This window comes from Phocoena phocoena, chromosome 13 (assembly GCF_963924675.1).
Source record: "Phocoena phocoena chromosome 13, mPhoPho1.1, whole genome shotgun sequence".
Taxonomy (NCBI): domain Eukaryota; kingdom Metazoa; phylum Chordata; class Mammalia; order Artiodactyla; family Phocoenidae; genus Phocoena; species Phocoena phocoena.
The window spans coordinates 10,145,086-10,217,174 of NC_089231.1; positions in this window are offsets into that span (position 1 = coordinate 10,145,086).

Sequence of the window (72,089 nt, forward strand, 5' to 3'; positions counted from 1 at the left end):
GGAAGAAGATAACATTACACTGAACCTCTAAAACTTTTCATACACTGTGCAATTTTCAAATAAATTATTAAGCAATTTTCGCATTCTCCTGCAGCCAGAGAGCAGTAAAGCTCATTTTCAAACCCAAGTAAAGGAAGAGTAGAGAGCAGAACAGTAGAGACTAAGCTAAATGATATTTATACCTAGCAAAGGGCACCCCTCTTTTTCTGTCAGACTTCTCAACAGGGTGTGTGGGCTGTGTGTGTGTGGTAATTTAATCCTTTATAGTAGGAAGTAGCTTGAATCACACCGTGCCTATTACAATATACACTGGCCTTTGCCGACCTCTGTAACCTCCCCCCGTAGACATACAGTCAATTAGCTTTTGCTCTACTATTTAAAAAATGTTTATTCTGCCTCTAAGAGGGCATATACTACAGTGCATAATATATTATTAATTGTTTGATTTAGAACACTTTTTTTTAACGAATCATAGTTCAGACAGTAGAGCTAGAGTTTAAAAATTTCTCAGAGTAAAGGGCAGCTTCAGTTATGCCAAGGAAAAGTCAAGAAATCTCCACTTACAGTGTGACTTACAGTTGGGCCTGTTATAAGTTGGCATGCTTTGTACCTTCTATTTAATGGAAAAAAAAAAAAGTCCAGCTTAACTGGAGTGATAATAGAGAGAGAGGAGAGAGAGTGAAAAAAAAGAAGGAAGAGAAGAACCATGTTCTGGAAAAGTATTTTGTGACTTGAAGCATTATTGATACAGTGCCAGCCATTGTCAAATGGGACTATTTTGTGCCATTTTGGCAGTTGAGTGTTCTGACTTCCAAGTAGAAAATTACTTCCTTATCCTCAACTGAACAGTGACACATAAGGAAAGTGTTGGGAAAAAATTGAAAGGGAAAAAATAATCTGTCATAGGGAATCATATTTTACCATTTAGGATCCTATGTCAGAGCGACAAGACAGACTGATGACCGATTAGGAGATAATAATACAGACACATGACCTAATATCGAAGGTGGACGTTTGCTTGATGAAAGATTTTTCTCCCACTAATGTTGAATTATTACAGGCAAAGTTCCCTCTGTGATTCACTTCATGATGTTGCCAATTGCGCTGACTTTTCAAATATCATTTATAGATAAAAGTTTGAACTTAATATTTCAGCAGCATTAATGAGACTAAGTCAAAGATAATACAATTCAAGAAAGGATATACAATAGGGAATGTCAGACGCAGAACTTTTCTCTGACGTAATATGATTAGGAACAAAAAGTCATGAGGAGTTTAATAAAGTTTCTAGTTATATACAGGGATGCTAAGAGCTCTCCCAAGCCAAGGGTCCTCAAACAGATATGGAGGTTCAGGCTGGGAACACAGCGTGATACACACGAACAGCTGTCCAAGGACAGCGCATGCACAGGGGTGCCCCTCAGACTTGGAACTCGTGTTCTCTTTCTCTTACTGCATCATATCCCTCACTCTAAATCTCTGTAGAATCTTGTGAGTACTTTTAAATATCTAACTTGGGGAAGATGCACCTAGACACTCTAAAAAAATTAAATATGTAATTAAACCTCTTCAAAAATATTCACGATGAGCAAAAAAGTAATGAACCACAACAGTACTCCAGATCCAGAAAAGATGTGCTTGTGTATTCTTCCATATACTTAAGGAAAATACGATCTCCATCTTAAACTTCCAGAAAAAGGAAGAGGAGGTAGACGTTCTCAAATCATTTTATGGATTCAGTATAACGAATGTACTAACATCTGAAAAAAATACCAAGGTAGGGGAACTACAGATGTAAAATTCAATAAAAGTGTCAACAAATCAAACCTACCAAAATATAACAAAGGATGCTGTATTATAACCACGTAATGATTATGTTTAGAATTGAAAGGTGATTTAGCACTTAAATTTACTAACAATGTGATTTTTCACATTAGCAGGAAGAAGTAGAGAAAACATGTGAACAATTCAACGGATGCTGAAAAAATCATTTGCTATAAAACAAACTTTCTTAATATGATAAAGTATCTAAAATAAATACAAGTAACATCATTCAAATGGCAAATAAATTAAGAATTTTTCTTCTAAGTTCTTTAATAAATCTCTCTGTTTCTATCAACCATTTTGTAGCCTTAGAAGCAGAGCTTACCACATGGTAAATGTTCAATAATTGTTAGCTCTGCAACTATTATTTCTGATGGAATGTAGTTATTTTTTATTAAATGATGGATATTAAAATGTTCCATTTCATGTTATTAAGTCCCTATTACTTCATTTCAGAGTTCAATATGCAGGGATAATTTTCCACCCTTGCAACTCTTCCTGTTTGCCAAAATAAGCTTGTCCAGAAACTTCCTATGAAATATGATTCCCTCCCCTTTTTTTTTAAGGTTTGTCCTGGATTCGGTAATCTTACAAAGTTTTCACAACCAGATCTTACAAATTCACTTATACTAATTCACTGAGTGAACTTTCTGATCAATTTATATTAGTCCCTCCTCCCAAAGCCTCCAAATTCTAACCTTTAATGGATCATGATATTTCCCTGAAAATGCAGTGTCCTCCTGGTCTCCTCAGTTTGATTATTACAAATTCTGAAAGCTCCAAATCAAGGTCCGTCTACACAATAACACCTTCTCTAGCTCCTCTGACACATTCAGATCCTGCTATTGTCAGAACTAGAAAGCAAATTCTTTTTATTTTCAACTTGCCATATGCTCATCCCTATAGTGCATTTGCATACTAATAGTTTATGGACACAACCTCACTGAAAATTTCTCAAGCCTAAGACCATGACTCTGATTCTTATTATTCCCCAAGATGCCCATCCTACTTTGGTCTTGTAGATAATGACTGAGTTTTACATGGTTCCCTAATAACCAACACCTTTCTTATTTACAGGGCTGGGGCTCAGAGGAAGTAAATGTGGTACTCACTTTGAGTGCAAAACTAAGGGGAGCACCAAAAAAACCTCTCATGCAGCAAGATAAATAATGAATGTAATATATTTTAAAAATTACAATTAATGCAAAAATTCATAATGAGCAAAATATATAATTTTAAGTAAATACAGGATCAGTATTACTAATTTTACCTTATGTCTTGGGCATAAGGTATTACTCAGTATGACAATGCTTATTTATAAGGTGAGAAAAAGTTACATATGTGGGGTCTTTTCATCATTCTTTTAATCTATTGGTAACTGTAAACACAAAGCTGAAATGACAGAATGACACCAGCAATCCTATGGAACATCTAGGTGAATTCAGTTTTTAAATACTTTTATCCTCTTAGGAAATGAATTGCAGTGATCAGAGCTCAGATATTGAAGTCAAAGAGATTTAATTCATAATTGTGGCCCTTTTAAAAATTATTGTTAACTGGAAACTCTTGAGAAAATACCTAACATTTAAGATATGGTTTCATGATAAAAAGAAAAAGATATTGATGTCTTCGTAGGGCTATTAGGAAGATTAAGGGAAAGAAATAATACATATAAAACAATTGCTGGAAGAATTGTAATAATCTCTAGATTACAGATATCATGGTTACTACAAACCATTTGTAAGATATGTTAAAAAGAATTCTTTCTGATCTATAAAAATACAGATGACTCCTGAGGAGAGGAAGAAAAATGATCTGTGCTTTTTGGAATTTATAAGCAGTTCAAGGTAAACAGGAAACCTGGAGTTCATCAAGAACCCAAGAATTCTCTAAATGGGTCATGAATATCTGTAAGACGCCTTTGTCCCTTTCTGATGAAACCCTTCAAAGTTAAAGACTAACTCTTTAAAGTGAAAGACTCACTTCCCAAAAGAGAGAGCAGAAGGTGGACAAGACAAGCAGATGGAGCAGGAGGGACATTGCTGCTGTGGGTGCTGCGGAGCAAGTCTGATGTGAAGAAATTAAATTTTACTTTCTGTAGAACTGGAGAAAAGAATACAACATTACTGAATCCTTGAAGAATGGTTTGGACTCTTGGGAAAATTTTTTTATTTACAATCTTGCTTAAGAAGGAATCAGTAAGCACATATTATGGGTCAAAAATAAAAGACAGAGATAAATGATTAATTAATAAATGAATTTTTTTTTACATTGTAAAATTGTGATAGAACATGATTTCTATATCCAGGGACTCATAATCCAATGGAGGAACAAACAAATATTAATGACTGTAACTCAAAGAACATTGGAAAATTATTTAAACTATCACATAAGTATAAAGAAAGAGCCTAAAAACAGTAGGGGGTCTATTTTGTCTGATATGAGACTTGCTACTCCAGCTCTCTTTTGATTTCCATTTGCATAGAAAAATTTTTTCCATCCCCTCACTTTCAGTCTGTATGTGTCCCTAGGGCTTAAGTGGGTCTCGTGTAGACAGCATATATATGGGTCTTGTTTTTTGTATCCATTCAGCCAGTCTATGTCTTTTGGTTGGAGCATTTAATCCATTTGCATTTGAGGTAATTATCGGTATGTATGTTCCTATTACCATTTTCTTAATTGTTTTAGGTTTATTATTGTAGATCTTTTCCTTCTCTTGTGTTTCCTGCCTAGAGAAGTTCCTTTAGCATTTGTTGTAAAGCTGGTTTGGTGGTGCTGAATTGTCTTAGCTTTTGCTTGTCTGTAAAGGTTTTAATTTCTCCGTCAAATCTGAATGAGAACCTTGTTGGGTAGAGTAATCTTGGTTGGAGGTTTTTCCCCTTCATCACTTTAAATATGTCCTGCCACTCCCTTCTGGCCTGCAGAGTTTCTGCTGAAATATCAGCTGTTAACCTTATGGGGATTCCCTTGTATGTTATATGTTGTTTTTCCCTTGTGTTTAATATTTTTTCTTTGTATTTAATTTTAGATAGTTTGATTAATATGTGTCTTGGTGTGTTTCTCCTTGGATTTATCCTGTATGGGACTCTCTGTGCTTCCTGGACTTGATAAATCAATCAATGTGATACACTATAGTAACAAATTGGAAGAGAAAAAACATAAGATCATCTCAATAGATGCAGAGAAAACTTTCAACACCCATTTATGATAAAAACCCTCTAGAAAGTAGGCATAGAGGGAACTTACCTAGACGTGATAAAGGCCATATATGACAAACCTACAGCCAGCATCATCCTCAATGGTGAAAAACTGAAACCATTTCCACTAAGATCAGAAATAAGACAAGGTTGCCCACTCTCACCACTATTATTCAACACAGGTTTGGAAATTTTAGCCACAGCAATCAGAGAAATAAAAGGAATCCAAATCGGAAAAGAAGAAGTAAAGATGTCACTGTTTGCAGATAACATTATACTATACATAGAGAATCCTAAAGATGCTACCAGAAAACTACTAGAGCTAATCAATGAATTTGGTAAAGTAGCAGGGTACAAAATTAATGCACAGAAGTATCTGGCATTCCTATACACTAATGATGAAAAATCTGAAAGTGAAATTACGAAAACACTCCCATTTACTACTGCAACAAAAAGAATAAAATATCTACGAATAAACCTACCTAAGGAGACAAAAGACCTGTATGCAGAAAATTATAAGACACTGATGAAAGAAATTAAAGATGATACAAATAGATGGAAAGATATATCATGCTCTTAGATTGGAAGAATCAACATTGTGAAAATGACTATACTACCCAAAGCAATCTACAGAGTCAACGCAATCCCTATCAAACTACCAGTCGCATTTTTCACAGAACTAGAACAAAAAATGTCACAATTTGTATGGAAACACAAAAGACCCCGAATAGCCAAAGCAATCTTGAGAAAGAAAAATGGAGCTGGAGGAATCAGGCTCCCTGACTTCAGACTATACTACAAAGCTACAGTAATCAAGACAGTATGGTACTGGCACAAAAACAGAAAGATAGATCAATGGAACAGGATAGAAAGCCCAGAGATAAACCCACGCACATATGGTCACCTTATCTTTCATAAAGGAGACAAGAATATATAGTGGAGAAAAGACAGCCTTTTCAATAAGTGGTGCTGGGAAAATTGGACAGCTACATGTAAAAGAATGAAATTAGAACACTCCCTAACACCAAACACAAAAATAAATTCAAAATGGATTAAAGACCTAAATGTAAGGCCAGACACTATCAAACTCTTAGAGGAAAACACAGGAAGAACACTGTATGACATAAATCACAGCAAGATCCTTTTTGACCCACCTCCTAGAGAAATGGAAATAAAAACAAAAATGTGCAAATGGGACCTAATGAAACTTAAAAGCTTTTGCACAGCAAAGGAAACCACAAACAAGACGAAAAGACAACCCTCAGAATGGGAGAAAATATTTGTAAATGAAGCAACTGACAAAGGATTAATCTCCAAAATTTACAAGCATCTCATGCAGCTCAATATCAAAAAAACAAACAATCCAATCCAAAAGTGGGCAGAAGACCTAAATAGACATTTCTCCAAAGAAGATATACAGACTGCCAACAAACACATGAAAGAATGCTCAAAATCATTAATCATTAGAGAAATGCAAATCAAAACTACAATCAGATATCATCTCACACTGGCCAGAATGGCCATCATCAAAAAATCTACAAACAATAAATGCTGGAGAGGGTGTGGAGAAAAGGGAACCCTCTTGCACTGCTGGTGGGAATGTAAGTTGATACAGCCACTATGGAGAACAGTATGGAGCTTCTTTAAGAAACTAAAAGTAGAACTACCATACGACCTAGCGATCCCACTACTGTACATATACCCTGAGAAAACCATAATTCAAAAAGAGTCAGGTACCACAATGTTCATTGAAACTCTATTTATAATAGCCAGGACATGGAAACAACCTAAGTGTCCATCTACAGATGAATGGATAAAGAAGATGTGGCACGTATATACAATTGAATATTACTCAGCCACAAAAAGAAACAAAATTGAGTTATTTGTAGTGATGTGGATGGACCTAGAGTCTGTCATACAGAGTGAATTAAGCCAGAAAGAGAAAAACAAATACTGTATGCTAACACATATATATGGAATCTAAAAAAAAAAAAAAAAAGTCATGAAAAACCTAGGGGCAAGACGGGAATAAAGACGCAGACCTACTAGAGAATGGACTTGAGGATATGGGGAGGGGGAAGGGTAAGCTGGGACACAATGAGAGAGTGGCATGGACATATATACACTACCAAATGTAAAATAAATAGCTAGTGGGAAGCAGCCACATAGCTCAGGGAGATCAGCTCCGTGCTTTGTGAGCACCTAGAGAGGTGGAATAGGGAGGCTGGGAGGGAGGGAGATGCAAGAGGGAAGAGATATTTGGATATATGTATATGTATAACTGATTCATTTTGTTATAAAGCAGAAACTAACGCACAACTGTAAAGCAATTATACTCCAATAAAGATGTTAAAAAAAAAACAGTAGAGGATTCCTGTTTATTTTGATAAGCAGAGTTCAGAACAATGTACTTAATATATGAACATTTGCACTTTTAAAAAGGAGGAAAAAAAAGAGGTGGTAGATGTAGTCAGAATACATATTTAAATCCACATGAGTATGTATTTTTTATACTCACACGGAAATTCAATGACCCTATTGTATAACCAAGAAACCAATACCATTAGTTACCTTTAGTAAGTGAGAGGTTATATGGTCACAAGTTTAAGGGGGAAGGTAAGACAAATTTCCACATAATCTTTGTCTTTGATCAAATAAATACACTCCTAATTCCAAAAAATAAATACAAAATCTAAATTACAAAAACGTTCTATAAATTAATAAAAACAAACAAATCAACCTAATCTTGGATCAATTTCATAGTATTAACACAGGAGGAAATAACTTATGTCAAGTAATTGAAAGGAAAGGTGTTGACTGTACTGTAAGATTGTACTTTATGTGATGCATGAATGAAAAGTACAAGGACGTTTAAAATTTCACACTATGTGTTATTTTTAGCAACAAAGTTGATATTTTGTTTTGGAACTACTGTTATATATTGCCAGATTAAGTAATTACTATGTTAACTGTGTTACAAATCAAGATATTTGGATTCGGAGGAAATATGTACAATTATAAAGCATAACAAAAGAACTAAAATATTTAAATTAAATTAGAAATTTCAATACAAATTCATGGACTTAAGATATATGCATATGTAAGCTTTTAGTTCATAAAATGTAATTTTATAATACATGTAATATGTGATATATAAATATATACATATAAAGTAAATACATGTATTTTAATGTTTATATTATATCTTTATTTATAGCTAAAATGTTTAAATACATGTATGCATACTTTTTGTTTTTTAGCTCTGTCAATTGAAATTTCTTGGAAGCAATTTTACGTCAGTAAAATGAGTAACCCTAACATCATGTAGATAAAGTAGAGATTTCTAATGGCAATTTACATTAAACAGAATCAGGATTCCTTGAAAAACAGCTGATTCCAGGAGTAAAGCAAGAAGGACACAAGATGAAATTGGGATATTATAATATATTGTGGTGGAAGAAAAGGAAACATAGTAATTTAGGGAGCTATATAAACAGGATATAGACATCTGCTTGAAGGTAATTCCACTATTAATGTTTGCTAAAATGATAATTATTTTATTGGATAAATATTAATTGATTTATTAAAAATCCATTAGCTCCTCATTTTGCTCACAATAGGGAAAGCTGGATAACACCCATATGTTATCATTAGAGATAGCTATTAAACCTGTTTCTTCCTTGAAAATAAGGTAATTAAATAGAGAAAATTAAACATTGATCCAACATTCTCAGTAGAAACTCTATGTCAGGATAACCAAAGGGCATCAGTCAATAAGGGAATGAACTATTTTGAAAATCATAATTTTATAACCTGATATTAGCTAGATAGATAGATCGATAGATAGATTGATAGATAGTGAGAGAGAGAGAGAGATTATTTCAAGGGTCAATAACTGCTTTCAAGACTGTTAAGGGAATGGTTGATGGGAATAAGTTATTTGTGCGATGCCAAAGTAATACTATGCGTATTACTTGCTACTTAGAAGAGGAAAAGTGACTAATATCAATGCCTAAATTATTAATGAATCCTAGCAACAGTATGGTGGGACATATAGGATGATTAGTATTATAGGATGTGAAGCACTACAAAGTAAATAACCATTAAGATGTATTTTAGCCAAAAACCTGAATCTACATTGTAAGAATTAATGTCTATTTTACAGAAAATATGGAATATTGAGGAGGAAGATAATACCTCAAGAAAGTAGTTAGAAATGTTGAGGAGTTGGAATAATCTGGGGAATAAATAGCCTGATCTTTTCCATAAGTCAGAGACAGGAAAAAATAATAAAACTGTTCTAGATGAAAGGAGCTGTAACAATAAGACTCCAATGAAATGAGAGGTTGTCAGTTGATCTGGACTGGAACAAACCAGCTATGAAGAAAATTTTAGGGACAATGGGGAATTTGAATATGGAATGAGTATTAAAAATTAAATGTATAGAAATGGAAAGGTCAAAATTACTAACTCAAATACATAGGATAAAAATGTAGAACAGGAAAATATTTGGAAGGATCTACACAGATGTGTTAACAGTGATAATCTATGGATGGTGAGGCTATGAGTTATTTTCTTAATTTTTTTTACCTACTTCTATATGTTTATTGTGTATCCTGTTTTGGAAGTGCAAAATGTATTTTAACTAAAATATGATAAGGTCCATATAGAAACCACTGACAAAGTGCTAGCCTTCAATATCCTTGGAGTATCAAGCAAGATCCAAGAAGATGGAGAAAGAAGAGGTAAAGTCAGGAAAATAACAGAATATGAAACAATAGCAAAAGCATAAAAAGCAAGAGAATTCTGAGGAAAGAGACAAGACTGGAAATGTATAGTAGCATAAGGCCAAATGATTAAAAAAAGGGTAAAAGACAACAGGGTACAGGACATCACACAGAGAACTGTCTGGTGATTAGAGTAAATCTTCTAAAGTTGTTTCTACCAATAACTAACTGACTTGGACAAGTCAATAGATTTGAATGGGACTTGATTTTCTCATCTGTAAAATAACAGACCTTAAAAAGATGATTTCTTAGGACTCTTTCATCTTTACCATTATAAAACAATATTCTAAACATGACTCTTACATCTCTATGTCTGGAATACCCTTCTCCTCAACCCAGCAACTCAGCTCAGATTTATCTTTCTAAAGCCACGTTGCATAATAAAAGCTCTCAACAAATTAGAGATAGAAAACACACCTTAACATAATAAATGCCATATATAACAAACCCACAGCTAACATCATACTTGATGTTGAAAAGCTAAAAGCTTTTTCTCTAAAATCAGGAACAAGACAAGTTTGCTTCCTCTCCACTTTTATTCAACATAGTACTTGAAGTCCTGACCACAGCTATTAGGCTAGGAAAAAAAATCCAGAAGCAATGAAAGAAGTAAAATGGTCTCTATTTGCAGAATATACTATCTAATATATAGAAAACCCTAAAAATTGCCCCCACCACACACACACACACAAAACTGGTAGAACTAATCAATGAAGTCAGGAAAGTTTCAACATAAAAAAAAATTAACATACAAAACTCAACTGCATTTCTATAAACTAACAACAACATATCCGAAAGCAAAATAAAGAAAACAATTACATTTACAATAGAATAAAGAAAACAATAAAATATTTAGGAATAAGTTTAACCAAGAATATGAAAGATTTGTACACTGAAAACTATAACATGTAAATGAAATAAATTGAAGAAGACACAAATAAATGGAAAGATATACTGTGTCTGTGGATCAGAAGGATTAATATTGTTAAAATGTCCAAAGTACTCAAAACTATCTATAGGGTCAATGTAATTCCTATCAAAATTTTTATGATATTTTTTCATAGAAATAGAAGAAACAACCCTAAAATTTGTATAGATCCACAAAAGACCCCAAATAGCCAAAGCAAGAAGAACAAATCTAAAGGCATTGCACTTTCTGATTTCAAGCTCTAATAATCAAAACAGTATAGTACCAGCCCAAAAATAGACACAAAGAACAATGGAATAAAATCAAGAATCTGGAAGTAAACCCATGGTCAACTAATATTTGACAAGGAAGCCAAAAATACTCAATGGGTAAAAGAAAGTTGTTCAATAAATTATGCTGGGAAAACTGGATATTCACACAAAAAGAAGAAAATTGGACCCCTATCTTACACCACTCACAAAAACTGAAATGGATTAAAGGACTTAAATGTAAGGTGTAGAAATGTAAAATTCCTGCAGGAAAATATAGGTAAAAACTCCTTGACATTGGCCTTGGCAATGATTTTTTGGATATGACACCAAAAGTACAAACACAAAAGCAAAGAAAAAAAAAAAGTGGAACTACATCATCAAACTAAAAACTTCTGCAGAGCAAAAGAAATAATCAACAGAACTAAAAGGCACCTACAGAATGGGAGAAAACATTTGCAAACCATATATCAGTTTGGAAGTTAATTGCCAAAATATGTAAGAAACTCATACAACTCAATAGCTAAAACAAAGCAAAACAAAGCAAAACAAAATAACCTATAAACGATCCAATCTAAAAATGGACAAAGGGGCTTCCCTGGTGGCGCAGTGGTTGGGAGTCCGCCTGCCGATGCAGGGGACACGGGTTCGTGCCCCGGTCCAGGAAGATTCCACATGCCGCAGAGCGGCTGGGCCCATGAGCCATGGCCGCTGAGCTTGCGCGTCCAGAGCCTGTGCTCCGCGACGGGAGAGGCCACAACAGTGAGAGGCCCGCGTACCGCAAAAAAGGACAAATGACGTGAAATAGACATTTTCCCAAAGAAGACAGAGAAATAGGCAATTAGTACATTAAAAGAAGCTCAACATCACTAATAATCAGGGAAACGCAAATCAAAACCACAATGAGATATCTTCTCACACCTGTTAGAGTGGCTAGCATCAAAAAGTCAAAGAGACAAGTATTGGAGAGGCCTGTGGAGTAAGGGAAATTCTTGCACACTATTGGTGGGAATATAAGTTGATGCAGCCAGTACGGAAATAGTATGGAGGTTCCTCAAAAAATTAAGACTATAACTACCATATGATCCAGCAAACCACTTTTGGGTACATATACAATGGGGATGAAATCACTATCTCAAAGAGATACCTACACTCCCATGTTCATTGCAGCATTTTTTACAGTAGCCAAGATATGAAGACAATGTAAGTGTTCATTAACAAATGAATATATAAAGAAGATGTTTTATATATATATATAAATGAAGATGTTTATATATATACATAAACAATGAAAAATAAATACATACTCAGCCATAAAAAGAGAAGGAAATTCTGCCATTTTCGATAATGCGGCTAGACTTTGAGGGCATTATGCTAAATGAAATAAGTCAGACAGAGAAAGACAAATACTAATCTCAGTGGAATCTAAAACAAACCCAAACTCAGAGAAACATAGAGTAACTTGGTGGTTACCAGGGGCTAGGGTCGGGGAAATGAGGAAATGTCAGTCAAAGGGTATAAACTTCCAGTTATAAAGTGAATAAATTCTTGGGATCTAATATTCAGCATGGTGATGATAGTAAACAATACTGTATTGTATACTTGAAAGTTGCTAAGAGATGAATCTTAAATGTTCTCACCACAAAAAATTTATAATTATGTGATTACATAACTATGCACGTGTTAACTAATCTTATTGTGATAGTCATTTCACAACATATACATGTATCAAATCATCACATTGTACACCTTAAACTTACAAAATGTTATACATCAGTTATATCCTCAATAAAGCTGGAAAAAAACAATGAATATATTTCTGCTTGTAGTTAATCCATAGTGCCTCCAAGCAGATGAAATGACTGCAACCCAAATCTGTGGCCACTTTGTTCATACTTTGTTGTTTTACTTCTCACAGCATGTTGCTTTGTCAGCTTGCATACTTGTCCCTTCTAGGAGCTTGTCTCTTTTCTGAGGCTGCGTGTTCTCATCTCCACATCTTTGATTCTTGTGTGCCTAGCACGGTATCTAGCTCATAACAAGGATTCAGTAAGTATTTGCAGATAGCACTGAATGATTCTGTAGCTAAACTCCCAGATTGCATTGAATGATTCTCTAACTAAGCCCCCAGCATAAGAGATAGAGTCTGTTGTGATTAAGTGATTGATAAGCCGAGCAGATGTAGGGAAAGAAAAGGGGATTCCAGAATCACCACCATGTGTATTACGCTATGTGTACTATGCCACATAATTTCCTCTCACTGGGTTGCCTGGAAGGTTGTTTTACTTGGTGATAGAGTTTGATTCTTTATCCAACTTAGATCTTCTAAATATACACATTGTGATTATCGTTGAGGTATTAAAAAAACAAAATCCAAAATAAATAAAGCTTAACTTGGGAGTGCTAAGTCAATTCAAATTAGTATTGCATCTGCAGACAGGGAGTGATAAAGTAAACTCTGAGTACCAACAGAATGTTCTCTATCTTGTGTCTTTCAACTTCATGTATCCTCTGTTCATCCACTGTGATTTCAAGTGTCCTGTCTCTTCAAACAAATCTCCACTGTTTTTCCACTCTGATGTTAAATTCAGTTCTAGATTTTTGCATATGTGCTCCATGTTTGAATTTAGTTTAAAAGTGAACTATTATTTTTGCATTTTTTTTTCTATGTTGATATGTAAAACTCATCTGACAGGGCTATACCCATTCATTGCAAAACCAAAGCATCCACTCTACACCATAAATATTTGGGTGGATTTCTTAAATATGTTATTTTATTTTTACATTTGGAGGCTTTATTTAATCTCTTAATTGGAAAAGTAAATGAAAATGTCATTTTGTAATGCTGATCAGTATAACACTGATTTTTTAAGCTAATTTTACAAGTTGTATTTTCTTTTACCCTTTGCTCCTTGGTGACTGAGAATTGAGATACACTGAAGTGTACAAGACAGAAAAACAAAGGTGTAAATCTAAGTGCATTTTTGAAGCAGTAATAGAGATAATTCTGCAAGTGTGATGTGCATTGAAATAGTAAAGGCCTCAATATGTTCAGAGCTACTTCATCAAGCAAATACATTTACAAAGCATTGGAGCCAGCGGGTTGGCTCCTTCTATATGAGATGTCTGAATTATGTTGACAATCTAATAATGCGGCTGAGTAGCTAAAGGCTGATGCAGGCCTTCAGGAGTTAGTAATGTCGCTGCAACATTTTACAACATTAATGGCATCATGGAGATAAATGAGACTAATATAGTTTGAAAATCATCATCTCTCTTGTTTTAAAGAAAGATTTAAAATATATAAATATTATACATTTATATGCCTATGCTTCATCATTCACATTTTGTGTCCTAGCAAACTGAGCATTGCATATAAAGTAGAAGAAACCAACTGTGGTAGAAAGTCTTTGTGAAATTCAACTCTTGAAGAGGCTAATTAATGTATAATAAATAATAAAGACTGATTTCAAATTTGAAGATGGTTTTTAAGAGAGAAGAGCATGCACATTTCTTCATTTTCCCCAAACATTGGCTACATCCTTATAAACAACCCATAAAATGATACATGAGAAAGTAACGAAGTGTGGGTGAACACATCAACAGAGATGATGTACACAGTAAGATGTTTATAGCTATACGTGACGGCGATTCAAATACAGTCAAAATACTGCTCTATACAGTACCTCAAACAAATGACTGGTGATTTTATTTCATTCAATTTTAAACACTAACATATTAAAACAAAGGAGACTTGGTATAACAGAAGTTAAAGACCATTTATTGTGAAGTGCTTTGTAGTCAATATTATTTTCTTAACATAATTTTAATATGTATTAAGAAAAAATTCAGTTAGAAAGTAATATGATAAATATTATATTTGTCACTTAATCCATTTTAACTAATTACTTATATATTCATTTGCAGAAATAGGCATTTGCTCTGAATAATTACTTTAACAATGCATTGGCTGCAAGTGAAAGATTCTAAGAAAACAAGTACAGAAAAACATTGTCCAGGCATGAGATAAAGTGACATTTTTGCCTTTCAGTTGATACTAAAGAAAGGGTTAATGTGACCATTCATTTTCACAAAGAAACATCTCATGTTTCTTTGTTTCAGAGGCTGGAAAAAAATATATGTCCAAGGGAAAATAAAAAAGTGAAAAGTAATGAGCCCCAAAGGACATCACCAAGGCGATTTGATACTGGGGAAGGAAGTCTGCACAGAAAGGGAGGGATTCACACAATAGCTTGAACTCTGAAAAACTGCACACGGCAAGAGTCGGGAAGCAGTTTGTAGCACCTAGAACTCCTTGGGCATTTTGTGAAAACTTGCCAAAACAGCAAGAGCATTATGATTTATTCTGGGACAAGCAGAAGGCCACTCACAGTTATCTGGTTCGGAGAGCACTGTCTTATTATCCACGTATTCATCCATTCAACAATAGTTATTGTGCACCTCTTATTTGGAAAGCATTTTGATCAGATACAGTGAGGAATACAGAGGTGAATAATATAAAGTCTGTATTTGAGAGGACCATATGAACACCAGTCAGTTCTTTAAGTCCAGACAATCCACCAAGTCTTTGTCATTTCATGAAAACAAACTAAAACCAAATTAGTGATTTTTTTTTTCACATCAATCCCTCCACCCTTTGCTTCTGATTCACATCTTCTTGTCCTCATTTCCTTGGCATAGGACTTCTAATTTCCACGCTCCTTTTAAATGTACCGACAATGTGGTTTACCCACCTTCCTTTGGAAGACTCAGCATATTTGCATGCTTTTTGACTTTGTGTGAACCTTTGTTTTTGGTGTCCTCTGCTATTTCAGTTGACAATATCGACAATACTCTGTTTGGACTCTTTTCAGCACCTGTAACTAGCCTGTCCCCAGCTAGTTAAAATATACCCTATCAACTACTCGTATCATAATAGAGGGAATATGGATATTTTATTTCAGACAGAATGAAAGTGGATTAAAATACAACATAATTTGAGGACACAGATGAAAGAAAAACACAAATGCATATGCACTAAAAGAAAATAAAATGAAGCCACAAAAGCATAAACTATGTTTATTTATTTAAATTGGAATTACATGTATTTGCTATGCCATGAATTTTTTATTCTTTACATTTTCTTAACCCTGGTTCCTCTACATTAATTTGGTCATATGGGGAAACTTAATATTTCATATGGAATATAAAAGCAACATGAGAAGTAAGTGCTGATTAAAACAGAGCTGAATGTGTTTTGGGGAAACATATTTGAGGAGTGACATTAAATATTCCAGAAATTTTGGGCAGTTTCCAATAATTATAGACAAAATTTTTGGTTTTAGCATGCAAAACTGGAAGACCAAATTCAGCAAAATACATATTTGGATCTTCCTAATTCTTTGGGGGATGGAGATGTTTTTGAAATCTATAAAACCTTAAATAAACCCATAGTTACAGAATTTCCACATTTATTTTTAATTTCTAGCTCTTAATTTTTTCCCCCTGAATGTTAACCATTTCCTGGGTACCTTGATTCCTGGTATTATTGTTAACATGCCTTTGTGTTAGTGACAGATTTTTATGGTGATAACTTGAGGCCATCGAAAAAGACCATCTCTATTTCCTGTGAAATTTTAAATCAGCATTTTATGCTGATATAGAGAAAAAGGGGCACAGTATATGAGTCATATAATAACATTTAGTTATTGAATAAATGACTCATCTGGAGAAATATGAGATTAATGTTTAAATATATGCTTTTTATTTATGAGAGCATCTTGGCTGGCCTTATTTTTTCTTGGTAGAAAAATATGACTTGGAACAGTCATTTATCTCAGTAACAAGACCCACACTTTCTACCTGTACCCTATCTTTCTGTTACGGGTAATGAAAACTGGCCTTAAGCAAAATAGGTAAAGAAGAGTAAGTGAAAGCAACAAAGGAAGCAAACTGCCCATTTCCCTCTTGGTCCCAGGCCCCAAGTGGCTGCCAGATGCACAGTAGTCCCACGGTGGTGCCTCTCTCAAAGTTGACAGACTGTCCTCCTCCCACACGAATGTACATTAAAGTTTTTAGTGTTGTACCCACAAGTAAAAGTGTAGTTGCCTCAATTTTTACTTCCCATGTATTGATGTCATGGCTTTAGGTACAAAGAAACAGAAGGAGAAGAAAATACAATTAATACAGGAAGGATTTAATCTCTCTGGAGTCCAGGAATGTCTACGTTTCATTTCTTCCCTTTACTTCTCGATTCACATTTGAATGTTTTTATTATCAGTAAGTCTGCTGATACAGTAAATACAAAGTCTATTAAGAAATATCTATGTACAAAATCTAGGAAGAATTTCTTCTCTGGTTTTTCTTGTTGGATGTAAACAATGTTCTAAGACATAAAAGTTTTGCTCTTATGATGCCATTGTGCTGTACTTCAGCCTGGGCATCAAGTTTCTTACAGTGTGAAATGTATCAATCCTGTCTATTTTCAACAGGAGAATAAGAAGTATCTAGCATTTGTAGAGATGTGGATGGACCTAGAGACTTTCATACAGAGTGAAGTAAGTCAGAGAGAGAAAAACAAATATTGTATATTAATGCATATATGTAGAATCTAGAAAAATTGTATAGAGGATCTTATTTGCAAAGCAGAAGTAGAGACAGACATAGAGAACAAATGTATAGATACCAAGGGGGAAAGGGTGGGGTGGGAGGAATTGGGAGATTGGGATTGACATATATACACTACTGATACTATGTATAAAATAGATAACTAATGAGAACCTACTGTATAGCACAGGGAGCTCTACTCAATACACTGTAATGGCCTATATGGGAAAAGAATCTAAAAAAAGAGTGGATATGTGTATAACTGGTTCACTTTGCTGTACAGTAGAAACTAACACAACATTGTAAAGCAACTATACTCCAATAAAAATTAATTATAACAATGATATATTGGAAAAAAAAAGGTCCTTCATAAAACCAGCATTTAAAATCTTACCTAGTGCAGGGAAATTTGATTTACTACAATTTATACACCTTGATTGCTGTAGGAAAATGTTTACAGAGGTTTTGCTGTATTAAAATTTCATCAAATTTCTTTGAATTTAACTGTAAGGAGAATGTAGCGAATGACGATCACTGACTGACTAACGTCAGAAGGTTCTATATTTGTAAACATATGACACACTGATAAGCCTGTGATGTCATTAATCTACTTGATTCATGTGTAAGTATTAACTTTCTATGTTTCTGATGATACATAAAGGAAATTATTATAATAGTAGGGAAGGTTTGTTGACATCAATCCTAATGCTCAAACAATAGTGAGCTCCCTGGGACAGGGAAAGCTGTTACTGAAACATCATAGATAAATATTAAATATGAAAACAATAAAGAAACACTACCTTGCTTTTTCTTTGTAATCAAAAAAAAGAAATATCTAGCAATTTTAGGAAGATGAGCAAAAAATCATTTACTATTTGCTATACATGCAAAGGGTATAAGTATAAATTCGAATAGTTACATTAGCTACTTTTTACTTTGATTACTTTAATGATCAATGATGCTCAGTTTGGAAATTTGAATTTCATAAAAACACATCCTAGACATACTATATATTCTATTTGCTACCTATTCTTTTAAATTTTAATAAAAGTGGAAGGAAGGAAGGGAGGGAGGGAAGGAAAAGATAGTTTTGGTACTTCTTTTTTAAAAATCCTAACTCTATTTCTCCTTATAACTCAATAGGATTTACATCATCCAAGAAGACTTTCACCTTTTTCTGCAATAATGCTATACAGAAAGCAACAATAAATCTCATTGTCTTTTAATAACAAATATTGTATTGATTGACTGATTGATCCTCATGGGGGCAAATGGAGTGGCTAGGCTTTATGAGCCACGGCTGGTTAGGTTCATGTCTACTCCATATTTCTTCGTGATCTGGGACCACAGGCCCTCACTCATCCACAGGATGTCAGAGAGTGAGCAAAAACATGTGCTGTCTTCTAAGACCTATGCTGAGAACGGATATAGTTCTGCCCTTATTGTCTGGGCAAAACACAGTCATCAGGCAGCCCAACATCAAAGGGATGAGAGATAACATTCCGTCTATTGTGGGAGGAAATACAAAGCCAAATGTCAAAGACCACAGATGGACAATTCCAAAAGAGTGAAGGTATGAAAATCTGAGAACAAGCATCCAATTCACCACTGATTTCTAGGGATATCAGACAGGCCATCATCACAGTGAGGTAAACCCAAGCTGAAGCTATTCAACAAATATCAATCGACAAACTTTTCTTAAACACCTGTCTGAGTTAAGGGTTTTGTAATGTGTAGATGTTAGAGTTAGGAAGAGGTATACACCTAAGTTTATTTTTGAAAGGCTTATTTTTGGTTGCTTTTGAAAGTTAATATTTAGCTCCTTCCTAGGATCATCTGAAAGGCTTATGGGTTCATCATTCAAACCAAATTCTTGGATTGAGCAGACAAGAACTAAGTTGTTTTCTGTATGTCGAAAGGAGTTTGTTGTCATTAATCAATATGCTTAAATGTTCCAGATAGATGAACACTTAATCTTTCAATCAAAAGAATGATCTTTTAGTTCTTTTTGTATGTGTAACATTTATAATGAAATGCCCTATACATAGCAGTTGCTTAATAAATGTTTATTAGATCCATAACTATCTTCTTGAAGATCAGTACATATTAACTTATACTGCAATGTATATTATAGTATATTTGATTTTAAATAGATGACATTTTATCGTGCAAAAAAGCTTATGTATATTTTCTTTTCAAATTATTTTCAATCACAAAGTTATATTTGTGGGTCGTTACACTACATACTATATAACTAAATATTATATATGTATATATATTTACTGTGAAGTAATATATATCGTATATACAATATGTATAAGTACTTGTGGTTTTTATATATACATATATATTTTTTAGGTGAAGAAAAGAACTTGGCTTGATTTCTAACACTGATTATTTCAATTGCAAAATAATATAGAATGGTAATTAAAAGAGAAAAATATTTGTCTTTCCCTTTTTGAATATCATGACTAAAACTACTAAAGTTTATTAAATCATGTATTTTACTATTATTATCAGTGTTTTACAATTATGTGTAATTTTATGTATTTAAACTTTATATTATTTGCATATTTTTGGTTTGATATCTAACTTAACAGGCTAAGAAAATTTACTGTCATATAACTGTATTGTAATTGAAATACTCTCCTATGCATCAATAAAACTATTATTTAGCTTTTTTTTTTAACATCTTTATTGGGGTATAATTGCTTTACAATGGTGTGTTAGTTTTTGCTTTATAACAAAGTGAATCAGTTATACTATTATTTAGTTTTTACCTTCACTACGCTCCACAACTGCAAAAGATTTCAGAGTAAATAAAACAGTGAAAGTTGTCTCTTTCTTTTTTTTTTGTACACAATGTTAATTTATTTACCACTAGGCAAACATGAATATCCCACAAAGAGCTTTATACGGCAAAACATTTAGCTACTTGTTAGGGTAAGATATTATAATCAAATTTAGAATGAAATATTTGTATATATCTTTTATGAAATGGTAATGTTCTACTAGCCAAGAAAACAAACATGGCCCACCTAGATTTAAGAGTTAAATAATAGATCCACTTTTGATGAAAGGAGAAGAATTTAAATTAATTTTGAAATCTACCCTAGTCTTTGTTGCATTCCTCATGTGTAAAATATCACTTCCATCCAAAGACTTCCAAAATTATCATCCAATTATGATATCAAAATCCCTGATTATGATTTACATTACACCCATTATAAATATGAAGTTCAGACAGAAAGGAGATGCTTCCAGTGCAGTGTTTCAAGTGTGCTACCTCTTAATCCCCAGTCCTATAAACTAAGAAACAAATGATCTTTTCACACTTGTAAATATCATGGTGAGACAGTTGGTGGATAACTGTAGTAAACCCTCACGTTTTAAGACATGAAGAATGAGAGGTACGTGGAGTCAGTGGTCCACAAACAATATGAAATTCCAGTGGCACCTGGTGCCAGGCCCGCCTGCTGAAGCAGTAGTGTATGTCACTTCACCTAGTTCTAATCTGTGGGAAGCCATCCCTAGTTCATTGTTCTACATGTTTTTTGACTATACCATGTGGGATCTTTACTCTGCCTCCTGAGACATCCCACTTTTTCCTTAAGAAATTGCCAACATTTGTAGTTTAATAGCTTTCTCAACAAACTTCCTGCTTGTAGAAAGTTGGCAATCCTGAGGGCCTTTTGAGATTTGATCAATTTCAATTCCTTTTGGTCAAAGCCACCATGTTTCCCTTAAAAACTTTTGTGAGGATATTATCTTTAAGTTTATAATCCATTTATGGCAAAAAAGGAAAACAAAAAAACTACATTTCTTTTTGAGACCTCTCTCTACTTTGCATGTTTCAACTTTGTGTAATGCCTCTTATTGTAGCTGAGAGGGTGTATTAGGTATTGTATTAAATCTTTTGAAGATATTAATACAGATAGCCATATCTTTGATATTAACTATGGCGTTAGTCCTTTTACTTCAAGAATCTTTTACTGACTTGGAGACTCGAGGTGAGTGAGAGTTTATTTTCCAGCCCAATAATTTATGCCTCTTCTGTAACCATTTTAAATTTTTCTTGCAACCTTAACAGTTTCTTCCCTCTCTCCTAAAGTTCTTTATCATATGTAGTTAGGAACATCCAGCTGACACTTTCAATATTCTGTCTGGAGATCTCTTTGGAAAATTCATGTTTATGAGGTAGATTTTCTATCTGCCAAGCTATTGCAGGTTACAGTTCTGCCAGTTGTCTCATGATGACGTGAATAAGTTGTCATTTTTTTCCACCCTTCAGTAATAATTTCTGCACCATTTCTCCAGCCTTCTTCAACAGTGTGCTTGGCAATTTTTCATTTTCTGACTATCACCCAGTTCCAAAGCCAATGCCATATGCTTTAGGATTTACAAAGACAACACCCATTTCTAGATAACAATTACTGTTCCATGTAGGTTTTCTCTTTGTAAAAAAAATCTCAAAAGTTAGTTACAACAGCAATGTTATATCACAATTTGTTTATGTAAAACAACCTGTGACTGCTCTGGCTTATCTGCTTTGTTGCTCTCTGCTGGGTTCGCTCATGCCTCCAAGGTGAGAGAGTGAGCTGGAAGCTGCTGTCTGGTGTTTGGCAGACTTTGGTTTAACTGGGACAGCTCGTTATTTGTTCCACGTGGTCTCTCAGTATCTAAAAGTCTAGTCTGGACTTATTAATGTGTTTGTCTTAGGGTTTGACAGAGCAGCAACTGAGTGAGCTCTCATGTCCAAACACTTGTCAAGCCTCTGTGTGATCGCACTTGGAAAAGTTCTAACTGGCCTTTGAAAGTCATTGCATGCAAGTCATTCCATCGCCAACCTAGACTCAAAGAGTGGAGATGTAGGTTACCTATTTTGTTGGGGGGGAAGAATTCGTGATAAGTGATCATTTTTAACTCTGCCAATGCATACTTCTGCTACTCTTTTATTCTTCTGCCCTCAGGAGGAGAAAAGCTTCTCCCAGATACTGGCTGGCCTGACGGGGCAGTGGCAGTGCGCCATTTCCCCAGCTCACCCTCAAAGGGATTGTGTGCTTCCATTTGACTTCTTGCACTTCTTCTATCATGAAGAAAAGCTTTCTTCAGGTAGTTTCTGCCCCCTTAGCTTGGGCTCCACAATTTAAAATATGGGAGTGCCAACTACAAATGGGCACCTGCCATCAGCCTCTAGAAGTATTAGCTTATGAGTGGCTGCAGCTGCTGACCTTCAACACCCAATGCAAGTAGTTCAGGGTGGAGACCAGGCACGAGGCCCTCTGTGCTCTGGGATAAACTGGAAGAACAGGTCTTTAGACAGATATTTTCAGAAGAAGATTTTTATGAGCCCAACTCTTGCATTTCCTCATATCTATAAAAGCACTAAAATCATTAAAGGTGACATCTGCTCCTCGTGACCAGCAGCAAGCCTCTGCCAACATGTGTGCTTGAGTGCACGTCCCCCCTTCACTGACCTTCGCCGCTACCTCTTTGGAGCAGTTCCTCAGAGCCATACGAAACGCTGTCTCCCAGGCTATAGTTCTCATTTTGCCCCAAATAAATCTTAACTCACGACTCTCATGTTGTGCTCTTTTTTTTAGCTGACAAGAGTTATGTTTTATCCAAATGCAGTGGGAATCAGTCCAGCTAGTTCTGCAACTATCTGAAGTAGATATACCCATTGTACCTCAGCCAACCACAACACATGTTTGCTGAGGTCCAATGGGTATATCTCACATACGTGTGAGTGAAAATAAATGTAATGTTATTCTATGCCACTGAGTTTGGAGTGTCTTCTAATGAAACAATAGATGACTAATACATGCACTTTCACTTTGATGACCAGGAAGATACACTGAAGCTTTGACCTGTACTAGTGGATTTATTTCCTTAGATAAGCTGAGAATGTTCATGATGCTTACCTAATTATTTATCTATATGAAACAATACATTTTCTTTTTCATGTTTCATTGACAAGAACTATGTGTTATGTTATTGACAAATGCAGTCAATCTGTTTTCATTGCCATGACTCAGCATATTCATCATGGAACCTGTGGCCAAATCAGTTTTTTTTTTTTTCTTTTACTGATGAGAAGAATATCGCCAATGAATTCTAAAAATATTAGCTTAATATGTCTACACTCAGACACCTGTTAATAAAGGCAAGGTCACTTCTAAATAACAAATGGGCAAATTTGGGCCTAATTTTAAAAAGCTTTTATTTCTTATGCAATGTGTGCTTGATGCTTTCGCCTAAATAGTTGCTTCAGTTTTCCAGTTTGGGTATCTGTTAACACGAGTTTACAGCAATCTTTGAAATCAAGACTTTTTTTGATACAACGAAAGTTTTGTTGAGAAAAATTTAATGGAGACTACAGAATGAATAACGATGGCTTCAAGAATTACCTTCAGGGCTTCCCTGGTGGCGCAGTGGTTGAGAATCTGCCTGCTAATGCAGGGGACACGGGTTCGAGCCCTGATCTGGGAGGATCCCACATGCCACAGAAAAACTAGGCCCGTGAGCCACAACTACTGAGCCTGCGTGTCTGGAGCCTGTGCTCCGCAACAAGAGAGGCCACGATAGTGAGAGGCCCATGCACCACGATGAAGAGTGGCCCCCGCTTACCACAACTAGAGAAAGCCCTCGCACAGAAACGAAGACCCAACACAGCAAAAATAAATAAATAAAATTAATAAAAGGCAGAATAGGTGATAGTGTGCCTGGAGCACACTATTAAAAAAAAAAAAAAGAATTACCTTCAGCACATGCTAAACAACCCTCCCCCCACACACACACCCCATGCACTCACACACCAAGACATTCTCACTGGGGCAATGTTTAACCTCCAGGAATTAGAAAACAGATAAGCATCTACATCAGTTCTTATATTATTAGCTTTACAATCTGCTGATTCATGTCTATAGTACATGATTTTTCAATAGCATTTTCCTATATCAAGACACAAAAAAACGGATTACTTCCTTGATTCAGTTGTTATATTTATTCAGAGCTCTCTATCTTTATATCTACATTTTCTCCAGATATGATCATTAAAACTTAGGGAATCTATTATTTGAAATAATTACCTCCCTATTTCCTACTGTAAGGGCTGGTATGACATTGAAGGGCCAAGGGTGAAAACTTTTTCCAGTTTAAATGAACTCCACTAACACATTCTACAAAAGTTGTTATACAAATTATACTAGACCATATTTTTTGTGTTTGGAGTGATGAGACAGAGTCTATAGAAGTCGATGGCGTCGGAACAGAAATGATTCTTTGGGGGTTTGAACATTGCTTGAGGAATTCTCCACTCGCTCAGAATCAGGTTCTTCAGCTGCTATTCACAGCAAAGTTTATGGCTTATCTGGCTACCTCAGCCAAATGGATGGCGACCTTTTAAATATTTCATGGACATATCACATTTATGAGAATCCTGAAAAATTATCCTAGCTTCTGTCATTTGCTTTGGTAGGAAATCCAGAGATTGATAGGGCACTGGGTACCTTTTATTTTCTTTGGGTGTTTTATTTCTATTTCTTATTTTATTCTGTAGATCTTACTCAAGCATTTATTTATGAAACAGGGGAGGTAGGAGGCAAGGCTAAGAAGGGCAAGTCTCTGAAGTTTTCTAGGCAAGTCCAGCATCCCTGCTGCATCTTATTATTCTTGTCTTCGTGTAACTGCAGGTGCAAGTTCCCTTTGATACAGTAATTGGATTCGGGAAACTCTCAGGCATGAACATATAATTATTGCTCCTGTTTTCTTTTTGCTCCTCGGACCCACAAAAAGACATCTGGCTCAACTGTACCATTAGGAATAAAGGAAAAAACGATAGAACAATTGATTCAAATTGTAGTTTTTAAATTCCTTATGAATTTTCTTTTCAACCAAGAAGAAACATAGGAATCTGCTCTTGACAGCCCTTAAGAAACATAACAGGAGACCTAAAATAGAGAATGTACCAATTCAAAACAACAATTTTAATTTTCGAAGTAAAACCATTACACACTTTCATAAGAAATAAAATGGCACTTTAGTTTGTGTGATCAACATGGAATAGAGGGAAATATCTAAAAATGAAATGAAATATTGAAGAATAATCATAGAGCTGTCAATGCTTTTTTGCTTTCTTCTCCAAAATTGTTGTTAGAACTGTTATATCAGCAATTTTCAATTTTAAAAAGAAAAATGCATTCTTAAAATGCCACTACTTTGAGGTTTGTTGAGCTGTTCATTCTGTCTTCATGCCAATGGTAAAAACACAGCTAACTGAAGAGGCAGGTGATATTTTCTGATGTTTTCACATGTTCCATTTTTATTATTAAAATGGCACTTTTTAATGTGATAACTAACGGTTAATATAAGCAGATGGAAAATCATGTTTGTTTTTCAACTGGTTACGAGGAAGGATTTTTTTTCCTTTTTTTTTTTAACATCTTTATTGGAGTATAACTGCTTTACAATGGTGTTAGTTTCTGCTTTATAACAAAGTGAATCAGTTATACATATACATATGTTCCCATACTAGGAAGGATTTTAATCGCAGATCTAGCATCCAGCAATTCAGATATTGAATATCATTTCCATGCTTTAAATATGTGCATCAATATATGTTTACATGACTGGATGTCATGCGGCAGGTTACACACACAGCTTATTGCTTGCTACTGACGTGATTTCAATGATCTTTTTGAAGTTTTTTAAACATCGCAATGCCTTCCCCACTTTACTCCACTCTTATTATATAACATACCTATGTAAACAATGTTATTTTGGACTTTTAGAGACTATTTTAGAATATTAGAACAAAAGTAATAAGATAATGAAGGAATGAGAAGCAGTATTTTGATATCCTACACTCTGTAACTCATTTTTCCATCTAACCTCAGGTAGAATATAATGGTTATTTCTGGAGGACTGTCAAGGGTTAAGAAGCAAATTACAAATGATAACTTGATTATAAAGTTTTTTAGAGCAAGAACATTATTGCTATAAAGTCTTAATGAAAAATTTAGTTTTACTTATAATTTTGTAAAGAAACAAATACACACACACAAACCCAAATGACTTTATTCCTACATTTGAATGGAACTATTTATCAAGGCGAGAATTCAGTAGGCTTCTGCCATTGTGGTAGGATGAATGATGAATCAGATGCAAGGCAGGATTCCTTAATAATTTATTGGGTCAGAAGTTATGGTTTTGTTCAATTGAAAATTATTAGATGGGTTTGCCTCAGGCAAAAAGCATAGCGTATGCAAAAGGAAAATATATTAAGCAAACATTCCATGAGTTTAAGCATTTCAAACAGTGTACTGGATAAAGGCCCTGATGCAGTTGTCATTAATTCAGGGGACAATTTTACCTCCACACAACATAATCACAAGATGGGAATTGTCAGCACAGTTCTGTAAATGAGATGTTCATAATGAATAGTCAGTATAAGTCATTACTTTATCCAATGTTCTTCCTCGTGAATGAGGATAAGGAACAGTGCAGAAGTCAAAGCTTGACTTTTTTTTTTTTTTTTTTTTTGCGGTACGCAGGCCTCTCACTGTTGTGGCCTCTCCCGTTGCGGAGCACATGCTCCGGACGCGCAGGCTCAGCGGCCATGGCTCACGGGCCCAGCCGCTCCGCGGCACGTGGGATCTTCCCGGACCGGGGCACGAACCCGTGTCCCCTGCATCGGCAGGCGGACTCTCAACCACTGCGCCACCAGGGAAGCCCTGGACTGTAGTATTTGATTCTGAGAACCATGATAATGTGGATTGCATTTTAGAGAAAAGTTAAATAAAAATGTTAGGTAAACTTTTAAAGTAGTCACTAGTACTAAGGGACAAAATATATAGTCCCGACTTACAATGGTTTGATTTATAGTTTTTTGACTTTATGATTGTGTGAAAGTGATGTGCACTCAGTAGTTGCCATGCTTTGAATTTTGCTCCCTTCCTGGGCTACAATCCTCTCGGTGAGTGCTGTGCCCAGCCTGTCACGTGACCACGAAGGTAAACAACTGATACACTGACAGCCATGCTGTACCCAGACAACCATTCTGTTTTTCACTTTCAGTACAATACTCAGTAAACTACATGAGATATCCAACACTTTATTATAAAATAGGTTTTGTGTTGTTAGTTTTGCCCAACTGTAGGCTCATGTAGTAAGTTAAGTAAGTAAGGTGTTCTGAGCACATTTAAGGTAGGCTAGGCTAAGCTATGATGGTCGGTAGGTTAGGTGTATAGTCATCCCTGAGTATCTAAGAGAGATTGGTTCCAGAGTCACCCTGGATACCAAAATCCACAGATGCTCAAGTCCCTTATATAAAATGGCATAGTATTTGCATATAACCTATGCTCATCCTTCAGTGTATTTTAAATCATCTCTAGGTTACTTCTAACACCTAATACAATGTAAATACTGTGTAAGTAGTAGTAAAATACAAATGTAAATTATGTAAGTAGTTGCCAAAATCATGCTGGAAATTCGAGTTTTGCTTTTTAAAACTTCCTGGAATTGTTTTCTGAAATATTTTTGATTCACTGTTGGTTGAATCTGCAGATGTATACCCATGGATACAGAGGGCCAAGTGTATTAAGTTCGTTTTCAATTTATGATATTTTCAATTTATGATGGATTTAACAGTACGTATCTGGGGAGTTAATGAAGAAATTCAAGAAGGAAAAACCTAAGAACAGTAAAGATGCGAAGTTGTTCTTAGAAAGTTGACTTGGGGAAAGTCTGTTCTCCAGAAGTTTCTAATTTTAAAGTTACCTGTATCTGTGGATACGGGAAAGGAAAAAACAATAAAATTGCAGACTCCGAGTTGACATTTTTCTCAGAAAGTAAACATAGGAAAAGCAGGGCAGATTTTAAATTAACATTTAATGTAATATAGGTAATCAGTAGTAGATACAGCCAATATTGATGTGGGGAAAAATACACTAAAGGGCCAGATACATGCAGGTCATCACTTTTTTTTTTTTTTTTTTTTGACGTAAAAATCTTCAATCCAGGAAACAATATTGTGGAAAATGCCTTAGAGAGTCTTAATTAGAGACAATAGTGAACGGAGCACAGTGGCTAAAATAGGGAAGAACAGAGTATAAAAAAGTAACCGAAATATTCCCAGGAACTAATTTTATCCTTAAGCTGTTGTAGCTCTAAAGCCTTTTCAGTGTCTAGAACATAGTTGCTGTGAATCGCTGAATGAATGAGTAAATATCCACTGACAGACATGGGGAAAGTGCCTGGCAAGCCAGTGGCATATGCATGTAAGAGAGTGTGGAAAGGAGTTAGGCAACGTGAGCTGGGTGATTAACTGCAACAGTTTGTAACTCAGGAACAAGAACAACCAAAAAAGCAGAGAAAATCGAGCATTATTGTAGAGTTAGGATATTCTAGTTGGCTAGGGTTTCACAGAAAATACTATGCAAGAGAAATTTAATTAAATATTTTCCTTATAGGATGACATAATAAAAACGTTTGCTGCAAATCTGTCAAATCAGAGGTATTAAAAAAGCTTGGAAAATGTTTTTTTAAAATAAGTCTTCTGCAGAAAATGGACAAAACCAGAAGCTGCTCTGTTGAAGTGGAGGTGTGGGTTCCAGAGCCCTGGTGGGGTTCCTGTTCCTTTCTCACATGTAGTGGCGATTAATCAGACTCTCATTTAGAATGTTCTAGAACCCTCTTGATCACAGCTGGCATCTTTGCAATCTCATATGAACAAATTTAATCCTCCATCAAGAGTCCCCTTAACCTCTTACCAAACAACAAAAGCCACAGATGTTGAAAGTATGTTTGAAATGCTGAGCTCTTTAGAACTCTCTATATCTACAGACAGAGCAGACATTGTGCACCCGTTTACGTGTATTCGTTTCATGGCCAACATAATAGACCTAAGAACCAAGTGTGAATCACAATCAGCAAGATGAGCAAGTCATTATAAACAAGAGAACACTGTCCCCAGTCTAAAGGGTTTAACATCTGTGCGTGTTTTGTATAAATTAGGCATTTCATAGAAACTTGGAGTTCAGTGAAACAATTCTCTGCCATGTAAGAACCCAGACAGGGTGAATTCTAGATTAGGTTTTTATATTTTCATGACTGATGCAAAGTGAACTACATATATAGATTATAGAAACATTTCTTCCAGTTCTGAGACCATAATTCAGAGACTTAATAGCCTATTGCTATATATTACAATTATACATATAGCATTAATATAATATTAGCTAAAAGGCTTGCCATATAGCCATGAAGTTAAGGGAAATTTTTCATCTGTATTTTAATTTTAGCTTTAAACAGACAACTCTGGAAATATTATTCAATCTATATTAACTAAGACTAATAACCAAGGCCTTCCTTTAAACAAATACTAATGCATGCAGCAGAATTAAATCCAACGACTTTGATTTTTTTCCCTGGAGCTATTGTGAAATTATTTGATCCATCTTTCTTAACATTTTGAATCTGGTCCGTTAAGACTTTGAAAAGGCAGAGAAATGCTGCATTGAGATTAAAGGTATATATCGAGAAGCAGCTAGCTAAACTTTGAGACATTAATGCCTAGATGTAATATTTTTATTGTACGTGAAGGGAAATAAGCTTCTGTTGTTTCTGACCTTCAGAAGTTGTGCTTTATGTGTAGTTAAAATTAATAAACTCCTGTTTGCTGATCAACAAGCGAGGCTGTTTATGGGAGTCAGTAGAAATAATTATGTGTATACATGAAATTTTAGGAAGGTCTAAACTTTGTACCCTACAGCTAGCTATTCAGCTCTATCCATTACTATTCTACCTTATTCAATTACAGTCAATTATTTATGCACTTTTATCCATCTAAACTAATTAATTTCTGCCCTGTTTTTTTAGCTTACAAATTTGCTTGACCAGTAGAAAAAAAATCTGTTGCTTTAGGTACTGGTGAATTATATTCTTTATTAAAATAAAATTATTTGATGCAGATATTTCTCTCACTCTTCTCAGGTTGTGTCATATTTTAATGATTATCCTTACATACTTTAACATATCATGTCTATGGTCCTTCCAGAGGTGTCATTTTCAGTCTAGACTTTTAGGATATGATGATGCTTGATTGCATTTACTTATAATGAGCATCTAGAAATAGATTTCCACTTCAGTCCTGTAGACTTGCCAGCCAAAAGCCAGAAACCCTGTTACAATTAGTGAACTTACACTTTAGCTAAGCCATTCCTACACACCTTTTATATAATTATCATTATTTTTAGTCTGTCCTTTTCATTCCTTAAGGTGGGGTATCTCAATTTACAATGTAGAAAGTTCAGTGTTTTTTTAAACAATACTGAAAACCATCAAAAATTAACTTAACAGTTTAATAAACAAATACACCCTACTATGTCATTCCATTTGAAAATATTTCTTTCCTAAGCAATTCTACATTTATTATTATAGTTTGAGGATAATATACTGGTAAGATAATGTTTCAAATGTAAGCATAATTTAACTCATATTTTTAGAAGTTTTAATTGGTTTTGACACTTCTCTGAAGATTCACAGAGATTTCTTAGATATTAAATATCATGTAAATATTAAGTACTGATTATGGCTAATGTGGTATTTTCTAAATGAGGAATATCAAGGTATCTTAGTAATTGATAGTCACTCTGGAAACATGGGCAAAAGCTAAAGGACAGGATACACAATATCATTTTAGCCCTATACATAATTAAAAAAGAATAAAGCTGAATATTAAATGTTTCACTCCACCACTCTATCATAGAAGGAATTTGTACTTAGGTTTTTAATGTCTGTTTTAAGAATCAAATGTCTATTACAATCAGTAATGAGTTTTTATGAGAATGAACAGACACATTTTTTTCATAGGTCTATGTTTAGCTATGAACTTATTTGAGACCCAACAATCCCAAGACTAGATTCTTCATATCTTATGAAGGATAAACTGCTGTCTTGGCATCCTTCAAACTATAGTTCAAGCTGGAGTGGCCTGCCATTTCTTTCTCCTCTTACAATTAATTCATCCCCAAAATAAAGCTAGAGTCATCACAATGATTTGTCACAATCTATATGGAAAGGGACATAAGAAAGTGGCCTCTGGGATCACATTGCTAAAATTTGAATCCTGGATTTGTGACCTCAGGCATTTAGCCTCTATGATCTGTTTCTTCATGTTAGAAATGGGAAAACAGATACTATACCTATTTTATAGTGTTGCTGTGAGTTCTAAATGAGTTACAATGGGAAAACTCTTAGAACTCTATTTCACACATAAATATGACCTCTTTTTAATATCATCCAAACTCAGTAATAATATATTTACATAGAATTTCACATTTAAACTATTCCAGAGGCTCTGGTCAGAAGTTAATGTGAAAATTGTATACCAGTCCCTTGTAGACTTTATATACAATTCACACACTCTACATTCCACAGTAATAAACACTGTTCCATCTATTTTTTAAAAGATCTTCTGACAAGTGTTTTGCAGAAAATATTGTAGATTGGGAATAAAATTTTCTTGAATCCTACAAGTCCCTTCGATGTTGATAACATCCTTGTTTCTAGTCAAATAATTCCAAAGAGATCCACATTTAACTTACATTCTTCTCATACAATTGTGCTATATTGTCTTATTATATATTTATATATGGTTACTGATTGCAAGTCAATACCAAAAATACCAAATAATCTTACTCTATATATTTTTACGGAATTTTTGTTTCCTTCATCAGAAGAGACTGTTTTATTTCTCCCTAAACTTTCCATGCTGCCTACAGATTCTCAGCTGATGACCTTCCCTTATGCTTCACTTAGAAAAAACAGGCAATTAGTGAGGAACTAATGCATCTTTCCACTGCCAAACAGACACATCTGCAAACACTTCTGCCCAGACACTTTGACTTTTATGTAGTTCCAATTAAAAGACTTCTGTTTTACATTTCTTCCATTTTCTGGTATTATGGATCCCAAATTCTATCAACTTTTCATAGAAGCCACTCCAGAAATTATACTCTAACTCTGCATTATTGATTTCACACTCACAACTAATTCTTCAGGGAAGTGAAATGTTATGATCCCTCTAAAAATTCTCGTTCTACAAGAGGATTATGTTGTTTTGACACACTCATGTATTAGGATTTGCCATGTTACTTTCTTTGGCAAGTGGTATGACAGTGAGAATGATACGTGCTGCCTCTTAGCAACAGCTTACGAGCTATCATATGGTTTGCTTATTGTTGTTTTCCTTCATTATAAGGGGAATGATGACCCAGAAAGGGGATGCTATTTCATCCAGGCTACATACAACCAGGACCATATATCAAGTATTCAAATTAACACCAATGAGGCAAATTACATATATGGGCTTGAATCTGCAGCCCATGTTCCTAACTTCTGTTCTGAAATATATTCACCATTTTCCTAAAGGATAGAAACTCAAAAGTCACATTAACCTAACATATTCAAAAGTAATATCTAGAGATCACTACAAAAATTGCTTTTCAGATTGAAAACTAATGATCTCAATCCTCCTAGTTCTTTTGTAATACTAACCAGACTATCTACTTACTGACCTTCTATCATTGAAATCACATTATGAAGATGAGCCTATGCTTCTCCTGTCCATAATGTCTTTATAGCTCAATACTGAAAGATAAAAATTCTATATAATTGCTTGAAAATATTCCCTAAACTTAGATGAAATATGATAGTTTTCAGACCCTGATTCTTTCAGGAGATCGGTTAATAAAAACATGAATCCTTTGTTCATTCACTCATTCATTCATGCGTTCAACACTTATTAACCTTCTACCGAGTGATATATGCCCTGAGACATATGATAGGAATAAGGATACATAGAAGACACAGTTCTTGCCATTAATTGGCTTTCAGTTACAGGGAGATAAACAGAACTGAAAATAAATTAGTACAATAAAGTGTTACAGGTATTCTTATAGATTCATACACAGGATGGGACATTAAAGAGTGCATCATCAACTCTCCTAGGAGGAAACAGGACATATAAACAGAGTACTGTTTTAAAAACTGACAGACCAGAAAGGTGGAGTGGTCCAAAAACCAAGGAAAAGTGGTACCATAAGCAAAGACAGGAAATAAATATGAAGCATCCCAGAATGTTCTGGGAATCACAAGCATTTAAAATTATCTAGAGTTTAAATGGCTGTGAAAGGAGTGGTGAGCAGGGGAGACCTTAATTAGAACTTGTGGCGTAGATTCCTCTCCATTCTAGGAGATAAATAGATCAAAACTGCACAATAAGTGTACAATTTTAATTGTCTGTATCTGAGAGAAATATATTAATTATACCATGAATCCATGTAAAATAAGCTACTGTCTTCAGAAGCAGCTTTCATGGAATCATCTCAATGCCTACAAGACAAGTGACTTTATGGTGTTAATATTGTAAACTTAAGTCAATAAGATGAGGGTAAAAGTTTTAATTGCACTCTAAAATTGATTTAATCATAGTACTAGGAAAAAATAACACATGACACTTGTGAAGTTCCAGGATTGGGAGAACAGTATAGGAATAAAGCTATAGCAAAAGAGATTTGGGACATGCTAGGAAGACCATTTGACACCATATTAAAAAATATCTCCACTCACCCTTGAATAACTTTTTAATTGACTATTAGCCTATTAATTAGGCTGAAGAGTAAAACAATAGGCTCAGATCACTACTGTGAAGATAAAACAAAATGAGTTTTTGAAGTTATGCAAAATATTAAGATAAACTATTATGCCCAGAGTAGGATTCATTTGTTTTGTTTTGTTATTTGCTTTTATTTTTAAAGTACTTACTATGTAAAATTTAAAACAAACACAAATACAAAAGAATACTATAGTAAAGCCCCTTTTACTCATCAACCAGTTTCAACTTTTTTTTTTAACATCTTTATTGGAGTATAATTGCTTTACAATGGTGTGTTAGTTTCTGCTGCATAACACAGTGAATCAGCATATGTCCTCCCTCTTGCATCTCCCTCCCACACCCCCCATACCGTCCCTCAAGGTGGACACAAAGCACCGAGCTGATCTCTCTGTGCTATGCGCCTACTTCCCACTAGCTATTTTACATTTGGTAGTGTATACACGTCAATGCTACTCTCTCACTTCGTCCCAGCTTACCCTTCCCCCTCCCTGTGTCCTCAATTCCATTCTCTATGTCTGTGTCTTTCTTCCTGTCCTGCCCCTGGTTCTTCAGAACCTTTTTTTATTTTTTGTTTAGATTCCATATATATGTGTTAGTATATGGTATTTGTTTTTCTCTTTCTGACTCACTCTGTATGACACTACCTAGGTCCATCCACCTAACTTCAAATAACTCAATTTCATTTCTTTTTATGGCTGAGTAATATTCCATTGTATATATGTGCCACATCTTCTTTACACATTCATCTGTCGATGGACACTTAGGTTGCTTCCATGTCCTGGCTATTGTAAATAGAGCTGCAAGGAACATTGTGGTACATGACTCTTTTTGAATTATGGTTTTCTCACGGTATAAGCCCAGTAGTGGGATTGCTGTGTCATACGGTAGATCTATTTTTAGTTTTTTAAGGAACCTCCATACTGTTCTCCATAGTGGCTGTATCAATTTACTTTCCCACCAGCAGTGCAAGAGGGTGCCCTTTTCTCCACACCCTCTCTAGCATTTATTGTTTAATTTTTGACCATGGCCATTCTGACCAGTGTGAGGTAATACTTCACTGTGGTTTTGATTTGCATTTCTCTAATGATTAGTGAAGTTGAGCATTCTTTCATGTGTTTGTTGGCAATCTGTATATCTTCTTTGGAGAAATGTCTGTTTACGTCTTCTGCCCATTTTTGGATTGGGTTGTTTGTTTTTTTAATATTGAGCTGCATGAGCTGCTTGTAAATTTTGGAGATTAATCCGTTGTCAGTTGCTTCATTTGCAAATATTTTCTCACATTCTGAGGGTTGTCTTTTCGTCTTGTTTATGGTTTCTTTGCTGTGAAAAAGCTCTTAAGTTTCATTAGGTCCCATTTGTTTATTTTTGTTTTTATTTCCATTTCTCTAGGAGGTGGGTCAAAAAGGATCCTGTTGTGATTTATGTCATAGAGTGTTCTGCCTATGGTTTCCTCTAAAGTTTGATTATGTCTGGCCTTACCTTTAGGTCTTTAATCCATTTTGAGTTTATTTTTGTGTATGGTGTTAGGGAGTGTTCTAATTTCATTCTTTTACATGTAGCTGTCCAGTTTTCCCAGCACCACTTATTGAAGAGGGTGTCTTTTCTCCATTGTATATTCTTGCCTCCTTTATCAAAGATAAGGTTACTATATGTGAATGGGTTTATCTCCCGGCTTTCTATCTTGTTCCATTGATCTATATTTCTGTGTTTGTGCCAGTAACATACTGTCTTGATTACTGTAGCATTGTAGTATAGTCTGAAGTCAGGGAACCTTATTCTTCCAGCTCCGTTTTTCTTTCTCAAGATTGCTTTGGCTATTTGGGGTCTTTTGTGTTTCCATACAAATTGTGAAATTTTTTGTTCTAGTTCTGTGAAAAATACTATTGATAGGTTGATAGGGATTGCATTGAATCTGTAGATTGCTTTGGGTAGTATAGTAATTTTCACAATGTTTATTCTTCCAATCTGGGAACATGTTATATCTCTCCATCTGTATGTATCATCTTTAATTTCTTTCATCAGTGTCTTACAGTTTTCTGCATACAGGTCTTTTGTCTCCTTTGGTAGGTTTATTCCTTGGTATGTTATTCTCTTTGTTGCAATGGTAAAAGGGAGTGTTTCCTTAATTTCTCTTTCAGAGTTTTCATCATTAGTGTATAGGAATGCAAGAGATTTCTGTGCACTATTTTTGTATCCTGCTACTTTACCAAACTCATTGATTAGCTCTAGTAGTTTTCTGGTAGCATCTTTAGGATTCTCTATGTATAGGATCATGTAACCTGCAAACAGTGACAGCTTTACTTCTTCTTTTCTGATTTGGATTCCTTTTATCTCCTTTTCTTCTCTGATTGCTGTGGCTAAAACTTCCAAAACTATGTTGAATAATAATGCTGAGAGTGGGCAACCTTGTCTGTTCCTGATCTTAGTGGAAATGGTTTCAGGATTTTACCATTGAGAACGATGTTGGCTGTGGGTTTGTCATATATGGCCTTTAATATGTTCAGGTACATTCCCTCTATGCCTACTTTCTGGAGAGCTTTTATCATAAATGGGTGTTGAATTTTGTAAACAGCTTTTTCTGCATCTGTTGAGAAGGCCATATGGTTTTTCTCCTTCAGTTTGTTAATATGGTTTATCACATAGATTGATTTGTGTATATTGAAGAATCCTTGCATTCCTGGGATAAACCTCACTTGATCGTGGTGTATGATCCTTTTAATGTGCTGTTGGATTCTGTTTGCTAGTGTTTTGTTGAGGATTTTTGCATCTATGTTCATCAGTGATATTGGCCTGTAGTTTTATTTTTTTGTGACATCTTTGTCTGGTTTTGATATCAGGGTAACGGTGGCCTCGTAGAATGAGTTTGGGAGTGTTCCTCCCTCTGCTATACTTTGGAAGAGTTTGAGAAGTAAAGGTGTTAGCTCTTCTCTAAATGTTTCATAGAATTCGCCTGTGAATCCCTCTGGTCCTGGGCTTTTGTTTGTTGGAAGATTATAATCAGAGTTTCAATTTCAGTGCTTGTGATTGGTCTGTTTATATTTTCTATTTCTTCCTGGTTCAGTCTTGGAAGGTTGTGCTTTTCTAAGAATTTGTCCATCTCTTGCACATTGTCCATTTTACTGGCATATAGTTTTTTGTAGTAATCTCTCATGATCCTTTGTATTTCTGCAGTGTCAGTTGTTACTTCTCATTTTTCATATGTAATTCTTTTGATTTGAGTCGTCTCCCTTTTTTTCTTGATGAGTCTGGCTAATGGTTTATCAATTTTATTTATCTTCTCAAAGAACCAGCTTTTATTTTTATTGATCTTTGCTATCGTTTCCTTCATATCTTTTTCATTTATTTCTGATCTGATCTTTATGATTTCTTTCCTTCTGCTAACTTTGGGTTATTTTTGTTCTTATTTGTCTAATTGCTTTAGGTGTATGGTTAGGTTGTTTATGTGAGAAGTTTGTTGTTTTTTGAGGTAGCATTGTATTGCCATAAACTTCCCTCTTAGGACTGCTTTTGCTGCATCCCAGAGGTTTTGGGTCATCGGGTTTTCATTGTCATTTGTTTCCAGGGATTTTTTGATTTCCTCTTTGATTTCTTCAGTGATCTCTTGGTTATTTAGTAGTGTATTTTTTAGCCTTCATGTGTTTGCATTTTACAGATTTTTCTCCTGTAATCGATATCTAGTCTCATAGCATTGTGGTCGGAAAAGATATTTGATATGATTTCAAATTTCTTAAATTTAGCAAGGCTTGATTTGTGACCCAGGATATAATCTATCCTGGAGAAATTTCCATGAACACTTGAGAAGGAAGTGTATTCTGTTTTTTTTTTTTTTTGCGGTATGCGGGCCTCTCACTGATGCGGCCTCTCCCGTTGCGGAGCACAGGCTCCGGACGCGCAGGCCCAGCGGCCATGGCTCACGGGCCCAGCCACTCCGCGGCATGTGGGATCTTCCCGGACCGGGGCATGAACCCGTGTCCCCTGCATCGGCAGGCGGACTCTCAACCACTGCGCCACCAGGGAAGCCCTATTCTGTTGTTTTTGGGTGGAATGTCCTATAAATATCAATGAAGTCCATCTTGTTTAATGTATCATTTATAGCTTGTGTTTCCTTATTTATTTTCATTTTGGATGATCTTTCCATTGGTGAAAGTGGGGTCTTAAAGTCTCCTACTATGATTGTTTTACTGTCAATTTCCCTTTTTATGGCTGTTAGCATTTGCCTTATGTATTCAGGTGCTCCTATATTGGGCGCACAAATATTTACAATTGTTATATCTTCTTTTTGGATTGATCCCTTGATCATTATGTAGTGTCCTTCTTTGTCTCTCATAATAGTCTTTAATTTAAAGTCTATTTTGTCTGATATGAGAATTGTTACTCCTATTGCTACCACACTTATCTGGATCATAGCTATTTCTCATGTGGCCAATTAACACAGACTTCTAATAGGCCATCCTTCCCTTACTGTGCTAAAAGAAGACAGCCAACAGAAGTAATGCTACTCATATGCATAATAATTGTTATATTGTATCTAATTATATTATGAGGCGTGTTTTATTAAAATGTAAGTTCTTCAAAGAAGGGAGTCATAATTTCAATGGATTTTTACAGTATATCCAGTGTTATCTTTCAAAATACATAAACATGATTATGGCATCCCTTTACTTATGAGATTACTCTTATATTTGCCATATTATTAAACTTTTCAGTGGTTTTTCACAAAGCCCAAGCTTTTTGATATGACTTACAAACCCCCATATATTCTGATCTTCATCTATCTCCTCTGTTTATTTGCATTTTACTCTTACACAAAATGTTCCAGTCCTAATACCCTTCCAGTAGCTTTTATGAAGTGGCAGACCACACCCCTTTAATCTACCACACATACAGATTCTTTTTCTATTGGTTCTGTTGGTCTGGAGAACCCTAACTAACACATTGACTACTGAAAGAGAAGTGTTGTGGGTTTTTTTGAATAAGCAGTGCTGAGAATTGAAATTGTAAGTCAGTACTTTAAAATATTCTGTACCTGTGCTTGTTCTGTTATTTGAGGTCAAACATAAATATAACACTATTTGTAAAATACATTACTTCTCAGAATTTAAAAATGTCAGTTTCTCCACAGTATTTATACATTAATATTTAAGATAACCTACAATTAATTTTTTTTACTTTATTTATAAATATGCCTGTGTTCTTATCAAGGTATTACTTTATCTCAAATTAACAAGTTGAATGGCAAAAATACACACCTTTTGGCAAGTGCATATGCTCCCTATAAATATTGACTGATGCTGGTATTTTTGGTGAACAACATATAACATTTTTTCCAGAATTTTAATGTCAACACATTTTTCAGTGTTAAAACATCGCACTGAAATGAGCACATTTGCCCCTAAAATTTTGGGTGTATAATTCTAGGCAAATTTATGTTGATTGTCCATGCAATCTCCTTAAGCTGAGTTTATTGACTTTTTTCTCCAGTGGTCCACAAATTTTATCCATGTTATCCAAACTCTTCTATGATAATTATCCAAATTTTGTCATTCACTTAAAATGATCCTCCTTATGAAATTAAGTCAAATATACAAGTTTTTTTCTGGTTCATTCAGGGGTTATTCAATGAATGTTCTTGAGCCTCAGACAGACCCCTCCCTCTTGAGCCCTCATTTTCTCCTTGTTATATCAACTGCATGCTCTGTGAATGTCTCCTTTTTAATTAAACTCAGCAATTATGCTCTGTTGCCTTATGCTAGGAACATCTTTATCCTAGATCAATCCATCCAGGTAGCTTCTCTATAGCAAATCCAGGACAGATCAAGTCTACTGGAAAAAATTACAACGTCTCAGATTTGATCTCTTTATCAGTTTCCTAACTCAACTTCAACTGAGCCCTAATTAGTGCTTAGAAAACCTTTTGTTTTAACTGTTTTTCTTTTTTTTCCCCATCCTCTCCATAGTGGATGTTTCAAATGTTTTTCTTTTCTTTTTCTTTTTTTTTGAACCTATGGCACTGCTACTCGTGCATAATTTTAATGAATTCAATCTCTACTTCAGTAACAAAAATATAAACTATCAAAAAGAATTTCCCTCAACATTATGCCAACAACCCTAAAAATGATCTTAACCTATGCCTTTGCTGTTCTCCGAGTGTCAGACTCTAGTGGACAAGGAAAACTTCCTATAAAATAGGGTTATTCTTCCCCTAGTGCCAGGTGTTACATCCACCTTCCCTCCTCAATCCGTGGAACTCACATATATTGTAGAATAGGGAAGGAGGAGGGAGTGACAATATTTACATACACCCTCCGTTATTATGAAACAAGAGGTGATCCAGAGAGTGTCTTGTGAGAAAAAAGCATAGAGAATGCCCTTAAAATTATCGAAGGCAGCAGCATCCTATTTCATCCGGGCAAAAGATTATGATGATGTTTTATGCCATATCTCTTTCAAAGAGAAGATAGTTAACACTTTTTTGAAAGTATGTTGGAAAACCCCATCTCTCTTTTCATCATTCTCAATAATGAGAATGCTTAGGGCACGTCATTCTCAGTCATCCTTGTCTCATCTGGGTTTTAGCTGCATGCTTACATTTTTTTCAAGAAGGTTTATGGGGGCTTCCCTGATGGCGCAGTGGTTAAGAATCCGCCTGCCAATGCAGGGGACACGGGTTCAGGTCCTGGTCCGGGAAGATCCCACATGTCGCGGAGCAACTAAGCCCAGGAGCCACAACTACTGAGCCTGCGCTCTAGAGCACGTGAGCCACAACTACTGAGCCCACGTGCCACACCTACTGAAGCCCACGTGCCTAGAGTCCGTGCTCTGTAACAAGAGAAGCCCCCGCAATGAGAAGCCCAGGCACCACAACGAAGAGTAGCCCCCTCTCGCTGCTACTAAAGAAAGCCTGCATGGCAAAAAAGACCCAACACAGTCAAAAAAAAAAAAAAAAAAGAAGGCATATGGATAATTTTCCACTTTTAATTCCAACAGATAAATTATGAATCTTCAAATAAAATATCTGATAGAGTTAAGGTGATGCTTTATAATAATTTAACATCTTTTCAGACTTTAAGGAGACTTTGATTTTGCCAAAATATTATTGGAAACTGAAGATTCCTATTTTCCACTTACATAGTCTTACAGCACACTCTTCTGTTAAACTGTTTATTCCTATCATATACTTATTATATTTAAATTAACATAATAGGAATATATGTATATATTATGTGAAGGAAATTAAATAGAAATATGTGCTGTAGGCGTAGAAAGAACAAATTAAAACAGCTGATGTTTAATAGTTGATAGATGATATTAAATCACTATGATATTAAATTTCTTTGGGGTACATTTAAAAATTTAAACAGTTTCATTGGCTGATACCAATATGATCAAATAAGTAACTATGTTGAAAATAATAGGAGACATGCTTCTATAAAAGTAATGATATATATGAAAATTGTTGAGAGTAAATCCTAAGAGTTCTCATCACAAGAAAAATTTTTTTTCTTTTCTTTTTTTGCTTTGTCTTTTTATTGTTTCTATATGTGATGATGGATGCTAACTAAAGACTGGTAATCATTTCACAATATATATAAGTCAAACCATTATGCTGTACACCTTAAATTTGTACAATGATACATATCAGTTGTACCTAAATAAAGCTGGAAAAAGTTTAAAAATATAGTACAAGCGTGGGCAAAGATTTCTGTGTAGCACAAGATAGTAAATATTTCAGTTTTTCAGCTGCATAGAATTTTTTTGCAAATTCTCTTTTTATTTGTTATTGTTGTGTGTTTTTATACCACGTTTAAAGGTGTAAGAACATTCTTAACCTATGGGTCATAGAAAAACAAGCTGTGGGCCAGATTTATTGAGTTTCTACTCAATATAGAGTCCAGAAACAGGCTCAGGCATGTATGATCACTTGATTTTGAGAACGATTTAAAGTCGTTCATTAAAAAAATTTTACAAGTACTTCTATATTCCCTAATACAGAAGAAAATTCCTTCTACATTAAGCTTGGAATATTTCTAACAGTATCAATGTTTTTGTTTTTTCATTTTTTTTTTAATTGAATGGACTATCTATTTGATTTCATTTAGGGTTTCACTGCATTTGTTTTAAATTACATAGGTTCATTTATTGTTACAATCAGATAGTGTTTTTCTTATATTGTAGAAAATAAACTTTTACTCACATAAAGCATAAATAAAATCACATATTGACTGCTTCTTGAAAACAGTTTGAATGTGTTTTCAAACTATAATGTTTTGAAATTTGAGGAAAAAGATGTGTGATAGCACATATTTGTTATGATCATCATAATCATACTGAACTTTTATCTACTATGAAATAATTGTAGATTTAAGCAGCCTATATCATTATTACCTATAGACCTCACAATTAAAGCTATTAAACATATGCTATACGATATAAAGTGTTACAGATATTTACCCATTCTAAGACTTGCATCACATTTAAGTGAGGAGCAAAAAAACCAGATAAATAATGCTTACTTCCACTCAAATACTATACTCACTGGGAAAAAGACACTTATAAAGTTATAATCAAACTTTGTTTAAATCACAAATATCTTGTGGCTTTTCTCTCTATGAATTGTAAATTGTAAAAGGTAGACATAATGTTTTTGAAAGTCTATGTAAAATTGGAATGAAAATATTTTTCATGAGGCCCATTTTGTATTTGGGAAATTCACTAAATTTTGCACTATCCTAATTTATTTTTATATGTAATTATTTTAAGATAAAATGCTATATCATGATTACTACAAATTTCCTTTGTTCTTATGTGTGTCAAAGAAAACTTGTAAAAGGCACATTGCTTAAAGTATTTTAATTAAATAGCAAACACATATAGCATGTTTGGTAGATAGTACTATAATTGGAGGGAAAAACATCAATATTTTGCAGTTCCGATAACATGTCTTTTTAGACAACCATATTTAAAGCAGTATGACAGCCCTGTCTTTCTTAAAATTTTCATTAATAAAAAAATTAAGCTCACTTTGCAGTACAGAAGAGAGTGGCACAACATTGTAAATCAACCATACGTCAATAAAAAATAAAATAAAATTCAAAAAAAAAGGTTAAATTCATATAAGAATGTTTGTATCATGCCTGGGCCTTGCTGAAAAATTGAAAATAGAAATAACTGAAATACAATTAATCGAAATGAATCTCCAGCTTTGCCAAACTTAGACTCTAACAATTAATAGGGAAAGAGAGGGAAACTGTCCCAGCAGGCAGGTGACACTTAGCTGATTGCTACTTTGATGGCTACATATGGGGTGGGCGTTCCTGAGACACCAACAATAACTAACAACTAATTCTCATTAAAAGTTAACCAAGAAATATTCCAAAGCAAGAAGTTATGAAAATACCAAAAAATAAAGATTTTTAGAAACCTTACTTATGTTTGCTAACATTTCCTAAACTGCCTTTTACTCACACTCTTTTCTGTTTCCCATTGTTCCTAAAATTAGACTGAAATATCTTTATGATTATAGGCTGTTGTTTATTTTTCTATGAGGTAAATATTTTAGTTAAAAAAAAGGCAATAGAATCATAGTAGGAGAAATATCCTATAATTTCATGAAGTGTGTTGATAGGAATCAAGAGGAGGTGAGGGTTAAGAAAACAGCACTGCCCACCTGTGTAGAAGTGAATTCACCCTTCCCCCAATTCACTTTGTGTGTAAACCTATATAATAGATTTCCTTGGGCATTTTCTCATCTAGAAAGTCAAAATGATAACTGTATACAATTCATACGTTTGTCTACAGATAGCACTACCATATGACCCAACAATCCCACTACTGGGCATATACCCTGAGAAAACCATAATTCAACAAGAGTCATGTACCAAAATGTTCATTGCAGCTCTATTTACAATAGCCAGGGCATGGAAACAACCTAAGTGTCCATCATCGGATGAATGGATAAAGAAGATGTGGCACATATATACAATGGAATATTACTCAGCCATAAAAAGAAACAAAATTGAGCTATTTGTAATGAGGTGGATAGACCTAGAGTCTGTCATACAGTGTGAAGTAAGTCAGAAAGAGAGAGACAAATACCATATGCTAACACATATATATGGAATTTAAGAAAAGTCAAGAAGAACCTAGGGGTAAGACAGGAATAAAGACACAGACCTACTAGAGAACGGAGTTGAGGATATGGGGAGGGGGAAGGGTAAGCTGTGACAAAGCAAGAGAGGCATGGACATATATATATTACCAAACGTAAGGTAGATAAGGTAGTGGGAGATGAGCTCGGTGCTTTGTGATCACCTGGAGGGGTGGGATAGGGAGGGTGGGAGGGAGGGAGATGCAAGAGGGAAGAGATATGGGAACATATGTATATATATAACTGATTCATTTTGTTGTAAAACAGAAACTAACACACTATTGTAAAGCAATTATACTCCAATAAAGATGTTAAAAAAATTCATAGGTTTGTGTGAGAATTAAGAGTGTAGATGCATGAGAAAATTCTTAATAGAGTCATCACTGAGCAAATATATCCTTTTTTGATTCAGATTTATATTACCATAAAGTACATATCAATTCATTTTGTTATTACTCTTTTCCTTTTGAAATAGAGTATCAAGTAAGACCTAAATGACAGGTGAAATAAGATCTAAGTAAGATCATTCAAATTATTTTAGTAAACCTCCTTAACAAGTTCTATGGTCATGAAAATTATGGTTTTCACTGTACCTGGGCTATTCCAAAGTAGTTATTACAAGAAATACTATCTGAAGTGCTTGAATCAATCACAGAAAGTTTGTAATGGGCTCATTCAGACAGAAGGATGCAGGGGGAGATTTGTCTCCTAGCAGTATGTTGGATACTTAGGACTTTAAGGTCAACAGTTCGTCAAAAGAAGTTTGGGAGAAAATAATACAAGAAAAACAGTATTCTGGAAAGTTATCTTTGGGATAATATCACCTGGAGATTATCCTGGTGAAAATGACATTTTCCTCACACTTCTTTATCGTCTCTCTGTTTCTGGGATAAATAGAAATGATATTTTGACATCAGCAGTTAACATCATAACAATATTGCCAAAAAGAAAACCTGAATGCAGAAATGCACTCTCCATAGGAAGAAACTGATGCCAGCAACATGCATGCTGAGAAGGTACAGACTGTACAGAAAGTAACAGTTATGAAGAAATCAAATAGTAATACCTAATATATGGGGAAAGGTTATGTAACTCCTGTCATATTTCCTGTTTCTCTCTAGAAGTATCCAATGTCCTATTTGTTTATTGCAATTGATAAATTGGGCTTGATTGGAATAAAAGTAAGTTTAACTTGGAAAAGGTGGGTGTTTGTATATTACAATATAAGAAAATATAGTTGTCAAAATAAAAATGCTGAACAACAGCATTAGTCAAGCTACAGTTAACATGGATTTATCTTCCACATTATGATTCTGCATATTTTCTATTGATTTATTTAGTATTCATGCAGAGACCTTGAAAAAAGATTCATTTTGCTGATGGATGTCGGGGATGGAACTGCATCAGTACACAGAAAATGCATTAACTGATATGATAATATAGTCATAAATGTAATAGGATTCATTACTACCAAGAAATAGTGCTATGATGCCTACGAACTTTTTCTCTAGTTTTCAGAATGTGTATTAAATAGAAAGTCCACCAAGATTTTAAACCTATAGGGATTTACATTATAGTCAATAAATAAACTGAAATTAATCATCTCAAAAGGCAAAGAATTATTTCTGTTCTGCTCTACATGATATCCTTTTTATTTTTTATATGATTAAGATGTAAAACAAAATAAAGTGTGTGTGTGCAAACATGTACCTCTATGCCTACCTATAGTCAAACATCTATACAGTATTTTCCTTGGCGTGCAGTTTGAAACATTCCATTGGAAAACTCTCACCTACATTAATAAACTATGATTCAGCTGTTTTAGTCAGGGTTTTCCAGAGAAACAGATTAGATAGATAGATAGATAGATAGATAGATAGATAGATAGATTCAGACAGATAGATACAGACAGATAGATAGGTAGATAGATTTATTATGAGGAATTGTCTCATGTGATTACTGAGGCTGAGAAGTCCCACAATCTGCTGTTTGTAAACTGAAGATCCAGAAAAGCCAGTAGTATAATTTGATCCAAGTAGGAAGGCCTGAGATCCAGGGGAGCCGATGGTGTAAACCCTGGTTTACAGAACAGTGAGGCAGTAAAAAGGGGCTGCTTTCTTCTTCCTGCATCTTGTGCTCTAATCAGAGCCTCAAAAAATTGGGTGAGGCCCACCTACTCTGGGGAGGGCAATGTACTTTACTAAGTCCATTGATTCAAATCCTAATCCCATCCAGAAAAACTCTCCTAGACACACCCAGAAATAAAATAATGTTTAATCTGGGCACCCCAAGGCCAGTCCAATTAACACATAAAGTCAACCATCATACCAGCTATACTAAATATTTGGCATTTCAAGAATGAGTAGATAACAATAAATGCTGGAGAGGGTGTGGAGAAAAGGGGACACTCTTGCACTGCTGGTGGGAATGTGAATTGGTTCAGCCACTACGGAGAACAGTATGGAGGTTCCTTAAAAAACTACAAATAGAACTACCATATGACCCAGCAATCCCACTACTGGGCATATACCCTGAGAAAACCAAAATTCAACAAGAGTCATGTACCAAAATGTTCATTGCAGCTCTATTTACAATAGCCCGGAGATGGAAACAACCTAAGCGCTCATCATTGGATGAATGGATAAAGAAGATGTGGCACATATACACAATGGAATATTACTCAGCCATAAAAAGAAATGAAATTGAGCTATTTGTAATGAGATGGATAGACCTAGAGTCTCTCATACAGAGTGAAGTAAGTCAGAAAGAAAAGGACAAATACCGTATGCTAACACACATATATGGAATTTAAGGGAAAAAAATGTCATGAAGAACCTAGGGGTAAGACAGGAATAAAGACGCAGACCTACTGGAGAACGGACTTGAGGATATGAGGAGGGGGAAGGGTGAGTTTTGACAGGGCGAGAGAGAGTCATGGACATATACACACTAAGAAACGTAGTAAGGTAGATAGCTAGGGGGAAGCAGCCGCAAGGCACAGGGATATTAGCTCGGTGCTTTGTGACAGCCTGGAGGGGTGGGATGGGGAGAGTGGGAGGGAGGGAGACGCAAGAGGGAAGACATATGGGAACATATGTATATGTATAGCTGATTCACTTTGTTATAAAGCAGAAACTAACACACCATTGTAAAGCAATTATACCCCAATAAAGATGTTTAAAAAAAAAAAAAAAAAGAATGAGTAGATTTTCCTTCTATGATCATTTCCCCATTTATTTTTTTTTGCATTATATTTCTTATTGCTTTAGCATGAGTATTGGGGTTAAACTCAGTTTTTGTTTATATGTATATTTTCACCTTTGACTTTGAAAGATAGTTTTTCTGGGCATGCAATTCAGAGAAGACATTGAATTTATCTCAGTACTTTGAACATATTGTATTACCATCTTCTGGCTTTAATGTTTCTTGTTGAGAAAACTATTATTCTAATTGTCTTGACTTTGTAATTGTTCTCTTTCTTCTCTGGTGGCTTTAGGTTTTAAAACGTTTCCTTCAGTATTTGCAGTATAAATAAAATGTGTCTAGATGTATATTTTATCTACCTTAATTCAAACAACTTATGCCTTCTGGATTTGTAGCATTGTGTCTTCTTCAATTCTGAAAATGCTTGTCCATTTCTTTCTCCCACACTGTCTGTCTCCAATTTCCTCTATTCTCTCTCCTTAAATCCATTTTTCAGTTGCATGTTAGACTTTCATTTATTTCCCTACCTTTTGATTCTGGGAGTTTCTTTATGGAAGTTATTCGTGTCCGAAGTGTCTCAGGATCAGTTCCTTTACTCTGCAGGCCTCTTGGGCTGGTCTTTGATATTCTGTCCATGATAATTCTCAAAATTGATTGCTTCCTTTTGTCAATAGCCATAAATTTTCCTTTCACTCGATATTCGGTTAAAATTCACATATGTGTGTGTGTGTGTGTGTGCACATATGTGTGTGTAAGCAGTTCCTTTGCAGATTTTTCTTTCTTTCCTTTGAACTTCAAACTTATAGAAAATAATCTTTAGTGTAATTTATCCCCTAGCGCATTTTTTTCTTTTTTGAGCCTGGAGAAAATTGCAGGAATTTTCATTTTCCATCCCGTCTGAATCAGTAATCCTGTACAAAAATTTGGCTTTGTTGTGATGGTTGTGATTCTGCTTTTTCAACTGTTTTAACTTCAGTGACAAGTACAGGTCCTGCTACATGTAGGCAATCAATACACTGTATCAGATTAATGAATAAATTAATGAATAAGGGAACACATCTCTTTCTGATAATATTGTAGTATATATACTTTGTGGAGTCTGTTGTTTACATAAGAAAGAAAAATGATTCATTAATTTTACATAAGACATGGTAAATATACTGGCAATAACTTCTGGTTGTTTTACTTGATTAGTGGTGATTATTCATATTTTCCTTGATACACCAATTTTACAACCCATCAAAAATATTCTAATCGTTGTCATTTAAATGAATAATATGAATGACATTGCCTTTGGAAAACTACAAATTTATCTTATTTATCTATGCTTAGATTAAATGAAACCTGATCAAAAATAGTGAAGAAAATACTAAGGTGATATTGCACTGGTCTCTGAAACTTATTTTTTACAGTGTCTGTTAATTGCTGCCATAGTATTTATTTTTAATTGAAGTATAGTTGACTTATAATAATATAATAGCTTCAGTTGTACAAGCTAGTGATTCAACATTTTTATAGATTACAATATTATTGACAATATTCTCTCTGCTGTACATTACATCTCTGTGATTTATTTATTTTATAAATGGTAGTTTGTACCTCTTAATTCCCTTCACCTATTTTGCCCATCTCCCAGCCCCCTTACCCTCTGGCAACCTCTAGTTTGTTCTCTATATCCCTGAGTCTATTTGTTTTGTTATGTTTGTTTGTTTTGTTTTTTAGGTTCCACATATAAGTTAAAACATACAGTATTTGTCTTTCTCTGCCTGACTTATTTCACTTAGCACAATACCCTTCAAATCCAGCTATGTTGTTGTAAGTGGCAATATTTCATTCTTTTTTATGGTTGAGTAATAATATTCTATTGTTTATATATAGGACATCTTTTAATTCATTTACCTGTTGATGGACACTTAGGTTGCTTCCATATCTTAGCTATTGTAAGTAACGCTGCAATGAACATTGGGGTGCATATATCTTTTCAAATTAGTGTTTTCATTTTCTTCCGAGAAATACCCAGGAGTAGAGTTGCTGGATCTTATAATAAATAGTTCTATGTGTAATGTTTTGAGGAACCTCTTACTGTATTCCATAGGGGCTGCACTGATTTACATTCCCACCAACAGTACACGAGGGTATCTTTTATTCCACATTCTCATCAACTCTTGTTATTTGTTGTCTTTTTTCTGTTGGTTTTTTCTTGGGTTTTATCTTATTCTTTTGTTTGGAATATATTCCTCTGCCTTTTCATTTTGTTTGATTTTCTATGTTTGTCTTTATAAATGAAGCAAAACAGTTATCTCTCCCAGGTGTGCCCTTGTGTAGAAGTGTCTCCTACAGACTACATATGATGCATGGCTTTGGAGCCAGCCAGAGCCTGGTGCCAGCAGGGGCTTCTCTCACGGTGTGTTGGAGCTGGAGTTCGGGGTGGGCTGGAGGATGTGCTGGGGCAGCTGCACTTTTCAATCTGCTGCCTCTGTGCTGAAACTGGGAGCAGGTAAGCTTGTAGGCAAGCCCTTTAAGACAGAGTCTTGGTTTCCTCCAGCTCTCCAGCTCTCCTGGTTTTCAAAATCATTTAAGGGGGCTCATCTTCCTGGTGCCAGACGCCAAGGCTGAGGTGTCCAATGTGGGGTTCAAATCCCTTGCTCCTTAGAAAGGACCTGTGAGTCTGTGATATCCCCTTCCTCTTTTCAATCATCCCCCAGGAATGTGGGTCCTGAGTAGGCTGTTTTTCTCCCCCTCCTACCTGTCTTGATATGTTTTTTTCTTTATATCCTTAATTATAAAAGAGCTGTTCTGCTAGTCTTCAGGTCATTCCAGGCTTGTTCTATACGTATTCATAGTTTTGGTGTGTCCCTGGGAGGAGGTGAGCTTAGGGTCTTCCTACTCTGTCATCTTGATCCCACCTTCTGCCATAGGTAGTCTTAAAATATCTCTTTATGAGAAATATGTGGGACTTTCCTTATAGTTATTCACAGTCAATAATTTTTAAACATTGTAGGTTGTTTGGGCATTATTGCATTCTCTATTTGTGTGCAGTTCATGTGCTCCTAGACTTTCTCATCATTTTTTATTAAAATAATATCTGGCTTTTATCTTTTACTGGGAGATATTGATGTTATTGTCAGTTTGTCTCCATGTATTTCAGGCAAAGCTTCTGGTTAAGAAGTAATATTCCTTTATTAGTCTCTGCTAGGATATCTGAACATAGATGGACACCTGGTGTGACATAATAGACACTTTCATTTAAGTCAAACTGGAAAAAGCTCTTTTGGTTGAGAAAAAAAATATTTTCCTCACTTTCAAAGCAACAACAAAAAAGGAAATGAATTTAATGTGTAACTTTCTTTGTGAAATTTATTTCAAATTACTTATCCTTAGTCATAAATTGAGCTTATTTCTGTGGCTCTCTTGTTTTATTCAATGGAAAAATATATAAATATATCAGTATAAGGAAATTCACGATTTTTCTTTTGGCAGATATTTCCATGTACTACTTCAAAAATTCTTATGAGTAAGGTCTGCTTGCTTATGAAGCAGATGATAAATGTATTTTGCCTAATGTCCACCCTGTACAATCATGAAATCTTAGAAATGGATTAGTAGTTATATCATTTAATCTTCCATTAGTTAAAATAGTTGCTCCTTTAAGATTCTTTTCAAGCTACTATTCAACCAACACTTCAAGTTAAGTGGAAATTTTTCTTTTATATGGCAAAATGATAAATATCCAATAAACGCTCTGACACAATATGTGTCTCATATTTTCTCCTGGTTCTTAACCAAATTAAGCAGTAAGTGGTCACATTTTGTCAGTGAATGATTTCAGTCATAGTGCATAAATTCCTCTCCATCTTTAAGTATTTAATAGACACAAAATCAGAACACTGCACATTACTATCAGAAAAAATATCATTACAAATTTATTATGAAAGCACACACTATCTTCTTCCTACTCCTTTCCCAGATATTTTGAAAGAAATAGATATTCATCATTTGTTTAATATTAAAATACCCATCAAATTTACAGCACAATTGATCTAGTCATATTAAGCCATGTAAATTACATAGCTACATTTATTTTTCCTCCTGGTGATCCATCCTGCCCACCTTGCAAAAGCATGTGTGTTTATGTTTCACCCAAATGTATTCTGCAACATAATAGGGAAAAAATATTTCTCTACCAACTTACATCATTAATAAATGTTTTTAGTGTGTCTTTCTAGGAATTCCATTTTCATTGTTTTGACCGATATATAAATTACATGCAGCTATTAATTAATGATCATGTTACTGAAGGTGCATTAGGGTTGCTGAATCCTCTATTTTTAATTATAGAAATTAGTTATCTTAACAACAAGCTTATTAACACTTACCCAGAAATATTCCCTCTCCACTCTATTTGAAACTTTAAAGTAGACACTATTTGAATGAATCAAAGAGAAATGCATGCAATGCAAAATAGAATTTTTTTACTATTGTGGGTGGTAACTAAACATTACAGGTCTAGGATTAGTAGTACATTTAATAACTTATACTAGTATTATTTTTCTTTAAAAATATTTACAGACATTCTATTTATTGATAGTAAAAGAAAAGGTTCACAGCCATCAAACTATTTTTAAGTTCATGTTTAAATGAGCCCTGATACTGTATTTGAGATTTCAATTGCTACTTTCTCAAAATTTCACATTATAAAGTTATATACCATTGACATATTTATTTCCTAAAATATATTTGTTGATGCCAAATGGGAAGTTAGCATTGTTGAAATGTCAAATATTTTTTGACTCTAATATTAACTTGTGAAATTCATTACAGAAAAACTCCATAGAATTCCTTTTTTTAAAACTCTTCGTTAATGGCAGGAGTATCCTATGCAATATTTTCTTCTAACTCTTCAAAAGAAAGAAAGAAAGAAATGTATTAATTATTGGAAGAAAGTAAAACAACAAATGAATGCATTTTGGTATTGAAAAGTCATGACTAGAATCATGGACAGACCCAGATTGCAATGAGTATGTATAGTATGTAAAGCAGGATGGGTGAGATTGACAGTATAACTAGATTGAGTTGAGGAATATTCCATTCTGGAAAATCAATAAAAGATTATCATCAATAAGGTAAATTTTCCAAAAAAGTTAATTACAACATGAAGTGATCTGTAAATTTAGGACAAGAGCTTCAAAGCAGAACGCTCTGAGATATTTAACTAGATAATTTATTTATGAAAACAAAGCAACAAGATAATGTCTCCACATGTTAACTTATTCACAGCAACTGGCTTCTGTAGTTTGTCCCAAGGTAATTTAAATACTGCTCTCTAATGTAGAAAATCTTAAAAGTCAGAATTCAGTGTAAACACTGGATATGGAAAAATGGAGTTTGTCACAGGTAACCCAGCTTTCTGGGGAAATACAAGAATCATTACCAGATAGAAAAATCACTGACACACATGGAAGTTAAACCATCCATCACCAACTTCCTTCTTTCTTCCTACAACATCACCAGGATCAGGGCTTAGTCATCAGAATCCCGCATTTAGTGCTGACTCAGGGGTAGAAGTAAAATGTTTACATGGGGTGAGCAAATTAACTCAAATTACCAAATCTTATTAATCTAGCCATTTATCCTTAAGTTTGACTAGTACATTTAAAATTTTACCAAATATCAGAGCATAACAAAGAATGAATTTAGGAATCAAAACCACAAAACCTATCCACTCATATTAAAAAAAAAAAGTTGATACAAAAATAGAAGGAATATTTTAAATATAATTAGTCACATCTGAGACATCTGAGATACGTCTAATTGGAGAAGAGCAGGCAGCTATGAAAAAACACATATCTTTGAAAACTAAGAATAAAAAGTAATAAAAATGGAGAAGTCATTATCATAATGTCCAGAGAAAATTCTTTTATCTGGGGGTTTGCTTCAACTTCTAATTTCAAATAAGCCTCATTATTTTTCCAATGAAATTTTTACATACTGTGACTGCTAGGCTAGTAATACAGAGCCACTGGTTTTGGAAGCACATATTTTGCAAGCAGGTAATTGGGTATAATTATCTGAAGTGGGATACCTTATGTTAGTTGCAGCAACCATGTTCATTGACTTTGGGGGAAATGTCAAAGATGAGTGGCTAGATCAATTTATGCAGAGCAGCTTGTAAATCAGCATACACTTAGACTATAATTGAGCCTTCTGTAGTTGATTTCTCCTTCTACAAGGTAGGCTGATTTTATATTGCAGAAGGCATATTAAGAGGACAGTCCACTGCCTAATAATTTGTCTGTGAAGTAAGTTCTTAGATTTTGCATGAACAGCCATGAGGGTGGAGAAAGCCATCAGTGAGTTTGTGGTGGGTGGAACTGACCGAGGCAGTGAAATCATATCCAAATGTAGAATAAACAACTATCTCAGTGATGATGAAAAATAAATATTGAATTTACTATACAAGTAATAGGCAATTGGAGGACTCTTTGTTGTTTGAAGCCCAGTAGGTGAAACCACTTCTTTTTTTCAGGGACTATTCCAGAGCAGTGCTGTCCAAGAGAACTTTGTGTGAAGACAGATGTGTTTATACTGCATAGTCTTATACAGTAGCCAGGGGCCAGCTGTGACTTTTGAGCATTTGAAATACGGCTAGTGTGATGGAGGGACTGAATTTATAACAGTTTTTCATTTTAAATTATTTAAAATTAAATAGCCAGGAATAGCTCCAAGAAACACCTGGGCTAGCAGAGGACAGAAGAGGCAAGAAGGGATTCTCCATTAGAATATTCTGTGGGAAATGAAGCCCTGCCAGTGCCTTGATTTTGGACTTCTGGCTTCTAGAATTGTGAGAGAATAAATTGTTCTTCTTTGAGCCATCAACCTTGTGGTCATGTGTTACTGCAGCCCCAGAAAACTAATACAGATGGCTTCAGTGTGGAATTTGAAACTGGAGAAAGGGGTAAAAAGGGTCAGAAACAATGAAGCATTCATTCATGACAGAGGTCCAGTGGCACCATCTAACTTCCAGGTCTGAGTGGGTGGCAGCCGCATTACCCTCATCAGGCTGTCCTTGTCCTGCGATTTCACTGATGTTCTGAAACCTAGTCTCTATGGTTGCCATCCTCATTATAAGCGTGTTTCTTCAATCTTCCCATTAATTATGTGAGTTACCCAATATGATCTATCATCTGGTTTAGGTTAACCAGAATCTATTTCAGCCATCTACAACCAAGATCTAATACCTCAGTGGCTTTGAACACTTTTCCAAAGCTCATTAAGTAAAACTGTATACATTTTATATTCAAATAAATAAATAAATTTATGTGTTTTTTATCTCTCAAAACTTGAGGTCATACAAATAATATGTATCTCAGAAATATGATGCCTTTTTCAAAATAAAGCATATGATGAGTTGTCCTTTTGTCTAGGGAAAAGCAGAGAAGTGCCATTTTTCATACTGAGAATTATGATCGCCATTAGAAAGCCAGGAGTGAAAACATAAAAGCTGCCACAATAGAAATGTAAATTGAACTGAAATACTTCTTTTGTCAGCAATTCAATTTTAAAATTATAAACAAAGTAATCTGTGAAAATGTCATATATATTAGGATTCTTATTTAACAATGACTGTGATTTAAAAAGCTTATTGCATTAGAGAGAAAAAAGCATCCTTCACACTGTAAAAATTTAACATTCCAGTAAGCTGTAAGAAGTATTATTTCACATTATTGTAGATAATTCATTTATTTTAAAAGTATTTCTGTCTTAGCTGGAATTCAGAAGCTGATTGGGCTAAGTGCACATTTTCATTAATTTCCTAGTCTAATATTTTAAAATCCATTTTCATGTAAATGATTTGATGAAATAAATTGCCCTGAAATATCCAAGAAAGTTATATACCTCATTCAGTTTATAGAATATAAATGAATGTACAGCTATGTTTTCATTTATTGTACTATTTCTGCTTTTTTTGTATAGAATTTTCTTTTTTTCCCATATTTCATATAATTATAGCTCTGTAATATATTAAAACATCTTTCAATATATTTCAGTCACACCACTTTTTCATTCTCAAAATTACAGAACTGAGATGAGTACTTTCCTTTCTCCTTTGTGTTTCTTGCATGGTATACGTTCTCTATTTTTCTATAATTATCTGCATCTATCTTCATCTGTGCAGTGATCTATATTTAGCCTTGATATGAAATGATGGAGTATGTTAAATTCAGTATTTGATAACTGTAAGATATGAATCTATTTTTCTTGTTTTTTTCTAAGTGTATGGTTGTCTCATGGTGAAATGGTCTTGTTTTTATCTCACTCTGGTGTGGTCACAGAATGGTCTCATCTGACGTTGGTGTTTTGTGAAATTATCTGTTTTACATGTAAAACACCTTGGTCCAGGTGTGAGTATCCACACAACCACAAGCTGAGAGCTGCCAGGGTTTATTTTTCTATTTCTTTATCTTCTGCTAGCTACATCCTTTGCAAGGGGAGAAATGATCATATGCGAAGGTTGCCATGGAAATGTCCATCTGATTTTTATACCCATTCCATTTAGATAATATCTTCCATGAAATGTATATGACCAACTGCTACAGTTGTGGCCATTCTCCATCTCCCAGGGTGAGAGGCTCCAGCACACAACACCATGCAACAACACGTAAGGAGATGTATTGCTTTGAGGTATGTTCTGGATATGTGGAAGGTACTGTGGGACAATACGCACTCTTTGTAATATAGGACATTTTGGATATTTATCCATGCATTGTATTCATGTATTTATTTATTTTCTCATTCACACACTGCTTTATTATTAGGTATGAGTTTTGAATCATATTACTTTGGATATTTTCTGATAGTATTGGTAGTTTCTTTTAGGACATTCAAGTCATGGTACCTCGGGATATGAGATCCCTAACCCAATTAGGATACTTCATTAGGACATTTCTGTAGTAGAAGACAGTGCTATTACAGCCCTCCCAAAGACATAAAGAAAGAGACCCATTTCACCTCTCTGCCTTTATATGTCTGTCCCCCATTAGATAAAAAGTCCACTTCATCCAAGGGACAGCCTCCACGGGAAGTGACAATGGGCATGTCAATGTCATCCTTGCAGTGATACAAGGAAGTTATATATAGTCCCATACTTCATCTGTTTGATACAGATAATAATGATTATGCTGATGCATTAAAAAAAGAAAAGCAGCAACAAAAAAGGGAAAGGCATATAGAATATTCAGTATAAAGAAAGAAAGTAAGATGTACAAGTGAGTGCAATTATATATTCAGGCACTTAGATAATCCACACTTAGTTAAGAAGAATAATTCTTCTAACCGGACATTTAAACTTCATCAAACAGTTTATCACTGAGTTGTACTAAGGGCAAAAGTTTGAGATTTTTTCCTGAAAACTAGACAGATTGTCTATAAATTACCTGAGAGAAAATTCATTTCAGTTGGGAGCACAAAGAATCTAAGAGCATTAAGGCTTCTGTTATGACAAAATAAACTGGGTCTTGCAGTTTACAAAGTTGGAGGTATTGCTATTGGAGCTGAGAATGAAAAAAGTTAAGCTGAACAATTAAAGGAAAATCATGGTAAAAACACTCTACTTAACAGACATTGTTATTATTGTTGGATTTGGGAGGGGGCTAAGTATATTCATTGTGTTTGCCTAACTTTAAAAGGATTTAAAGCATTTAAGAGAATCCAGTATTTGTGACTATATAAAGAGCTAGACCTGTGGAAAACTTAATTTATTAAGTTTACAATCAGTTTTAAATGCTTTGGAAAATCTAATTCATCATATACATACCTTTTTAAAATTTATTTGTGTAAATAATATTTGAGTATTGATAGGTCATGTCTAAATAGCAATGACTTTAACATTAGGCAAATTATTAAAAAGGGCAAATATTTCTATTCCTGAAATGTTTTCAGAAGATGTATTTTTCACATTAGTGCTACTTTTTTGCGGTATGCGGGCCTCTCACTGTCGCGGCCTCTCCCGTTGCGAAGCACAGACTCCGGACGCACAGGCTCAGCGGCCATGGCTCACGGGAGCAGCCGCTCCGCGGCACGTGGGATCCTCCCAGACAGAGGGACGAACCCGTGTCCCCTGCATCGGCAGGCAGACTCCCAACCACTGCGCCAGCAGGGAAGCCCAGTGCTACTTATTCTTGACCTTGATTTTGATTCCATCGATTATTGGACCTCTTTACATTAGAGAACCAGCAAGAATATTTTCTCAGGCACAACATGATGCATTTCAGGCATTTTAAAACTTCCCCCAATTGTTGTCTTTATCATTCTTTGTCACTCTATTATCATAAACTCCACTCCCTCAAGTGGGCACTTTTTTTTTTCTTTTTTATTTACCATGGCTGGGACTCCATCAAAAGGAAGAAGGGGAATTGTTTGAAAATAATTTTTAAAATTAATCTTTCAAAGAATAAAAGCTTAAAAAGCTTTTTTTTTTTTTTTTTAAAGAGAAGAAATTCATTGGGTAATTACTAAGGGGAAGACTTAGGACTTTTTAAGTGCTAGAAAGGGGAAATTCAGGATGACTAAGCTAATAAGTGTTCAAAAATAGCAGTTGGAATAAGATAGAATTAGTTCTGTGTATACACAGCTGGTTAAAACAAGTCCCTTTGTTCACTGGATAGAAAAGTGTTTTCATTACGTGCAGTAAGAATCTGACATCCTGAGGTTACCAAAAGTCAGTGGTCCTTATCAGCTTCACTTTATTAGAACCTGTTGTGAAGAAACATGATGTGAGTTTTGATATCTCCTGGGCAAGAGCTGCTGTAATTGGAAATGTTTACTTTATGATCCCCAGCCTTTGAAAAGCAGTAAAAGAAAAATAAATCTATGTTTCATCAGTTACTTGGGTCCTTTATATATTAATTTCACAAAGGAAAAAAATACCTGAGCTTTGATTTGGACTCAGAAAGATCTTATGTGCTTGGAGTGTGGAAAAAAATCAACTGATTAGAAGCATATGGACATTGATGATGATGATAATGATGATGATGATGATGAAGATGGTAGTGGTGGTGGTCTCTTTAGCATGTGCTTAGTGATAAGCCCTGTTCTGAGATCTTTGCATATGTTGACTCATATTTTGTCCTTGGAGCAACCTTGTGAATTGAGTGCTGTTATTTTCTCCATTTTGTGGATCATTAAACAAAACATAACAATACTGGGTGGCTCCCCTAGGTTGGTACAGCTGGTAAATGGCAAAGGCTACTAATTAAATCTAATTATATCAAAACGAGAGGACAGAACCTGTATCCAGGGCTGGCAACTTATTAAGAAAAGAGATCACCCAAGTTTTCATGATAATAAAAACAATCAGTAGTTTATCTATATGTAGCATTAATACTGAAAACATATTTAAACTATTTTAAAACATAATACCTATGCTAGCTTCTACACTATCACTTTTAACTGAGTATATTTCCTTTAAACTATGCCTACTAAATGTTTGTTTTATAGGCAAATCTTGCATAGAAATGTTATCATTTTTATAATAAATAAAATTAAAATAATTTTAAAAATATTTAGTTCCAGAAATGTTTCCCTCCTTAAGATAATACTCCTTTAAGCAGAAAATCAAAGGTACTAAATTACGATCTGAACCTTCCATTGACAAAGAGTAGGGAAAATAATTTCTTGAGAAAAACCCCAGAAAACCCCCCATAAATTTATGTGTTAGCTGGACCGTTTAAAGCAGGTCACTGAATTAAATATGCATGAGAAATTAACACTAAAAATGTCATTATTTTCAGAATGATCTCTGATCCTTAACATAGCAATTTAAAATTTGCTTGTGGTAATTTAACAAATGGGTTAACTCTTCTATTTCAGGTAGTTATTGTTCAAGTAAAAACGATCTTAAGTAAAAAAAAAAAAAAAAAAAGTAAATCCAGCCTCACTCTCAGAGTCATCACATTTCAGGACTTCAGTTTAGATCAGTTTGGTATTTTGCTGGTGGCCATGTGTTCTGTGGTTTCTGAACTGAGATAGGAAGCGGGTGTGGAGGGCGGTATACTGCTCCTTCCAGCTTTTTGTAGAATAACCAGAAAAATAATATTAACAGATGTATCCAAAAGATACCAGGAATCTTGTTGAGATGAAGGGAACCATGAGGTTGGAGCCGACACAGCAGAAAAAGTGAGGGACCTGAATTTCACCAGATGGCGCCTGTCTACTGTTTCTGCTCAGGTGTAGCCCAAACCCAGGTAGCTGCGAAGGGTATCAGAAATGGGAGAAAATCTGGTGAATACCCAGGTGGAAGAGACAATTATAGAAATAGAGAAAGACTCAGAGTCTGGTGAAATAAAAGGTGTGCCCTTGAAAGGGAAGGAGCACACAGTTAGGCTCAAGAAAAAAAACAGACTTAAAATAGGAGCCCATAGAGGCACAGTTAATCTGTGCCCCATAATTTTAAGGATAAGGTCAAGGTATTTTTGCCTTTTCACTAAGGAAGAATAGCAACCCTTCCTGGAATTAAAAATGATAATACCTCCCTAGAAACCATGTGATCTCTCTTGAGATCACATAAACTATGCAGATGGTGTTTTCTTTAGTTATAACAGTTGCTAATTCCACAAGTAATGTGAAAATACAGGATTACCATGTCCAAAGAAATTGTTAACCTAAAATTGCTAAAAATTGCTTGGATGAAATGCCATTTAGTTAAAGATACATGAATGGCCCCTTTCAGGTATATTTTTTAATTTGGATTTTATAAAATTATATACCATATTATTGGATCCTGTCAGCAATGTAGCAAAGTGATTGTGTTCACTTTCTGAGTTAATTGTGCAGATACAACAAAATGGGAATTGGGGACCATGATGAGTTTTAATTGATGCAAACAATGACTATTTCCAATAAACTTTCTATGCCAATAATTGCTAAATTCTGTATTATTTTATGTAAAAGTTAAAATCTCCATGCAGGGGCTAAATATCTGAAAGCCATTTGTTACATTAAAAGACATCTAAACACAATTAAAACGGAAACTGAAACACAATGTGTTAGTTAAAATATCTTTTAGGAGTTTGTCATTTTGGAGTTGAAAAAATAGTCTATAAATATTGAACTTCAGTACTCTCCCCACTAAACTCTTTCTAGTTTAGTAATGGGCTTCTTTCAACATCCAATACCAATGAGCATGAATATTGAAGGACAATTTTTTTTCAAGTTATGTAAAACCTATCTCCTCATTCAAGATATTTAAACTGAAGTTAATGGGACAATTTTAAGTGGCTTGATTCTGCTACAGGTTGTGTGTTCCTACTGTCATTGTCTAAAGAAAATATTTCACTGTTTAGGTAGTAAAACAAATTTGTAAAATGTATTGTATGACAGACAATTTCTTTATGTTTTTCACATCCTTAACCATGCTGGAGCAGTTGAGGAAAGAAATAGGATTTTAAAGAATAGATTGACTAGACTTTGTGTATTAGTCAGTGTTCTCCAGAGAAGTAGAATCAATAGGCTGTATATATATATACATATACATATATATATATATATATATAAACTGTTCACACAATTACGGAGGCTAAGAAGTCCTACAATGTGCCATCTGCAAGCCAGGAGAGCCAGTGGTATAATTGAGTCCAAGTCTAAAGAGCTTCAGACCAGGAGCACCAAGGGCAGAAGAAGATAAATGTCTCAGTTCAAGTAATCAGTAATCAGTCAGGAATGGGCAAATTTCTCCTTCCTCTGCATTTTGTTCTATCCAGGCTCTCAGCTGATTAGATGGTCCCCACACTAGGGAAGGCAGTCTACTCTAGTGAGTTCACTGATGCAAATGCGAATCTCCTCCAAAACACCCTCAGAGACACACCAGAAATATTGTTTAACCTGAGTATCCAAAGGCCAGTCAAGTTGACACATAAAATTAGTCATCACTCTCTGTGACAAGACAAATTCAAATTTGGGTAAGCCACACCATTTATCCTAATGTTGTTGGCAGAAAGCACACCACAGCGGGCAGCGCTGGGTGGAATTCTGATCAGTCTTCATTTACCCTTCTAGCCTTCTTTAATTGCCAGCCTTGCAACTTTTGTTCACCTGTAAACAGTTTCCAAAAGTTACATGTCCTTGTTTGCTTTTACTGTAGTCAAATAAAGTTTGGGGGACAATTCCCTTCTGCCTGAAATGTGCTTTATTATTATCTCCTGGGTTAAATACTAGACATTTCACTACTTAGCATAGGCTCCCTTATCTTACTGAAGCTCTTTCTGAATCCTTCAGGTAGAACTAAATGTTCCATCCTCCATGGTCCTGTAATACCTATAAGTACCGGTAATGAAACATTAGTTACATCTTAGCTTTTAATCTCATTTTTATTCCTACCTCCTGCCTGAGGAATATATATGTGTGTGTGTGTGTGTGTGTGTCTGTATATATATATATATATATATATAGAGAGAGAGAGAGAGAGAGAGAGAGAGAGAGAGAGAGAGTTCAATTTTGGATATTCAGCACTTAGGAAGAATTAATTAATATTTAGTGAATATATAAAGAAATGAATAAAGAAGCAAAGGAAATTAATCACTAAGCTAGCACAAATGAAACCAAAACAAAATCAATCAAATAACAAAGGACAATAAAGATAAACTCGGAGGTACAGGAATTTCTTTACCAAAAAGAAATACCTGGAAATTTCCATTCAAGAAAAAGAAAAGAGTAAAAGACAGCACAGAAGGGAGAATCAGAAATAGAAATCACAAAACATTTATGAACAAGTATAAATAATGCTAAATGAAGAAGAGCAGAGTGGGCATCTGAGAATACATCAGCCTTTGTACTGATAACGTAGGCTGTAAGTGAGCCCGTGTGATAAACTGAATGGATGCTACTATCTATATAAGTTGGAGGAGGAAAGTTTTGTAAAAAGAACTCAACTGCTTCTTAATTGCTAATTAAAACTCAGAAGGGTACTTTGAGACAAACTTTATCTTAGTAGAATAGTGTTACAGGCTATGCAAATTGTAAAGGGTTACTTTTGCTACATGAGATCAATGAAAGGTGTAACTGCTGATGGTGAACCAGATCCATCCATTTAATAATGCTTCCCAGGAGACACCTGAGCTGCATTACACTGAATAAACTGCTTTGGGCCAGGGGAACAAGTGGGACAACAAAGGGAATTCTTAAGGTTAAAAAATAACTAATAATAGAACACTTTCAATATATGAAAAAACAACTTGCATTTGAGGAAAATTATCCGTAACAGTAGACGGGTCCTCTGGGAAGAACATAAGTGACAAATTCCTTTACACTAACATATAGCCTCTTTGCTCATGTATGAGATCCTTCAGGTACACACACAGGTACACACAATATAGAAATATAGAGCCACATAGACCTAAGTTGAATTCTGATACTTAGTACCTGAGCAAAAGACATAATATTCTTCATTTTGTTGTCACATCAGTAAAAATGCAACATTAGGAAATACCTTGCATGGTTGTGGTGAAAATCAAGTGAAATGCTGTATGAAAAATGCTTACTAAGCGTGATGAAATAATGAGTGAAATTTATAGTAGGAGCCTAGCAAATATTAAAGTGTATTAAATGAATTCTCCTGCTGCTGCCATTTTTATTGACCTGTGAGAGAGGCTTACTTGTCTCACTCTTTAGTGCCTCTCCTCACTTAGAAACCTGAATCCTGAGAAAGAAAAAATACGAACTTTATAGTAATGGCAGATTTTAAAACTTTAAATTCAGTTTATGATGAAGAAATGTTGGCACATTGTAAATATATATAAAAAGCAGTCATAATCAACATGTAAATTGCTTTCTATGAGTCCACAAATCTCCAATTCTTAATTATTTCGTGGACATTTTGTGACAAGTGGAACATAAAAAAAGAATTTATGGAAATTAAAAAAGTCTTGCATTATTATTATTACAATAAAAGGCTCTTTTGATCAGTAAAGTTATTTAGTTTCTAAGAGTATTACAGATGAGAGAAATTTAAAGAACCTGTAAAACATGGCTAGACCTCTGAACCTTTTAGTGCTAAGCTATTATTTTCACTTATGCTAATAGACAACAGAGGGAATTTAGATATGATATTCATAGACTTCAACATTATAATGAACCTGAAATTATTCTCATTGTTTCAATGTCATCTGTCAGACTGGCTGCAGTAAAACGGAAGAATCAATTGCTGAGTTCTGTCACAGCAAATCTTTGTGCTTCAAATAAAACAACAAACAGAAGCAGAAATAACAGCGCATTATTAATACAAGAGGCTTTTAATCAGCTAAATTTAATTAGACAGCTTATTATATGTCAATGTCCTAAAAGACCAGGAGAGCCTTTGGAACCAGATAGTTGACTCATTTCTTTGTGTGAGTAATTCTTCCTGCCTTTATTTGCTGGTTTGGGTTTTGGGTCCTGAATTGTTTCTCACCAGCTAACTTTTTTGTACACTCATACCCTCACGTTTTCCTAAATCTCCCAAGATTTAATTGTGTAGAATATCCTTATTGAAATTTATGGGTATAACTGGAATGTAATCTTACTCCATTCAATAAACAACCTCAAATTCAATGTAACCTCTAAATTTAGTTGCCGTTTTTGGATGCACAGTATTTCTCTCTCTTGTTTGTTCTTCAATATTTCTTAAAATCCTGGCATGCTTTTTGGTGCTTAGCAACTTCCTTCTTCCTTTTTTTACTGGGTTCCTCATACTCTCTCCTTTGTTTCTCCCAGAATTCAGGATTATTCTCATATTAATTTACTCCCTAATCATTTCTCCATACACATAATCCAAACAGAATGAAAATGCTAATCCCCACTATATACTGTCTACCTGAGAAATGCTTTAAATACAAAGATATACATGGGCTGATGGTAAAGAGATGGAACAAGATATACCATGCAAACAGGAACCTTAGAGCTGAAAGGCCTAAATTAACATCAGGCAAAATAGACTGTAGGACAAGAAATATGACTAGAAACAAAGATATGTTTCATGGTGTTGAAAGAGCCTAGGTGCTAGACAAATGCATCAGTTATGAATGTATATGCATCTTGTAACAGGGTTTCAAAATATATGAAGTTAAATCTGATAAAATTAAAAGATACTTAAATAATTTCTCAGTTATACTCAGATATTGCAATATGCCAATCTGAATAATTGAAAAAAAAGATTAAAAAATCAGCAATGTTATAGAAGACTTGAACACACTATCATCTTATAAAACATGTATAAAGTGATCCATCCAACCACAGCCACTGAATGCACATCCTTTTCAAGTACGCATAGAATTGTCCAAGGAGATAACATATGCTAGGCCATAAAACAAATCCCAATGAATGTTAAAAGGACTGAAATCTTACAAAATGTATTACCTAATCACAAAGGAATTTAACTAGGAATCAATAACAGAAAAAATTTTAGGAAATCTCCAAATATTAGGAAAGTAAATATAAAATATATCTTCAAATAACCTATGTGTCAAAGAAAAAAATTACAAGGATTATTAGAAAATATCATGATTAATTTCAACATATTTGAATTTCTGTGATGCAGCTAAAATATTTGAGGAAAATTTATAGTTTGCAATGCTAATATTAGAAAGAATATAAGATTTCAAATTGATAATTTAAATCCAGAGACATTTTATTAAAGCTGCAAGATGTTAAATATAAGGTATACTCCTTAAGGCAGCTAGGCAAAAGATCAAACAACATGAATACAAAAGGAACTAGACTAACATCAGACTTTTGAAAACCAACATACCAAGCAAGGCAACAACAGAACAAAATTTTAAAATATGAGTCAAAGAAGGTGTGAACCAAGCATTTTATGTCAAGTCAATCTTTTCTTCAAATATCAAAGTTACGGAGACAGGATTTAATATGTAAGTACTTAGGGAATGCTGCATCTATCAGTTAGATTCACGCAACCAGATGATAATTGGGAAAAACTAAGCAAAACAATGATGGTTACAATTTCTAACCTTTTTGTGTCTTATGTGTCTATAAATGGACACATATAATTAAAGAATATGTGACAATGAAGGTGCATGACTAATTCTCAAATGTTATATATTGAAATAAAGTACAAAAAATGGGGCTTCCCTGGTGGCGCAGTGGTTGAGAGTCCGCCTGCCGATGCAGGGGACGCGGGTTTGTGCCCCGGTCCAGGAAGATCCCACATGCCGCGGAGCGGCTGGGCCCGTGAGCCATGGCCGCTGAGCCTGCGCGTCCGGAGCCTGTGCTCCGCAAGGGGAGAGGCCACAACAGTGAGAGGCCCGCGTATGGCAAAAAACTAAAAAAAATTAAAAAAAAAAAAAAAAGTACAAAAAAATGCAACTAAAATGGAAGAAGAAATAAAGAGAAAATTAGAAAAAATTCATTTGTGTATGCGTAATAGATGGGTTAAAGGATATCATATAAAATGTATAAACCATTTAGCAGTGCTCAGTGAGTAAACAGGGAACTAATGGCATTAAAATATTACAAATATAAAGGTAGATCCAGAACACCAATACAAACTATCTAAATTAAAAATAAATAAAAGAGAATGCACATCTAATAGAGAATCATAGAAAATATCACTAATGAATCATGAAAAATACACATAGGTATAAAATATTATAATTATCATATAGGATATATTATATATAATACATAACATGTACAATATATTATGTAATATAGTATTATGATATGTTAAATACTATAATCATATAACACTATGACAATGTTGAGAACAAACATGTGAGTTAGAAGAATAATTGTTAACGGGCTTAACCCACACATTAAAAGACAAAAATTTTCAATGTGGCTTACAAAACAAAAACTACAACAAAGTGATTCAGAAAGGCTGAAACATAAGAGGATAAACAAATTCTACCAGGCATATGGAAACAAAGAGAGAACAGAGGTTCTGGTATCAGTAAAAGTGAAAGTCAAGCTTTAAACAATCAAGCATGAAAAGAGCACTTGTGAAGGTGGAAAGCCCAGAATCCACAATGACAATATAATATGTATCAATGTTCATGTATCAGTTAAAAAAGCAACAACCTTTTTATATAAAAGCTACAGAAAATGCAAGAAAAATAGATAAGAACCCCCATTAACAAAATACTTTAATACAGCATTCTCAGTAAAAGACAGATCAAGTGGACAAACAATAAATAAAGAGATGAAGGATCTAAAAACAAAAAATAAGGTTGATCTTATTGATTTATTGTATATGAAACTCTACCCATGATAATAGAGAATGCACATCCTTATAGAGGGCCTGTAAAATATTCAAAGAATAGAGCTATGTGTCCCACATGAGATCCAACATCAGGAAGCCTGCCAAATGAAGTCCATGTACAGCCAAGATGCTATATCTGTAATACCTTCTCCCTCTACTCCAACCAAAAGCAGCTGAGTGGAGAGTGAGGGACAAGTGAAAGAGTAATCCATGCTTTCCACTCCCTAATGGCAAGTCTCTCCAGTTACAGATTAAGCTTTAACCTGAGGGAGGTTAAGAGAGTTAATTGAAATATTAAACTAGACTGAGCTATCATTCTTTAATTATAATTTCTTAATTATAATTTAGTTATTGATATATTATTTTTTTAAATATTGGAAAATTATAGAATATGCGTGAAGTAGAGTACAAATTTAAGACACAGGAAAGGGAAATATCTAGTCTCTTGTTTGAAGATAGTTATTTGAGGAAAAAGAGAAACAATGTATATTTCTCTCTTGAGTTTAGAATGTTTCATATATTAAAGATTAAAGCATTTCAAAAATAATTTTGATTTTTGTGAGAAAATTCCTAGTTGCAGCTTGACAAATGATGGAGGTGGAAGAGTTGATATGGAAAACAAACTAGGAATCTAGCACTATAGTACATGTATATGTATATATACATATAATATATATGCATATAGTACATATATAGTATGTATGTATATATATATATATTATATATATATATGGTTGGGTTGTAAATCAATTAATCACATAAATGTGGTATAGAAAGAAGAGGACAGATATTAAGAAGTAGACTACAAATTGTGAAAATATTCACAGTAAGTGAGAAATTTTTTAAAAGTCCCTTCTGACTGAGGTGCATGGTGGTACACCTAGCTTTCTATGTGTTAGTTCAAGGTGACTGGGTCTCATCTAGGAGGAGATATTGAGGAGTTGAATACATGTGTCTGGATGTTAAGGAAAATGTAGGTTGAAAATAAAGGTAAAGGGCTTAAGATTTCGTAGGTCATAATTAAAGTGCAGGGGTTGAGTAATTCATACAGGAAGAGTGTATGAAAGTAGAAGAGAGGAGAGTCAGGTAGAAAAGCCCAACTGTACTCTCAGTAGTCAACGCTTAATAGTAGTTTATTTAATTTTCAATAAGATAAGCAAATGATCCTTTCTCTCCAAAGATATTATCCATAATGTATCAGCATACAGTTCCACACGTTAATAACTGTTTTGTTTTCTCCTTTTGATATTAATTTTGGCAGCATATAGTTCAGCTTCTAGAGTTACCTTAAATAACTTTTGCACATTTCAAATGAAATTTTTTCCAAAAATATTTATTTGCTTTATTTTGAACAAGTTTATGTCTTACTTTTTGAAACTATAATTAAATTAAAATTTTTCTATTTTGTTTCCTTCCTCTGTTTGTAGAAAACATATCTACCGTTTATTTGGGGACCTAGTAAAATACACTCAAATATATTTTGCTGTCAGGACTTTGGTTTTTAAATTATAATTCTTATAATTGAACATCTACTTAGGGTCATACACTAGCCTGGATGTTGGTACCTATACCTCAACTTGGAAGTAAGCAGAAAACATATTTTTAAATGAGTCAAGAGAGTTCTAAACCATTTTCAATATATTGTTACACACGGTTTCCTTCAAAGTCAATAAATTATATTAAGGTTCTGTGAACAATATAGGCTCTGGGGATAAAATGATGGTTTAACTCCTAACTTCAAGATACTCACATTTTGCAAAGCAAAGAGACAGAAACGATGTAACAACTAATCTACTTTTCACTGAATAATTCTATGCTGTGAAAATCCAAATTTAAGAATGTCTAGATAGCTAGGTGAGTCTTTTGTCTTATGTTGTTCAGACAAATTCAGTAACAAATGTTATATATCACAGAGAAAACACAAAGTTTTTAATGCTCAGATTTTTTTTTTTTCCTGGAACAGAGAATGATGAGGTGGTGATATGCGAGTGACAGGGGTGTAAAAATTTTAGGGAAGATTTCCCAACAGAGATAAAATTTGTGCTAGTTTTTCATATGTACTGTTTTCCCTGTAGATGTCGAATATGGCTGGGAGTTGGAGAGTAAAAGCGTCTGGAAAGAAATAACTCTTGTTGCAGGACTTACTACAATTCAGAGGTGAAGATCTCTTGGGTATTTGAGACTGGGAAATCTTTGGTTAACTTGTGATTAATATACTTATCCCAGGAAAGCTAAAGGGGAAATCCTGGTAAGGCACTCTGAGTTGTCTACACTTTGTGGTACCTACATTTATTTATAACATTAATAATTTCCATGATGTCCCAAAGTTGCAGACTATCAGAATTTAGAAGGCAGAATACTACTCTCTAGTTCTGTTTATAAGCCTCCATTAATTCAGTCTCCCCCAACAAATAGGGAGAGATGTGGATGCAAGTCTCAAGCATACTTTGCCTTGGTTTCCTTTGTTTCTTCAAGACCAAATAGTATATAAATAAGTAGATAGATTATATATATATATATTTTATATATGTATATGTATACACATGGATATACATATATAAAATGTATATACAGCAATTGACTTTAGTTTCTTTCTCTACTCAATATCCTCTGTTTCTAATAATCACCAATAGAGACAGCAAACATATGAATAAACTAAAAGGGAATCAAATGGTTAAGCACAAAATCCAAGAGAATTGGGAAATGGTAGGAAACAAAGTAGGGAATGAAGTTGAGTCATATCTGAAGAGTTGTTTGACAAGCATGGAGATTACACTCAATCTTACAAGTCATTGAAAAGTTCTAAGTAGATTTGCATGTCATTAATTTCATTTTGTGGGAAGTTTGAAGGATATATTAGGAATTGGGGTGAAAAAGATTAACCTGTTTCTGGTGCAGATTGATCTCTTAAGACTAGGCAATTCAAATATAAGAAAATCAAGATCTTATGTGATCAAGAGAAACTTGCATTATTTTTATAAACAGAACTAACATTACTGTATAACTAGAAATAAAGAATAATTGCAGAATTTTTTGTTCTCTAATTTCCACACCACAAGTAAGTATTTAAGTCTAGGAAGATTTGCTAGTATGTAAGATTTTAATTTAAAGACAAAGTTATTGCTCTTAATCAAAGTAAATTTAAACCAGCCTCAGCAATCCAAGTGCTATACCTCGCTTGGACAAATTTTGCCAAGTGGTCTAAATTGTCCTGGAATTCTAAGAAGGAAAAACAGCATACCTCACGATTTATTACTATTAAGCACAGGAATTTACATGGTGCGCGCGCACGCGCGTGCACACTCACACACACACACACACACACACACACAAATAAAAAGATGATGGGACTTAACTGTGAGCCCTAGCACCATCTACTTCAAGTATCTTTCCCTTCAGATAGGCAGTGGTATCACACTGTGTTTCTAATACAGCTGAAATATTCTGTCAGTTCTTCAGCTCTAAACCACCTACACCACTTTTACTTAGATTAATGAGGAAAGCTCACTTCGCAGTGAGCTCTGCTTAGTATTTTGATCTGACAAGATGATTTCTATACAGTGGATATGGGATTAGCTGATTTATGGTCCTTAATTTTTCAGCTACATTATTTACAAAAGAAATAATTTCAGTTGAGTATTTTGAGTGAAGCCAGAAAATGCATATACTTTTTTTTACTGAATCTGCATGATTTTGATTCTCCTAAAACATCCTTCGAAGAGTTACCAAGTTGACACTATCTTGATCATTTGCTAAATTTTACTTTTTTTTAGGAAGTAAGGGTGAGAATTTTTTCCACAGTTGACTTACCCCTATCATGGAAATATATTTGTAAGTTAGTGAAGAGAGTTATGTATTATTAAAAATATAGAATTGTTTCCATAATTGATTCAAGGAAAAGTAGTTCCTAAGTCTTTCTCTTCAGCTCAGAAGAAATATTAAACTTGGGGGTACTTTCCCCAAGTTGCCTATCTAACAAGTCTACTACTTTGTAAATGTACCTATTACCTATATTTCATCACCTGAACAACGGCAATAACATTTTGCCTCAACCTAACAATGAAATGTACATATAACTAAAGACTTGCTCTTGTTCTTCTCCCAAACAACAGACAAATCACATTTAATTGTATAATTCTGTAGGTGTTATTCACATTTAAAAGCTCAATCACCACTCCCCTTTTATATCCTGAAATTATTGATAAATACAAATTTTATATCATTTAATTTATATTTAATTATAAATTGTGTAACTTATTGCCTTTTTAAATTTTTTTTTAAAAAATAAATTTATTAATTTTTTGCTGCGTTGGGTCTTCGTTGTTGTGTGCGGGCTTTCTCTAGTTGTGGTGAGCAGGGGACGCTACTCTTTGTTGCGGTGCACCGTGCTTGTGGTGGCTTCTCTTGTTGTGGAGCATGGGTTCTACGCATATGGGCTTCAGTAGTTGTGGCGCACGGGCTTAGTTGCTCCACGGCATGTGGGATCTTCCTGGACCAGGGCTCGAACCTGTGTCCCCTGCATTATCAGGCAGATTCCCAACCAGTGCGTCACCAGGGAAATCCAATTTATTAGCTTTTTTTTTTTTTGCGGCACGCGGGCCTCTCACTGCCGTGGCCTCTCCCATTGCGGAGCACAGGCTCCGGACGCACAGGCCCAGCGGCCATGGCTCACGGGCCCAGCCACTCCGCGGCACGCAGGACCCTCCCGGACCGGGGCACGAACCCGCGCCCCCTGCATCGGCAGGCGAACTGTCAACCACTGCGCCACCAGGGAAGCCCTATTACCATTTTTAATACAACTTGCTTTAGATAAGCTAGTATAGAAAACAGAAAAGTACAGTTGATATATATTATTATATACATCTAAACATGGCATATATGCAAGACTTCTCATTTTTCATTTCTGTGGCTACAGTATTTGGTATTTATGACTTGCTTCTCCAAAAATCATGCCATGTTCTCTTTGCCCTTACCCAGTGTTACAACTTGTTTTGGTTATTTACCTGGACATATGACTCACTATTTTATTCATGAAGGAGCTGTGCAGTTAGTGTGCCCTGTCTGAACTGAGTTGCTGTAGACTTATATTTACTTTTACCATTGAACATGGTAGTACGTAGAGACACCCAGGTAATTCTCTGATTTCAGATATATTCCTCCCTGCTCTTATGGTGTAGTATTCCTCTATTTTCCCAAAATAAACTGGATTTATCAATCCAGTGAG